This window comes from Myotis yumanensis, unplaced genomic scaffold (genome assembly GCF_028538775.1).
Source record: "Myotis yumanensis isolate MYYU_CA2020_CCGP unplaced genomic scaffold, mMyoYum1.0.hap1 SCAF_14, whole genome shotgun sequence".
In the NCBI taxonomy this organism is placed as follows: domain Eukaryota; kingdom Metazoa; phylum Chordata; class Mammalia; order Chiroptera; family Vespertilionidae; genus Myotis; species Myotis yumanensis.
The window spans coordinates 39578332-39647565 of record NW_027223765.1 but is presented as its reverse complement, the minus strand read 5'-3'; the positions used below and the strand labels follow the sequence as shown (position 1 = coordinate 39647565).

The following is a 69234-nucleotide window of genomic DNA, read 5'->3' as shown; positions in this document are numbered from 1 at the left end:
CCAGGAGACTATCTAGATGCTCCCGACTGCGGCCCCCAGAGGTCAGCAGGGGCTGCTTCCTGCGCTCAGACACCTTTGTTCTTCTCCCGCCTTTGTCCCTGGCCCCTGTCCTTGCAGCCAGCCCACCGGCCCAGTGCCTCGCTGCTGGCCTGGCTGCTCACCTCTCCCTGCCATTCCCCTTCCTGGTCTTCTGCTGACTCAAATGCCAGACCCTATCCTGGGACAGTGGTGGGGCGGCTCTGCCCACCCAGCCCAGCCCAGCCCGCCAGCCCGGCTGCCTGCCCCCTGCAACCTGCCTCTCACCCCTCCCGCCCACGCCCCCTGACTTGCCCTGTGTCCGCCCCGCTAACAATCTCTCCTCTCTGGGTCTGGCCCCTCACTCCCCCCCCCCCCCCTCCCCATCCCTCTGTTCTTGGCCCTTCAGTCCCTGCGAGTCAGGCTTTCTCTCTCTCACGCGTTCTCCGCCCCTCCCTCTCCTCTCTCATCCTCTCCCATCTCTCCCCCTCCAGCCTCCACTCCTTCGCCTGCTCACTCACCCTCTCCCTCTCCCGCTGCCCCCCCTTTCTCCCCCACCTCTTTGTTTCAGCTGAGCACCGGCTCCTCGGGACAGTTCCCACACCGCAGTGCCTCTGTGAGGAGACAGCGCCACCGAGGTGAGCCGGGGATCCGGGACGCCGGGCGGGGCAGCGGGAGCCGGGGCAGGCAGGTGGGGGGGAGTGGGCAGCCCAGCGGAGGCGCCGCTCTGTCCGGGGCCGGGGAGCCTGGAGTGCCAGCTGCAGGTGCCCCGTGGTCAGTAGGAGCCGAGGGCAGAGGTGCAGCCAGTTGCCTGGGATTGGGGGCTGGTGGGGGACAAAGCTGCTCGGGAGCTAACAGGCTCTGTCCCTACCCTAGTGCTGGCTTCTGTGGGTGGTCCCGGGCTGAGGGAGACCCTGCAGGGGCGGGGGGAGGACCTGATGGGGTGGGCGGGGGCTGGGCTCCTGGACTGCCACTCCTGAGGGTTTGCCCACACGCACGCCTTGTCCTGGAGTCCTCGCAGGGCAGGGTGGTGGTGCTGTCAGTGAGGCTGGGACCCCTACAGGTGCCTGTCCCTAGTTGGGGTTTTGGCTGCAGGACAAGGGATGTGCAGGGCTGCTCTCACTGCCCGGGGGGGGGGGGGGGGGGGGGGGGGGTGTAGGCAGAGGAGAGATCTGCCCCACCACAGGCTGGCTGCTTTCGCCCCAAGCTACTGACCGCCAGACCCACAGAGCCACGGGGGGCGGGGGGGCCCTTCTCCCTCCCCTGGGGAACTCTGACCAGCTTCCCCAGACCGGGCTCCTGGGACAGCTTCACCCAGATTGCAAAACACTAGGTTTCAGGCCAGAGCCCAGATGCGCTCGAGGTTAGCTTCCTGGGGTGAGCTGAACTGGCCAGGGTGGCATGGTTGTGGGCTGGGGGGGCAGGCGGGGGGACAGGTGGGAGCAGAGCCCTGGCTCCTGAGTGAGGCTACAAGTGCGGTCATTGGAGATGATCCGGGACGGCGAGGAGGTCCTGAGACTGAAGCTGGGACAGGTGGGTGGAGTGGATGGAGAGGCCTGGGCCACTACCAGGAGCCCCGCCCCCTTCTCAGCCGAAGCTGGGGGTGGAGCAGCAGGGCTAGGTGAGGAGAGTGTGTTGCTCACCTTTCCTCAGGATGGCTCCACTGGCTGCCAGAGGAGAGCCGGGGTGTGGGAGACCAGGGGAAACTTCCCAGTAGAGTGCATCTTGGGTGGGGGTGGGGGGAGTGGCCCCTGGCTCTCTGTCCAGGGCAGAGCTGGGCACTACAGCTCCCTGAACCTGCAGGGCCCCGCAGTGGACAAGTCCATAGTGGGTAGGGATCCCATGAGGTAAAGCTAAGGACGCTTGTCCCCCTAGGACTGGGAGGATGGGACACCTGTTCTGGGGCCTACCTCTCCCTCATCCTCTTCCCTGGCCAGAGCCTCCTCATCTGAGCAGGCAGCTACCCCTCCCAGACAGAGGTGGAATCAGAGCTGTTGGGCCCAGATGGTCCCTCCTAGCCTACCCCATCCAGCCTCCAGAGGCCCCCGGGGCAGCCTGAGCCAGGGAAAGTGGGGGAGCAGAGCCTTAGGAACAGCCCCAGTGGTTACCAGGGAGGGGCTGATCCAAAGATTCCTGGCCTGGGGCCAAGTGAGGTCTCCCCACCCTGGTCTGGGCCTCATCCCGCCCTTCACATGATCCAGACCCAGAGGGATCAGGCTGCCCTGCCTATTTTTCTGGGACATGAGGGCTCTGTCCCAGGCTGGGCCAACTTACTCTAGTTCCAGCTGACCCTCTCCTCTTGGCTCCGTGACCTCCCAGGGCACCGTGCGCCCCAGCAGCCATTAAAGCCTCAAATACCAGCCCCTGCTAGTGCCAGTCCAGGACTGGAGGGCAGTAGGCACTTGCACGGCCTTAGTCAATAGCCCTAGGCCCTCTGGACCCAGGTGGTTTCCCTCAGCTGACAGCTCCCAGCTTCTTGGAAGAGGTCAGCACCTCTCCCTTCTTTTCATCCCTCTCTGAGCCCCCACCTGGCACAGATTTCTTACCCAGATCCATCTGGCCTGACACCTCCTCAGAGGGGTGAGCAGGACAAGGATGCTGCCCCCAGTCAGAGGAGAAAACTAAGGCCAGGATAAGGACCTGGGACTTTTAACTGACACCCTGGTGAGTGCCTAGATGAGAACAGGGTAGCGAGGCTGACAAAGTGTCCATCCGTGGCCCAGCCTCTCTGCCCCCTAAATCCTCAAGACCCTAATGGCATTGCCAGGGACAGAGGGGCTAGGTTACTCTGAGAGGGGAGGGTGGTTTGAGCCAGAGCTCCCAGCCTTGCTTCCAAAGTGGGCATTGAAGGGGCTGCCTAGGCTGGCTGAGGGCTGCTGGGACAGAGGCAGAGGGGCAGGCAGAGGGGAGGTGGGAGGGGTTCCTGAGCTGGAGACGCACCTCTTTCCCAACTGCGACACCTCTTCTACCCTTGCATGCCCTATCCCCCAGCCCTGCACAAGGAGGCCTTGGTAGCAAACTCCTAAAACGCCTCCTGGCGTGATGCCTTGTCGAACATCCTCCCGAGCCTGGTTCCCACTGTCAATGTGAAGTCCAACCCCTTTGCCAATTGGCCTGTGCCAACCTTTGTGGCCTCCTGGCCCATCTTGCTTAATCTTATCCCCAACATTCCAACTACACCAAACAGGGTGTCCCTACCCTGGGATGGAGCCGAGCACAGCTCAGAGGCCAGCTCAATGACTGGTGCTGGGTTCAACTGGATACACACGTGCCCACACCCTGGTCTGGGCTTCATCACGTCCTTCACATGATCCAGACCCAGAGGGATCAGGCTGCCCTGCCTATTTTTCTGGGACATGAGGGCTCTCTCCCAGGCTGGGCCGTTCATATGCAGACACGCACCTTTGTATAAAAGCCCACCACCCAACTGTGTGTAGTTTCCTACCAGATCACACACACACGGAGTTGGGAAATCTGAGCCAAGAAGGGTCTAACAAATCTGGCTTATGGATCCCTAGAGACACCAAGTGTGGTCCTGTCACCATCCTCAAGTCCTTGAGGGGCAGCAGGGAGGCAGAAGTGGGTCCCCGGCTTTGGCTCAGCCCTCACTGGACCCCAGGGTCTCTGAGCCCGAGGGTGGGCAGAACATGGTCAACCAGGCCCCAACCAGGTTCCGATTCTGGTTCTGTGTCAAGACTTGCTGTGTAGCCCCAGACAGGCCAACTTCCCATTCTGTTTTCCCAGCTATAAAGCAAAGGAATTTGGATTAGCCGACACCTACAGGCTACCCAGGCTCACTGTCGAGCTGCTGTCAGTCCACGGCAATTTCAGAGAATGGAAGGGCCTGTGGGAGCAGCAGTCGAAGGTGCCAGGCACCCCCCAGGAGCTCCAGCCGGGCCAGGCAGAGTCCGGGACTGGAGATGCGGTGGGTGCAAGGGCAGCAGGAATCTGAGCCAGGAAAGACAGAAGCCAAGAGCCACGAGATAGGAGCAACGATTAGGACCATACTTGGCATTTATGGAGCAGATAATAAGTCCTATGAACACTCACCATGCTGGGTTCATCTCATTTTCATCTAGATTGAGGCCAAATATATGCTCTTGTATCTTGGGGATACCAAATGAGCAGACCTAATGGGTGAGGCTCGATCCAGCCCCTGGCCTTCCAGTCCCCACAGACACAGAGCAGGGGCCGAGGTGGCACCGGGGAGCCGCTGGCAAGGCCCCATTCCCACCCAACCCCTCAGCAGGTGTGTCAGCAGCCATGGGCATGCAGCAGCATCTCTTGTGCTGAGTATCTATGAATACAAACATGCATCCCCCTCTCGGCATGCCAACACGAACGTGCACACACATGCACACTTTGGGGACGTGGCGGACAGGTCCTCCGCCACCGGCCAGCCCTCTCCTGCTCTCGCCTGGAACTGGACACCCGGCGCTAAGACTCATGGTCCCGAGAGCAAGGGTTGAAGCAGGGTCAGGCCATGGGTAGAGGTTGCCAGAGGAGAGCCAGCACACGGGCAGTCACGTGGGGACGATATCCCCTAAGACTATGACCCCCCGCCCCCCCATCAGCAGAAACTCCGCGCAGGGCAGGAGGAGCTGGTGCCTCCGCATCGAGTGGTGCAAACTCTCCTCTTCCCCAAACCTCCGTGCCCCAGAGCCCCACTCTCCTTGCTCACCTCCCTCTCAATCCCCGGCCTGCCCGTGTGCTGTCCCGGGTCATGAACCGTCGCCAGCTGGGCTGTCCAGAGCTCCAGTGGGGAGGAAGGCTGTTCCCAGGGGGAGGGCAGGCCAGCTCTGGCCAGAGCCCCTCACACCTTCAGAAAGGAGGGGTGGCTGGGGTGGCAGAGGGGCCAGCAGCAGCAGCCCAGGCCTCGCTGTTCTCTATGGCTTTTTATTCCTATGTGATTCTACTGCTCACTCATATAGGGATTGGAGCCGTGGCGCACGGCGGGGGCGGCCAGCGTTGGGCGTGGATGCTGAGCGAGGGGGCCCAAGGAGAGCCGGGACAGCGGCCCACCTTCCCGCAGCACAGGCAGCTGGCCTGGCCAAGGGACCCTCCTCTGTTGCTTTCCTCCCCACTGGCGGAGGGACTGTTGGACCCCATCACTGCTCTGACCCACCATCCAAGGCTGACCCCCATAACAAGGCTGTGTCCCCATAGGAGTGGCTGAAGGAACTGGGGGTATTCAGCCTGAGAAAAAGGCTGCCACAGGGAACAAGGCCCAGTGTCCTGTGTGGCTGGGGCGGCTCCTAGAGGGCTGCTCAACCAAAGAAGGTGTGGTCTGTGGCTAAGGGCTGTCCAAAGCGGGAAGGAGACCTGGTGGGAGGTAGTAAGTAGGCACCCAGTGGGGCATACGGCAGAGCCTGGGGACCGGGCAGGGATGCCACTGGGGAAGTCACTGTTGGATGGGTGGCCAGTCCCTCTGGGACCCCACAGATGGCAGTCCTTAGGCCTGTCTCCCTGGGGTCTCTGCTCACCCTCATTGAGCATGTTGGGAGCCAAGCTCCACCCTCCCAGGCTCCTGTTGGTGAAACAAGTGCTGAGTGTGTTGTGTGGGAACTCCCACCGGGTCCTGGTGGGGTGGCTGCAGCCCGACCCACTCCCTCCCCAGCGGCCCCCTGTGAGCCCCTGCTCTGAGGGAAGATGCACTGAGACCCCATCGAGTGGTCCTTTTTATTTTCAGTCCTTCTTGTTCCGCCCCAGAGAAACAGGCTCAGGAGCTCAGCAGTGGGGCTGCTTAGGGAATACAGGGAACAGCGAACGGGCCAAGAGGCTTGTCTTGGCCTCAGGGGTTCTGCTGCCGGGGCTGAAATTAGGGGCGGAAGAGAGCCGCCATCGTGCCATTCTGGTTGGGGGAATGGACATGAAGCAGAGGCCCTGGGTGGGAAGTGTAAAGGCCAACCATGCAGCCGGGGCCAAGGCGAGGAGGGGCCCTAAGGCCTGGGGAGGCCCTGGGGACCGACCCTGGTCTGCCCAGAAGCTGCCCTGTAGGCCTTCTCTGGACTCCCAGATCATGACTTATGTCATCACCGCGGCCGCAGGAATAGGAAGTGGACGTCCATGACGTTGGTGCCCGTCAGCCCTGTGTACAGCAGGTGGGCCCCGCCCTGGAAGCGATGGAAGAAGGTATGTGTGTCATTGTGGGCTAGGAAGGTGGCCACATCCAGGCCCTCAGCGGTGGCCTGGCTGGCGAGCTCAGGCATAACCCAGGCCCCGGCTGCCTCTGTGGGTCCGTCCCTCCCATCGGTGCCGCCACTCAGAAACAGCACGTCGACGGGCCCCAGCGGCCGCTGTCCCAGCTCCGCTGCGACACGCAGGGCCAGTTCCTGGTTCCGGCCACCCTTGCCCGAGCCCTGCAACTGCACGGTGGGCTCCCCACCAGCCAGCAGGCAGATGGGGCCCCGAGCCCCCTTCACGACCTCCAGGGCCTCCTTCAGCTGCAGGTCCGGGAGCTGGAGCGCCGCCGCCTGCTCATGGAGCTGTTCCTCCTCCTCCACAGAGACTCCGGCACCACCGGGCGGAGTGAGGTGGGCTCCTGCCACTCGGGCCAGCAGCCCGTAAAACGTGGCCACACTTTTCACGTCGCCCTGCATGGCTGCGCTCAGCACCACGGCCCGGTATCCCAGCGCCTCCGCCTGCCGCCGGGCCTCAGCCAGTGCCAGTGCGTTGGAGCCAATGATCACATTGAGGACGTGGCCACATGTGTGTGGCCCGTGAGGGTCCGAGTCGGCCCGGGCCAGCACAGTTTTCACCGAACGTGGCAGGGCAGCACGGAGGCCATAGTGATTAAGGATGTGCAGGCAATCTTGCACATTGTGGATGCTGGCCACGGTGGGGCCGCTGGCGATCACCTCCACGGGGTCTCCCACCACGTCCGACAGAATCAGGCTGACCACCTGGGAAGAGGTTGAAGATGCAAAGCTGAGTCCCGCCTGGTCCTCACCCCAGAACTATGAGGACAAACTGTACCTCCCGACCACCCCACTTCCCATGTAACCGTACACCTTCCACCGCCTGCTGCACTTCCTGGCCCGTTTCTAACCCCTCTCAAGTGGGTTTGCAGAACACCTGGCCATGGGGACTCAACCTCGCCCTCTGAGGTCCCTCTTTGATGGCCCTGTGAACTCCACACCAGGTCCCTGCCAACCTGTAAGCTGTTTTAGGCTTTCATCTGCTGGGCACACGTGGGCCTGATTCCACAAACCCAGAGCTGCCTGGGTAAGAAGTGACGCACACACCTGGGCAGGGTAGGCAGCCCGAGCGAGCCCCCCACCCTTGAGCTGGGACAGGGCCTTCCGGATCGTGTTCAGCTCCTGGATTGTGGCTCCTCGGGCCGCCAGCAGCTTGGTGAGTGTCTGCTTCTCCTCCAGTGTGACGGGTGGGATGGGGGCGGGCAGCAGGGCCGAGCCCCCACCTGCAGAGACACGGAGGACTTCAAGCAGAGGGGACAGCAAGGAAATGTCCTCCCCCAGGGATGCAGGTGGGCAGTGAACACATTAGGGAAGGGATGAGGCCTGAAAGGTAGAGTCAGGGTGCCCCATATGGACATGCAGTGAATGTGTGCAGTCACCACACCCTGGGCACCTGAGGTTGTGCTCTGCCTTGGGGTACCCCAGGTCCCAGCAGGCACTGGAAGAACTATTCCTTAAGACCTTGAAATAGGCGGCAGATATGGGGGGGGGGGGAGAACCAAGGAGAGGGCTCCATAGGGGCTGCAGCCCCAGGTGACATTGGTACAGACAGCAATAACAGCAGTGACATTTCCCTTGTAAGACTCTGAGGTAGGTGCTCCCTGTGTGCCCTCATGATCTGCCAATGGGAATCTAGGGGAGGACCCCACAGCTCAGGGGAGGCCAGACAACTCGCCCAGGGCTGTCTAGAAGTCAGGCATCCAGGTTCCTCACTGCCTTACCTGGTTTGTGTCCCTGGGGGCTCAGACCAATGGTTTCTTGAAGACCTGATATTGCCCCACCCAACTTTCCCGAGCAATCTGGCACCCACACCTGAGATGAGCACGAGCAGCAGGTCGTCAGCTGTCAGCTCTTCGGCCAGCTGCCGGATGGCTAACGCAGCCCGCAGCGAATCACGGTCCGGCAGGTTGTCCTCTGCACCCTCAAAAACCTGGACACGGCTGTGTGGCTTCAGTAGCATCTCCCTCAGGGGAGAAAGAACAGAGAGTGAGAGATGGGGCGGGCTCCTCTCCTCCCGATAATTTCCCAGCTGTTCATACCATGATGCCTGCTAATACCCATCCTGGAACCAGGCCAGACCCGGTAGAAAAGGGAAGCTGGTGAGGAAGGGAGGCCCCGATCCAGCCTGAGTCTGGGCCCAGATTCCCCTCCAGATGGACAGTAGGGGGCAGCCCCCCAGAGCTCCTTACTGCTTGCCACTGCACTCCACGGCAGCCCGGATCCCCTTGGGAACGCTGATCACTCCCTGCACCAGATGCTGGCCCAGTAGCTCCTCGGCTGCAGCTGCCATGCCCAGCACAGCCTTGCCGAAGCCCACCAGGTAGAGGTTTTGCCGCAGCTGAAAGCTCCGATCCCGCACCTTCAGCTGCCCGCTGCTGGGGTCCAAGGACAGTGCCCGGTGCATCATGGGGCCTGGCAGCACGGCACCAATAGTGTTCTCAAACAGCATCCGAGCCTGCTCTGCCAAGGCCATGCCACTGGCCAGCCGTGCCCCTGGGCCCCCCCAGAGGAGTGGGCGTAATGGGGCTCGGGCCAAGCGGGGCAAGACCTGCAGGGCTACAGCCATGCCCCACTGCTTTCAGCTCCACCTGGCACCCATAGCCGCCTGGAGGGGAAGAAAACACTAATGAGGCAGTTGCAAGGTTAGAGAAGGGAGCCCCTGAGGGCTCAGGGATAGTGGACCCCACAGCTGCTGCTGCAAGAATGGACCATCTGCCAGTCCCAGGAGACTTCCCGAGGCTCCCAGCTGACGGATCTCACTCCAGTCCTTGGAGCCCAGGCCTGCCACCCAGCCATGTCCTCCTCTTCTGCCGGCCACACAGCGGTCCTCTGAACGCTCTGCCTGGAGTCCAAAGGTCCTGTTAGCTGAGCCCTCCTCCTGGGTCACCCACTTTGGCTGAGAGTTAATCATTCACGGACTGAGCAATTCCTATCAGTGGGTTCCCGCCCCGCCCCTTGTCCACCCCTTCACTCTGAGCCCTCACCCAGGTGCAACGCCCCTTTCTGGCACTGCTTCCTTGCCTCTTCACCACTTCTGGTGCCAGGAGGCTGCTGGCTGTCCCACCAGCTGACTCAAGCCCGCTGACCTCCCGCCTGCTCCTATTCATTAACTTATGGGTCTGTGTGGGGCGGCTGCAGGCTTGCCAGGGCACTCACAGGTCCTGAACATCAAGGCATACAGTCTGCAGAGTCCCAGCACTCACAGGCAGGTACAACCAGAGGTTCAGGTTCAAATCAGAAGTGGCAGCAAAGTCTTGCTCATGGTGGAACCTCAAAGAAACCCCAGATCCCACATGAGGCGATGTACCAGGGGACCCAATCTGCCGGACAGAAAAAGATGCCCTTCCACCTACATGGCTGGCCGGACCCACCCCTGCTAAAAGCACGCCTTTTGGCTCCCACAGAACAAAACAAGCCTTGGGTCACACCACCCACAGGGGTGAGAGCCAAGTGGCTATGGCAGCGAAAGACCAGGCTCCCACAGCTGAGCCCAAATAATCATTTTCCCCACGGGGCAGGGAAAATGCTAAAGAAGCCTTGAGGTGAAGGTCAGGAGGCTGTTGAGGAGTTTAGGGACAATAAAAAAACAAAACCCAAAGAGCTTATCTCTAAAAAGGCATCTGCTTTCATAAATGCCCATCATAAATGCTGCCAGTTGACTGCAGCAGTGTGTGGGTAGAGCAGGGGAAGGCGGCTGGGAACCAGGCTCCAGCTCTACCATGGGCTTTCTGACTGGCTAGGAAAGCTCCATTTCTCTCACTGGCCTCGTCTGCAAAATGAGCAGACTTCGGTAACCAGTGGGAGCCCTGGCTGGTTTGGCTCAGTGGATAGAGCGCCAGCCTGCAGACTGAAGGGTCCCAGGTTCGATTCTGGTCAAGGGCACATGCCTAGGTTGTGGGCTTGATCCCCAGTAGGGGACCTGCAGGAGGCAGCCAATCAATGATTCTCTCTCATCATTGATGTTTCTATCTCTCTTTCCCTCTCCCTTCCTCTTTGAAATCAATATATATATATATATATATATATTTTTTTTTTTTTTTTAAATGAGAAGTGGGATAAGATTAAGACTAATGCTTTCCCCTTGAAATCCCTGGGCTCTCTGAAGCTGTCCACTGTTAACACACAAAACCTGGACATCAAACACCGATTTATCCCCCACTCAAAAAACCTGGCAACGTCTAGCCCTCTCAGCCTACTGGTTTTCCACTTTCCTGTAAGAGACCAATTCTGTCCACCCCCAGTTGTAAAAGGGAACAGAGAGCACCACCATGCGGACTCTGAAAATGGGCCCAGCTTTTTCCAGGGGGCTCCTGGGGCTGACCCCCATCAGGCTTGGAGTTAAAAGTATCTTAGCATCTAGCAAAAGCTGGGTGAACTTTGTACTTATTCAAAAGCTGGGTGAACTTTGTACTTATTTCCCAAATGGGCACAGGCCTAGCAGATCCCTGCCTTGCTACTGGATAGCAGAACCCAGGGCAGGAGGGCATTCAAGGTGAAGGTTGCCAGAGAAAATACAGGGCGTCCAGTCAAATTTGAATTTCACACAAATGAGGAATTTTTTTCTTAACAAACAATTAACAATGTCATATTCGTTTCAGGTGTACAACCTAGGGATTAGGAATTGCTTTAATATAGGGATATCCCCTAGAATATTTGGGACATACCTATACTGAAATATTACTTGTTGTTTATCTGAGATTCAAATTTAAACAGACTTCCTGTATTTTTATTTCTAAACCCAGCAACTCTGATCAGGACAACTCCTCTCAAACTCCCAGGCACTACAGCGCTAAACCTGGAGATTCCGAGAACATCCGCCGTGACTCCTCCCCGCCTCCAGATGGGGCTAGAGCCACTTCCGGCCGTCGCCTGCTGCTGGCACAGGTCCCGGAAGTGACGTCACCTGGGCCGACGCCGCGGGACTTAGCGAGGGAAACGGCTGCGGCGTAATATTGGGTGGTAACCCGAGAAATAGGAGCCCGCTGCCGCCGGGGCCCGCTGTGGCCCGGCCCAAGGACTGCTTCCGCATGTTTCGCGGCGCAGACTTACCCCCGGTTCCCGGCTGCGGCTCCCAGCGCTGGAGGCCGGAAGGACTCTCTGGTGGGCGGAGCGGAATCCGGAAGTGCGGGGTGGGTGTCAGGTGTGAATGGTGCTGGAAGGAGCGCGGGGGGACCCGGAGTGAGGCCTAGGGCTTTGGCTCCGCTCAGGCCGCGGAGGAGCGTGGATGGAGTCACTTGGCGCCTCGGTTTCATCTCTGCCATGGGGGTCGTAATTGCCGCCCCACTGGATGCTGTGACCGTCCCCTCATTTTTCCTGTTCGGAGCAATCAGTCAGCAAATACTTCCCAAGCTCCTGTTAGGTGCCAGGCACTGTTCTGAGCAAACGGGCCCAGAATCCCAGAATCACTCCTTACCCACAACCCACCGCTCCGGAGCCAGGTTGTGTCATCCTCGCCGCCCTCCCACCGCTGGGGTCCCAAGTAATTGATTGGCGTCTCCCCCGCCTCCCCTTCCCCTTGGCAACCAAATAACAGCTCTGACTCAGCAAGAGAGTTCCGTTCCGAGACCCTCGAGCACACAGGGGGCCTGTAAACACAAGTGACCCTGGGCCTCTCCCTGTCCCTGCTCTCACCCTGTGCTCAGGAGGGTGTACTATTTTTTTTTTTTAAATAAAGGTTCTAGTTTATATTTTATTGATTTTTTTACAGAGAGGAAGGGAGAGAGATAGTTAGAAACATCAATCAGCTGCCTCTTGCACACCCCCTACTGGGGATGTGCCCGAAACCAAGGTGCATGCCCTTGACCGGAATCGAACCTGGGACCCTTGAGTCCGCAGGCTGACGCTCTATCCACTGAGCCAAACCGGTTAGGGCAGGAGGGTACACTATTTTTACTACGTTTTCTTGGGGAGATGTGGGGGAGCGCTACATGACAAATCACAGAACAGACTTCCCAACCATCTTAAAACAGATTTTTCACACCCGTTCTCTAGCAGCTGCCACCTCTCTCCATAGGTCTCCAAACCATGCTCTGCTTTTGTCATAAACTCCTCCCCGCTTCCTAGCTGTCTCCCTGGATTTTTCTTTGCCTTTATGCTAGAGGACCTTTTATTCCCTATCAACCGCTCCTAAATGCTTCTCCACCCCATCATCCAAGCACAGGCACCTTCAGGAGGAGTTGCCTTCTTTATTATTTTTTCTCTCTCACTTAGTACAGTTTACATTCAGTATTATTTTGTATTAGTTTCAGGTGTACCGCATAGTGGTTAGATAATCATATACTTTACACAGTGTTCTCTCCCTCCACCCCCATGTTTCCAGTGCCCACCTGGCACCATTCGTAGTTATTACAATGTTATTGACTCTATTCCCTACACTGTACTTTACATCCCCGGATCTTCCTTCTTTAGATTTGGGGAGATTGGAAAAACTTAAAGTTTCAGTTTGTCCTCACTTACAGTAAGCTGTCTTCATCCATGCATGCATTTATTCACTCCTCCATCATTCAACAGTCATTTCCCCAGTGTCTTCTTTGTGGGCCAAGTGCTGTAACTGCTGCAATGAGTAAGAAGTGCTTGTTTCAGATGGGAAATGTACTCTGCTTTTGTAATTGCATTCCCACATTGGTGAGAGGAGTGTGAATTTGAGCAACTCTCTAATTATTTAGTGCCAGAGACTCATAAACAGACGCCATGTACTGTGCCCGTGCTGTTCTGTCAGACTGTAAGCAGAGGACTAACTGTACCCATTTTTTAACCTCCCACTGCACCCCACAACTACTCACAAGATGCATTTAACAACAGCATAAGTTTTAGATGCCCACTGGACTGTGAGCTTCTGGAATGTCATGACTTGGTCTAATTTGTATTTGTACTGCCTTGCGTAGGACCAGGCACAAAAAGAAACTGGAATTTCTTTTTTTTTTTTTAAATGAATTAAGACAACAGTGAAGTGCTCAACTACAAATTGCTGCAGACCCTAGGTGGAAAGGATTTCACAAAAGGAAAAGAGTTAGTGGTGAATAGAAGTAGAAGGCTTCATTGAGTGGTGGGGTTTAGATCTAAAAAAAAACCCAGAATATTCAGCTTATCCAAATAATAACACTTCTCTGGATAGTGGGCATGAATATGTCTACAGTCTTTTTTTAATCCTCACCCAAGGATATGTTTAGAGAGAGAAAGGGAGAGAAAGAGATTCCTGACTAAGAATTGAACCTGCAACCTTTTGGTGTACAAGACGATGCTCCAACCGACTGAGCCACCTGCCAGGGCTGTCAACAGTCTTTTAAAGAGCATTTTGGCAATAAATATCAATATCAATAAATATAAAAAATGTGACATCCAGTTTCAGTCCAAAGAAATCATTGGATATGCGGACAAAGATGGTGTAGGGGAGGGAAAAATTTTTTCCTTTACAGTCTTAGGTTCAATGGTGGAGGCCCTACAAATTAAACGGACAGAAAACAGATTAATGGGAGAAAAAGGTTTATTTTATATGCCATGGCAGGGGGGGTGGGGGCGGCGCGTTGCTAACAGAAATGAAGTGAGGACTCCAAAGAAGACAGTAGGCCTGAGACCTTATACACCAATTTTAACGAAGAGTGATAAATTATGGAGATGGGCAAGATAGAGGGGGTTTGAGCGATAAGGGGCAGTACATTGTGGGAAAATAATTATATGGGGGAAGTAAGGATTGCTGTAGTAAGATTTGTTTGCACAGACTCATCTTGGCATTGGCTCCCCATCTCCTGGTACCAGAATGGCACAATTTCTCACGGAAAATTTATGTCCTGCGTTTCAGTAGGAAGGAGGAGGACAGGGAGCCCTTTGTGTGTCTGCTGTTTCTCAGCATAACTGTATGCCAAAGTGGCAAATTTAGGGTGATGTACTCTGATCCCTTCAGTGGATATGGAGAGAGATTCATCCCAGAAATTTTTCTGAGTATAAAGCAGGGGTCCTCAAACTACGGCCCACGGGCCACACGCGGCCCGCCGAAAACATTTATCCGGCCCGCCGGGTGTTTTTGCCGCCGCTGCCTGTCCTGCTTAGCAGCCGACTCGTCCCGGGCCCGCAGTGCGCATGTGTGGAATGTCTGAGGGACAGTGAACTGGCCCCCTGTTTAAAAAGTTTGAGGACCTCTGGTGTAAAGCAATGTAAATATCCATTGATGGTAGAATTTATACAATTAAGTTTATAGTGCTTCTAAAAATATTAATAATATTAATTCTAATATTATTAAGGCCACATACATGTTAATTTTTTTTGAGATGCTATTTTATGAATTAAGGAAACTGTTGAAAGGCCATTAAAGTAGATTATAAGCTTTCCCTATTTAAGCAAGCTGAATTACACATACCCTACTGGGGGAGGGGTTACTGAATTTATTTTTTCAAGTTAAGCTTTAATTTACATGTTCCCTTTGAGAGCAAAGGAGGAGGTTGTTCCTGGGTGATTTTGGATGATAGTGACCAGGGGAAGGTGGCAACAGTGCACCCATCTCCACTAACAGTGCTGAATCTCAGGAACCCCTGTAAATCTGAAACCCAACCCCCTTCTCTGCTCAAGGGGGTCGTCAGGGTAGTGAGTAGTGCTCCGTCTTGGGCTTTCTGACCTGAAACTTCACTATAAATGTATCCTGCTTGTTGAAGAAGCTGGTCACACATGATGTGCAACCATTTGAGGTTTCAGATGCCTCAGTAGGTTGGAAGTGTTAGTTCATGTTACCACAGCAAGCCAGCAGTCGTACTCCTAAAGCACCTGCTCTTCTATGGACGTTCACCCTGCTGTCCTCCAGCTTCCAACCGATAGAGCAGTTTACCCCGAAACCCAGGTCTCTCACCTTCCAGCACTTCCCGCCCCCTTGTGGTCGAGTTCAGGCAGTCGACTAGTTGCGGCCGGTGAGTTGTGAGTGGAAGTGATAGGGGTCACTTCTGGCCATTTACTTGCCCGTGAAGTTTTCCTGAGCATTTTTTCTCTTCACCTGGCAGTTGGCAACATTCAACCCGAAACCCTGAGTGAGTGATAGGAAGAGACACCCTGCCAGTCCATAACGGACATGAATTGAAAGTAGAAAATAAACCTTTGATGTTTGAATCACTAAGATGTGAGGGTTGTGTTATTGGGCCATTACCTAGCCCATCCTGGCTAAGCTCACTTTATCCTGTAGGCCTGCATCTTAGAAGCTAGATCTACTCTTGTTAATGTTAGATCATCCAGAAACTGTTGGTTCTCATTGGCATTCACCTTGCCAGACCTGCTTGGTCACACACTGTTCATGCTTGCACACCTTTTCTTGAGGCATAGAACAACAATGAAGAGATCAAGAACATTTTGCTGTGAATACACAAACTCAGGAGAGTCTTGTGCACTAATTAATACCTCGAAGCGGGGGCACAAAGCAGAAAGCAGCTTCCACAAATAGAAATTCTTTGCATCAGTCTTAGATTCCAGCAGTGGGGCAGATTTTTATTCCATCAGTTCATGTGGCTTCTGCCCCCCACCCCCACCTTTTTTAAAAGGTGGGGTATTTTTTTAAAAAAATTTTTTTTCAATTGAGAGAGAAAGAGAGAGAGAGATCGAACCCAAAACCTGGGCATGTGCCCTGACGGAGACAGTGCTCAACCAGCTAAGCCACACTGGTCAGGATTGCCCCTACCCCTTTTATTGCACTTTACCCATGACTGAACAGAGGTAAATGATCGCAAGAATTCAGGACCAGCAGGAAATATAGGATTGATTTAGAACCAGAAATAAAAATAGTGAATATCAATGTGTTCCGTCTTCTCTCCAATGAGGTGAACAAAGTTTGGTTATTCAGCCCTGAAAAGTATTGTGAATTATGATAGTGCATTCATAGAAAACTTGTAAAAAGTTCTGCCACCGTAAAATCCACTGTGAAAGTAAAGTAGTGATTTTTTTTTTTAATGTATGCAAAACCTGAGATAAGTCAGAGGGTATCAGTCATCAACTCCAAACTGGAGGCAGCTGCCTTCTCAGGGCGGCACTCCTGGGCTTCACGGCCTCCCGCCACTTGTCCTTCACATCTGGGACCTTGGGGTTCAGCCCCCTCTTCCTAAGCATTCCTCGCAAGAGTCTGCACGGAGGCGTGGAAGGGCTCTGCAGTGAGCTTTCAGGACTCCCCTCTGCCGCCCCTGCCTTGTGCTCTGCACTGCTGGACCCTGGCCAGGGCAGGCCCGGGGGAGCTCTGGAAGACCCAAAGCTCTGGTGCTAGAATGGTGTTATGAAGGCTTGTTCAGGAGGCAGGAGCAGGTGAGGCGGTGCTGGAGGAGAGAGAGAACAGAGCTCTTTTAAGTAAGGACTGTAAACCCCTTAAAACTGTGTGTTTTTTCAAAGGAGGGGTAGGGGAGCATACAAACAGCTCAGCCCGGACTGGTGGGTAACTGATGAGGAGCGGCTAAGGCATATAGGCTGGGCTGTGAGGTGGGGCAGTTAAGCCTTTGAAACAGTTGTATACTTTTAGAGACAAGAGGCTCTGGGAGGCTAGGCGGTTCTTCCTGGCTCTGAGCTGCCGGCTTATCTGGGAAGCTCCTATCCCTTCCTTCCACAACAAGAAGGCATTGTTGAGCTACAATGGACTCAGTTACAAGTGAAACAATTACCTACCCTTTGCCCTGGAAGCCCGGCTGGAAGAGTGCGAACCCAGCCTCCAGGGCTTACTGGCTGGGTGACCTTGGGAACGTTACTTAACCTCACAAAACCCCAGAGTCTTCATCATTAAAATGGGGTTAAGAGCATGAAATGTGTTTAAAGTGCACACAGAAAGGCTCCAAGTTGTGGCCGTACTGTTTCTGAGCTGGGCCAGGTTAACGGGTGTGTGACCTATGCAGTCACCAGGGAACAAGGTCTGAAGGGGTCCCGCACTGGGTTTAATAGTCTGATGTTGCTGTCTTGCAATTCTTAGCAGTTTCTTTGAGGGGGAGCCCATATTTTTATTTTGCACTGGGTCCGGCAGATTATGTCGCCAGTCCTACTACCTGGAGAAGAATGGTATTACGGGCCCCATAGCCCAGGAGTCTCAGGATCTGTCTGAGGAAGTCGTCAGTGGCTACACGTCAGGAGGGCCAGGGTAACACACTGGGTGAGGCGGACGTGGCACTGTCTCCCAGGCAGTACTGAGGCTGTAAGGACAAAGTCTGAGCTCCCCCGGCTAGACAGGTCCCTCCCGCCACTTGGCCCAGGAGAACTCTTTTAGCAAGAGGCCTAGAAACCCTCAGCCTGGCTCACTCCATAGCTGAAGGTCACACTTTGAGTCTCCCACAGGCTGAGCCCTTGGGAAAACTAAGTACAGCCTGTCATTCAGAAGAGGCTCAAGCTGCAGGAATTATATGAAGTCAGCCACAGGCTCCGTGCAAAAACCCCCACAAAGTCAAATGTTCTAATCTTTTTCTGAAAATGTTTTTATTGATTTTAGAGAGGGAGAAACACCTATGTGAGAGAACGGTCTGTCAGATGCCTCCTGCACGCCCCCTACTGGGGATTGAGTCCACAACCCTGTGCTCTGGCTGGGAATTGAACCAGGAATGCTCAACCAACGGAGCCACACCGGCCAGAGTAAATATTCTACCCTTTTGTTTTTATTTTTATTTTTTGTTAATTCTCACCTGAGTATATACTTTCCATTGATTTTTAGATAGAGTGGAAGGGAGGAAGGGAGGGGATAGAGGGAGAGAAGAGAAGTGAGAGAGACAGTGAAGTGGTTGCCTCCTGCATGTGCTCCCGGAGGAACCGGGGCAGGGATCGAACTTGCAGCCCAGATACTTGTCCTTGACCGAGAATGGAACCTGTGTGTGGGCCAATGCTCTAACCACTGAGCTGCATGGACCAGGGCCTCTACTCTTTTAAAATGCTTTTAAGCAGATATTAATTTGGTCATCAGCAGAAAATAAAACAAGCAAGGAACAAATAGAAAATATGTTTCAATTAAAATAAAAACCATTGCTGAGGTTGCCTTTGACTCCACAGAAGATGTTTGTAGTTTTCATTTGATGTGAAATGTTACTTCTGCTCATGGTCATCCTAGAACATTTATTTCCTCTTGGTGGTAAGTGAAATGATGCATTCATTTAGAAAATAAAAGCAATTTGTCAGGTAAGAAGCAGTTATATGAGACTGTGTGTGACAATTGAAACATGCTATTCAGAATTACTGTGGGTTGCAATCATGTTCCAACATTCTGCTTTTCCTCTTTGGCAATTTAGGTTACACACACACACACACACACACACACACACACACACAGCCTTCCCAGGGAGTCACCTGACTCTAGTTATTGTGAAGGCTTGTGTGAAAACTTGAGGGGGAGCAGAGTAGCCTCCCCATAATGTGCCACTTTCGCATGTGGATTGTTTTGAGCTGAAGGCAATTAAGAGCCAGCAGACTCTAGAAAAGCTTTTTCTCCATTAACTGCTTAAAAGAATTTTAAAAGGGGGTCTATACCAACCAGGGAGAGAGCTGCTATCAGGGACAACTTTGTACACCAGAAAGATTTATCTGCATGCTGCGGCAAACATTTGTTTACCAAAGTTTTGCTCTTCTTATCTTCCTGTGAATTGTCTTCCTCCCTTTTGAGATCCCAGACCCCTACCTTCTCCTTAGCTCAGGATGGTATAAAAATCTAAACTGCCTGACTACCTTGGATTCTGTCTTTGTGGGGCTCCTGTGCATACAGGGTGGGGCAAAAATAAGTTTACAGTTGTGAGCACACAAAACAGAGTTCATTCTTGTATTACTATTTAGTCATTGTATTATTTTCCAAACAGACAACTGTAAACCTACTTTTGCCCCACCCTGTATATACAGAATTAAATTTGTTTTTCTGTTAATTTGTCATGTCAGGTTTTTTTTCTTTTTCTTTTTTGTCTTATGTCAATCTTTATGTATTAGATCTGCCAACTAATCTAAAAGGAAAGGAGGGAAATGTTTTTCTCCCAAACAAGCTTAATCAAGTTCCAGAGAAGTCCCACTTTAATTCAAATTTATCTCAAAGAATTGGAATTTGTAAGGAGCCATGAGTTTCAGAAAGAAGATATATGGCTTAGTACAGATTCCACTTTAAACTGTGTATCATGAAATGTAAACATTTAATAAATGGGCCAATCCCGCCCTTGCCAGTTGCTCAGTGGTTAGAGCGATGGCCCAAGGACTGAAGGGTCATGGGTTCGATTCCGGTCAAGGTCATGTACCTCAGTTGCAGGCTCGATCCCTGGTCCCTGTCAGGGTGAGAGCGGGAAGCAACCAATCCATGAGTCTCTCATATCGATGTCTCTCTCTCTCTCTCTCTCTCTCTCTCTCTCTCTCCTCCCTGCCACTCTCTAAAAATCAATGGGAAAAATATCCTCGGTTAAGGATTAACCGCCCCTCCCCCCCGCCGCCCCAAATTAAAAAGAAATGGGCCAATCCTAACCCTATTGTAATCATTTCACAACATACAAGTGGATCAAGTCATTACATTGTACACTGTTAAACAAAAACCTTTGCCGCTAAAAGCTGTTCTGAAAGTAAGGGTTCATTGAGCCACATGCTAGCCAGAAAAAGGACGAGGACGAAGGACGAGGTCCTGGGGCATGCAGTCTAAACCAGGGGCAGCAGGGCTAGATGGAGAAGACAAACCTGTTTGTCGTCCTGGAGCTGACAGAGTTTGGAGAAGAAAGATGCACGTTGTTTTAAAAGAATTTACATTGGCTCTAGATAAAGGGGGTGGGGGGAGGTGAATCAGGCTGGTTCTGGAACAGGGGGCTGGTCAGTAAGGAAGAAGTGTTTGCTCTTTTTGTATTGATTGTGGGCAGGAGTCCAGAATGTTCCTGCGTGAGCAGAATGCAGTGGTGTCTGGTGGTCAGCTATTCTCCAGATAATCATGAAAATAACCACCAGGAAGTTAATTCAGAGTTTCAACAGGCATTCGGGAATGTAAGCAATCTTGCTGGGTTTTGGCCTGCAGCTATGAACTGATTTTACCTCCCTTATCTCTCCCCCCCACCCTCCTGCCTGCTGTAATTTAATTTAGGACACTAAGGAATTGTCTCCTTGTCAACATTTTAAACTTACACAATACCATGTGTCAATTATATTGCAATAAATCTGGAAAAACAAACAAACAAAAAACAACTCTATCCAACTAGCTTAAATAATAAGAAAAAATTATTAACATAACAAGTAATCTCAAGACAGGATGGCTGTAGGGTTGGTGTATAGATCACAAGGACCCCGTGTTAGCTTCCTAGGACTACCATAAGGAAGTCACACAAACTGGGTGGCTTAAAACAATGACTTTTATTGTCTCATGGTTCTGGAGGCTAGTAGTCCAAAATCAAGCAGCATCTCGCTCCCTCTGAAATCCATGGGAGAGACTCCACTCTCTGTCTCCATCTTTTGGGTGTCTTTTCTTCTAATAAGGATACCAATCATATTGGATTTCGGGTCCACCCTACTCAAGTTTGACCTTATCTTAACTAATTACATTTGTGACAACCCCATCTCCAAATATGGTTACATTCTGGGGTACTTACTAGAGGTGAGGACTTCAATATATCTCTGGGGGAGGGCAAGAGACACAACACAACCCACAACAGAACCTTTCCATCTTTCTGCTCGGCCACTGTCAACCTCCTGGCTTGCCTTTAGGCTGCTGTCCTCATGGTGAAACCTGGCTACAGCAGTCCCAGGCATCACGTCCAACAGTGTCCATCAGAAGGATCTCTTCCTTGTATCTCTTTTAGAAGCAAAGAGCCCTTCCCAGGACCCCCTCCCACAGCAGACTTCTTCTCATTTATCATTAGCAAAAATTTCATCACTTATGCATGCCCAATGCCATGACTGGGATGGGGAACAAGACCACTCATCATGGTTGGCTTTGACTAGTGGTTCTTAAATTTGAGCATATGTTAGGCTCACCTACCTGTAGGGCTTGTTAAAACACAGATTGCTGGGCTTCACCCCCAGGGCTTCTAGTTCACTAAGTCTGATGAATTTTTGACAAGTTCCTAGTTGAGGTCCTGGAATCATACTTTGATTCCTAGTTCTGGTCCTGGAATCATACTTTGAGAACCAGTGGTTTAGACTAAGCAGGATTTATCTCAGAGTACTGAGCTCAACAAGTGGAAAATGCATTGCCAATTAGAGGAGGGAGGAATCAACAAAATCAGGGTTCCATCAGAAAGGAGCAAGGCGTGTGGGGGGTAGGCAGCTAGTAGTGTCTGCCAAAGAGTGGCCAAAGAAAAGCCAGGACGAGACTAGAAGGGGTGTGTCCAGACAGGCAAGAAGAAAGTCAGAAAGGAATAATGTCAAGGGGGGCCATGGAGAAGAATTTTAGGGAGTGATCAACACTGTTAATGTCATAGATAGGGCCAGGAAGATAAACACTTAATGAGAAGATTCTGTTTCGTAAGGACCTCATTAAAACAACATCATATACAGAACTTGTTGTGTTTTTTTTTGTGCAACAAACAAACTTTATAAAATCTTATCAGGAACAGACCAATGATATAGGAAAACTGTCCTTTTAGTTGATGAAAGAACTTAAGTTTTATATTAGTATACCATTGATAGTGGATATTAATTAATTTTAAGAATCCTAATAATAGCCCTGGCTGGTGTGGCTCAGTTGATTGGGCATTGTCTCATGCACCAAAAGGTTGCTGGTTTGATTCCCAGTCAGGGCACATGCCCAGGTTTCGGGCTCCGTCCCTGGTAGGGGGCATGCAGGAGGCAGCCAATCTATGTTCTGCTCTCACATTGATGTTTCTTTTTCTCTCTCCCCCTCCCTCCCTTTTTCTCTAAAAATCAATTTAAAAATCAAAAAAATCTAACAACTTAATGTTAGCCAACTTAATTATAAAAAACTAGAGGCCTGATGCACAAAATTTGTGCATGGGGCTTGGCCCTCGCAGCCCCGGCTTCATTTGGAAGGTCGTCTGGACCAGGGGTCCTCAAACTTTTTAAACAGGGGGCCAGTTCACTGTCCCTCAGACCGTTGGAGGGCCAGACTATAGTTTATTTTTTTAAAAATATATTTTATTGATTTTTTACAGAGAGGAAGGGAGAGAGATCGAGAGTCAGAAACATTGATGAGAAACATCGATCAGCCGCCTCCTGCACATCCCCCATCGGGGATGTGCCTGCAACCTAAGAACATGCCCTTGACCGGAATCGAACCTGGGACCTTTCAGTCCACAGGCCGATGCTCTATCCACTGAGCCAAACCAGTTTCAGCTAGACTATAGTTTAAAAAAAAACACAAAACTATGAACAAATTCCTATGCACATTGCACATATCTTATTTTGAAGTAAAAAAAACAGAATGGGAACAAATACAATATTTGTATTTGCATGTGGCCCGCGGGCCGTAGTTTGAGGACCCCTGGTCTGGACGGTTGTTTTGCTGTTTGGTCTAATTAGCATATTAGTTCTTTATTATATAGGACTAAAGGCCCGGTGCACAAAAATTTGTGCACTCAAGAGGGTCCTTCAGCCCGGCCTGTGCCCTCTCGCAGTCTGGGACCCCTCGGGGAATGACCACCTGCTGGCTTAGGCCTGCTCCCCGGGGGGATCGGGCCTAAGCTGGCAGTCAGACATCCCTCTGACAGCCCAGGAGCCCTCAGGGGATGTCCACTTGCCAGTGGGGAGCAGGCCTAGCTGCAGTCAGACATCCTTAGCGCTGCTGAGGAGGCGAGAGAGGCTCCCACCACCACTGCTGTACTGGTAGCCATCAGCCTGGCTTGTGGCTGAGCAGAGCTCCCCCTGTGGGAGCGCACTGACCACCAGGGGGCAGCTCCTGCATTGAGCGTCTGCCCCCTGGTGGTCAGTGTGTGTCATAGTGACCAGTCATTCCCAGTCGTTCTGCTGTTAGGGTCAGTTTGCATATTACCCTTTTATTATATAGGATAGAGGCCTGGTGCATGGGTGGGGGCCAGCTGGTTTGCCCTGAAGGGTGTCCCGGATCAGGGTTTGGGTCCCGCTGGGGTGCCTGGCCAGCGTGGGTGAGGGGCTGATGACTGTTTGCAGGCTGGTCAAGCCCCCCCAGTGGGGACCCTCACCCCATGAAGGTTTGGCCAGCCTGGGTGAGGGGCTGATGGCTGTTTTCAGGCTGGCCACTTCCCCTTTAGGGTGGGGGGGTCCCCACTGGGTTGCCTGGCCAGTCTGGGTTAGGGGCTGAGGGCTGTTTTCAGGCTGGCCAAGCCCCCCAGCGACGGAAGCTCCCAGCCTCTCCTTTTTTTCTTTTTTCTTTTTTTTTTAATTTTGAGATTTGTTTACCTTCTATAATTGAAACTTTGTAGCCTTGAGTAAAGCTCAGAGCCAGCCAGGGCGGGTGGGAAGTTTGGCTTCCTCCATCGCCAGGGGCAACCCAAGCCTCCTGCTCGCTCCAGCTTTGTAGCCACGGCTGGCTGAAAGCAGGTATCTGGGGTTTATTTATCTTCTATAATTGAAACTTTGTTGCCTTTAGTGGAGCTTAGAGCCAGCCATGGCAGGTGGGAAGCTTGGCTTCTCCCATCACTGGAGCAACCAAGCCTCCTGCTCGCTCCAGCTCCATGGCTGCCGGCTGCCATCTTGGTTGAGTTAATTTGCATATAGTTGCTCTGATTGGCTGGTGGGCATGGCTTAAAGCATAGTGAAGGTACAGTCAATTTGCATGTTTGTCTTTTATTAGATTAGGTAATATTTTCTCTTCCCATTCTGAAATAACCAAGACAAAGTTATTTTATGTCCATTAATGAGAATATATCTCTATACCTTATACTATCTTTTATTAAAAATATGGACTATGCATATATGAATATAAGTTCCATATTAATTACAATTTTAAACCCTTAGAAATCTTAATTTTAGTGACAACTAAAAATAAGCAATTAGCATTCTTTAGACCAGTAAATTTATAAATACAGTTCATTCAAAATGATTATGTAGCCCTGTATTATTGACCTGGAACATGTTCATATTATAAGAAAAGGGTGGGTTATAAGTAATATTATATTATGAACCCATTAAAAATATAGTTCAGCCCAGCTGGTGTAGCTCAGTGGTTGAGTGTTGACCTATGAACCAGCAGGTCACAGTTCAATTCCAGGTCAGGGCACATGCCTGGTTTGCAGGTTTGATCCCCAGTGCGGGGCATGCAAGAGACAGCAGATCAATGATTCTCTCTCCTCTATCTCTATCTCTCTTTCCCACTTTGTTCCTCTCTGAAATTAACTATATATATAAATATATATATAGTTAAAATTTATATTATATGTATTTTACCATAATAAAAACAAATGGAACAGTAGCTACTTCTGGATGCTATGTTTTTTATTACTTTATTTTTTTTTAAGTTTTCTGCAATGGATGTGTATTTACTTGTATGAAAACTAAGTAAATAAATGAAATAATGCTTTAAAAGAAGAGGAAAATAAAAGGTCAAGTCTGATGCTCTTTAAGGCAATTTGATTCAATTTGATTCAAACTTTCCCCTCCGTTCCCCTCCCACCCCCGCTCTGGAGTCACTTTTTTTAAAAATATATTTTATTGATTTTTTGCAGAGAGGAAGGAAGAGAGATAGAGAGTTAGAAACATCGATGAGAGAGAAACATTGATCAGCTGTCTCCTGCACATCTCCTACTGGTGATGTGTCCGCAACCAAGGTACATGCCCTTGACCGGAATCAAACCCGGGACCCTTCAGTCCGCAGGCCGACACTCTATCCACTGAGCCAAACCGGTTTCGGCATGGAGTCACTTTTTAAAAAAAATTTCTGAGCCTTTCTGAGTCACCTTTAAAAATTTTTTTGTTGTCTTTATTTTTTTTTAATTTATCTTTATTTTTTAAAGTATTACAGATTTCCCTTTTGTTTTTTTTCCCCATTGACGCCCTCCACCCTGCACATGCCCCTCCCAGGTTTTCACCACACTATTCTCTGGGTCATGGGCTATGCATATCTATACTAATAAAAGGGTAACATGCTAATTAGACTGGCCATCTTCCGGATGTCCTTCTGGACAAAGTCACGGTGGCAGGGGCTGAGGCAGAGGCAGTTAGGGGCGATCAGGCTGGCAGGGGAGGGCAGTTAGGGGGCAATCAGGCTGGCAGGGGAGCAGTTGGGGACAATCAGGTGGTAGGGGGACAGTTAGGGGCGATTAGGCCAGCAGGCAGAGGTGGTTAGGGATGATCAGGCCAGTAGGTGAGCAGTTAGGAGCATCAGGCCAGCAGGCAGAGGCAGTTAGGGGTGATCAGGCAGGCTGGCAGGCCAGTGGTTAGGAGCCAGTGGTCCCGGATTGTGAGATGGATGTCCAACTGCCAGTTTCGGCCCAATCTCGATCGGGGATTGGGCCGAAACTGGCAGTCTGACATCTCCCAAGGGGTCCCCAATTGGAGAGGGTGCAGGCCAGGCTGAGGGATACCCCCGCCCCCTGTCATGCACAAATTTCATGCACCAGGCCTCTAGTATGAATGTAAGTTCCTGGGTTAATCACTCCCCACCCATCCTCCCACCCTCCCCACCTTCTCTCTGAAATTGTTAATCTGTTTCAAGTTTCTATGTCTCTGGATCTATTTTGTTCATCAGTTTATTTTATTCATTAGATTCCACATATGATACTTATTTTGTCTGACTGTTTTATTTCGTTTAGCAAAATACTCTCCAGGTCCATCCATGTTGTTGCCAATGGTAAGAGTTCCTTCTTTTTTACAGTCGTGTGGACACTTTTTAAAGTCCAGCCTTTAAGGCACTATTGGACTGGAAGCCAGGAGAGCCCAACTCTAGCATGGCTGGGAGCCAGGCTGGGAATGTGAAACAAGCTGGACTATTTCAGGACACTCTTAAAGTATGAAAAATGACCTTTTCCATTCCAAAAATAATTCCGAGAGTCAAGTCTTGGAAGAAAGCTTCGGTCTTAACAGTGAAATCTGGGAAAGGTACAGGAAGTACAAAACTTGAGAGATACCCTGCAAAGATTTCTTTTGGCTGACAACATTCAGTAGATTACAGCTGTTTCTATGGTTATTTTTGTGGGTTAAGAGGAACCACAAAATGGTATCTCAGTGGATGTGTCCACTTCCCAACAAGTCCAGGACATGGCACCAGATTTATCCATGTTGCATCTAACTATTCAAAGCTGACTCTACACCAGCATTTCTAGCCTGTGAAATAAAGAAGCAGGGATTGCAGGGAAGTGAGTGTGTTGGGGAGCCCAGGGTTTTTCTTCCACTGCTTTGCAGCTTGGAAAGTTGCCATCCATTCAGGTTTCACTCAAACAGGCTTTTTCCAGACCCCACAAATCGTGGCCAGAAACTCTGCTCTTTGTCAGGAGGCAAATTGCAGCCCAGACTGAGCCAGGATCTTGCCTTCTCCCCTTAGAAAACAACTTTGGTTTTTTTGTTTGTTTGTTTTTTTAGAATCCAACTGGATTTTATTTGACACGGAACACAATAGGACTGCAGGAATAGAAAACTGAAAAGACAAAGCAGAAAAGAACCAGTTCTATCTAACTTACAATTAAGTAACAGGAGGGCAAGTCATTAAATGAATAACAAAACAGTTGAGCTTGATGGAGAATATTCTTTTTCTAGTGCCCATACTTTTGGAATTCCCACTCTGTTGTCCAGCGGACACACCTGCCGTGTTTTGAGCCAGCGAGAGATGCAGTGGAAGTGAAAAGCATGATTACAGACTCCCCACGCAACGGTGCACTCTTCAGAAGTGGCAGATGCCTGGTTCGCCTGACATTCTATGCAAAGATCATAATGTGGTTCCTGCAGATGACAGTTATCAACCACAATGTCCCAGGCCCAGAGGGCTACTGCATTCCACTTTGTCACTTCGAAGAGCTTCTTGCCCGTGCTGCTGTTGGTGCCACTCTGAGTATCCACATCCATCTCTGCCGCCATTTTGGAAACACACCAACAACTTTTTTTTTTTTAAATATATTTTATTGATTTTTTACAGAGAGAAAGGGAGAGGGATAGAGAGTTAGAAACATCGATGAGAGAGAAACATCGATCAGCTGCCTCCTCCACACCCCCTACTGGGGATGTGCCCGCAACCAAGGTACATGCCCTTGACCGGAATCGAACCTGGGACCCTTGAGTCCGCAGGCCAATGCTCTATCCACTGAGCCAAACCGGTCAGGGCAACAACTTTGTTTTTAATGTGTAGGAATCCTGGCTCTTCTTTCTTTACTCAGGGGATGGGACACAGCCCCTAGTTCTTTCCAGAAAGACCCCTGTTGTCCCCGGGTTTCTGTATTGTTTTTACCACTGTCCAGGTTATATTGTTGTAGTGTACCCCGCAAATCACACAAGGATGCCTCAAGATGTTGAACTAAGGAGCCACATTTATTTCAAAGCCAGCGACTGTGAGGGGCAAATGCTCTCCAGATCTCATAGCCCTTAATGGCAGTAACATCAGGCTTATATCACAAAGGTAACGATTACATCACTAGGTTTGGAATGAGGAACCAGGTTTGCAAAGGCAGTTTGTTACAGAAACTAAATTGAGCAAGTTAGTTATCTACAAAGGTTAATTATAGTTTTAGGTCTTGGAGGCACTGAGTCAACAGAAAACACATTTTCTGGAGCCACTGAAGCAATTAAAGCAATTGTGCTGTCCTGGTCTCCAGGTGCAGAGGAATATGTTTTGAAAGACCAGTAAAACCACAATCAATGGGGTATACAATCGAGTGGGGTGATTTCTATAAGTTCAGGAGATCAAAACAAATTCTCTATTATTTTAGCAAGCAAATAATTACAGAAGCCAGAACAGCAGGGTTAAAAATTAAACAGCAGTTTTTACCCGAGATGAACATTACTATGCTTCATTGCTTTAATATCTGGGTCTATGGATATCTCATCTTTCTAATATCAGTGATTTAAATGTTTCAGTCTTTCCTCTTTAGCCACTGCAGTTTAATGAAGTAAAAGAAATAGGCTCCATCTCCATTGTTGGAGACCCCAGGCAATGAACCATTTGCGGAGCTCCGCACAAGTTAGACATCTATGAACCCTCACGGGTTGCGCTGTTTACCCCCTTGCACAGAAAGTGAAAGCCAAGGTTCTTGGTGCCTATTTTGTGATTAGATGTGCTTTTCTTTGTTAGGGATCAACTTTCTCTCCCTTTAAGGCAAAGAACCCCTTTGAGGAACCATTGGAACAATCCTGTTGACTACAAAGAGGGTAATGCAGCTATTTCATATCTTAAATGTGGTGATGGTTACACAACTGTATGATCTCATTCATTTGTGGAATATAGAAAACAACATAGACTGACAAACAGGGACAGATCCAAAGACAGAGAAACAGCGATCAGACTATCAGTCCCCAGAGGGAAAGCAGGGGAGGGTGGGGGTCAGGGGAAGAGATCAACCAAAGGACTTGTATGCATGCATATAAGCCAAACCATTGGACAAGGACAACAGGGGGATGAGAGCATGAGTGGAACGGGGGAGGTTGGGGGTTAATGGGGGGATGAGGACACATTTGTAATACCTTAACCAATAAAGAAATTAAAAAAAAAACTATCAATTAAATTATACCTGGATTAAGAACACCAACAACAATCAGTTTAGTAACATGAAAAAATATGTACGAAGCAATACTAAAGCAGGGGGGGAGATGCTGCATCTGTAAAGTTTATGTGTGTGTACATACATATACATATACTAGAGGCCTGGTGCATGAAATTCGTGCATGGGTTGGGGGGGGGTCCCTCAGCCCGGCCTGCACCCTCTACAATCCGGGACCCCTTGGGGGATGTCCTACTGCCTCTCACAATCTGGGACTGCTGGCTCCTAACCACTCACCTGTCTGCCTGCCTGATTGCCCCTAACCCCTCTGCCTGCCTTCCTGATTGCCCCTATCCACCTCTGCCTGCCTGCCTGATAGCCCCTAACTGCTCCCTTGCTGACCTGATTGCCCCTAACCACCTCTGCCTCACCCTGCACCCTGCACCCGGGACCCGGTTTTTCCCTCCCTCTGGCCAGCCACAGGCACCCAGGACCCGGGCCGGCTGCAGCCGCAGGGGACCATGGGCGGGTGGCTTTGCCTGGGCCACAGCCACAGGCACCCAGGACTGTGGAGTGGGCAGCTTGTCCCTCTCCTGGGCCGCAGGCACAGGCGCAGTCACTGGCACCTGGGACCACGGGGCGGGCAGCTTGTCTCTCTCCCTGGCCATAGCCTGGCTAGTCCCCATTTTTCTCTTGCGAGCTCATTTGTGCCTGGCAGGTCCCCATTCCTCTCTCCCAGTGTTGAGTGTCTGAGCTGTTCCAGCGTGATGACCATTTGCATATTAGCTCTTTATTATATAGGATTGGTTAATTCTTGTATGTGGTCTGATCTGGGTTTGCGCCCGAATCTTGGGTGTATCAGGATGATAATCTAACTGAACTCTAGGGCTGCCTATGTTTTCTTCTTGGATTTTATGCTTTTGAGTCTAATATATGTCTTTAATCCACTTTAAAGTTTATTCTTGTGTATGGTATAAGAAGGTGGTCTAGTTTCATTTTTTTGCAGGTATTTGTCCAATTTCTCCCAAACCACTTATTGAATACTAGAGGCCTGTTGCACAACATTTGTGCACTGGGGGGCAGGGGGGCCCTCAGCCCAGCCTGTGCCCTCTTGCAGTCTGGGACCGCTCAGAGGACATCCCCTGAGCGATCCTTAGTGCTGCTACAGGGGCGGGAGAGGCTCCCACCACTGCTACTGTGCTCGCCAGCTGTGAGCCCGGCTTCTGGCTGAGTGGCGCTCCCTCTGTGGGAGTGCACTGACCACCAGGGAGCAGCTGCTGCATTGAGCATCTGGCCCCTGGTGGTCAGTGTGCATCATAGTGATCGGTTGTTCCGCTGTTCGGTCAATTTGCATATTAGTGTTTTATTATACAGGATACTGTCCTTACCCCATTGTATGGTCTTGCCTCCTTTGTCATAGATTAATTGACAATAAAGGTGTGGGTTTATTTCTGGGCTAATATATGTCTGTTTTTATGCCAGTACCATGCTATTTTGATTATTATGGCCTTGTAGTATAGTTTGATATCAATTGGCATGATTCCTCCAACTTTGTTCTTCTTTCTCAAGATTGCTGAGGCCATTTGGGGTCTTTGTGGTTCTATATAAATTTTTTGGAATATGTTTTAGTTCTGTGAAATACACCATTAATATCTTTATAAGAATTGCGTTGAATCTATAGATTTCTTTGGGTACATTTTAATGATGTAAAGTCTTTCTATCCATGAACACAGTATATGCTTCCACTTATTTGTATCTTCTTCAATTTATTTTTTTAGCCTTAGCTGGTTTGGCTCAGTGGACAGAGCGTCATCCTGTGGACCAAAGGTTCCCCGGTTTGATCCTGGTCAAGGGCACGTACCGTGCTTGCAAGCTCCTCAGGCAACCAGTAGATGTGTTTCTCTCCCATCAATGTCTCTCTGTCTTTCTCTCTCTCTTCCATTCTCCCTAAAATCAATGAAAAAATATCCGCGGGTGAAGATTAAAAAAGAAAAAATTATTTCTTCAGTGTCTTAATAATTTTTCAAGTACAGGTCTTTTGCATTCTTGGTTAAATTTATTCCTAGGTATTTTATTTTATTTTTATTTTTTTAATCCTCACCCGAGGATATTTTCCTTATTGATTTATTTAATTTATTTATTTAATTAATTTATTTTTCAGCAAGGCAAATATCTTTACTTCTGCAGAAGGGTGTGCATGAACATGGTCTGGGAGCACATGCATACTGATTTCTTTTTTATAGAGAATGGAAGGAAGGGGGGTGAGAGGGGAGAGAGAGAGAGAGAGAGAGAGAGAGAGAGAAACATCAATGTGAGAGAGACACATTGATTGGTTGCCTCCCGCACACTCCCCAGGGGATGGAGCCTCCAATGAGGTATGTGTCCTTGACCAGGAATCGAACCTGATACCCTTCAGTTGGTGGGCCGATGCTCTAACCACTGAGCATAGCCAAGCTATTTTATTTATTTATTTTTAATTTTATTTTTTAAAAAAATTCTCACCTGAGGAAATTTCTTCATTGATTTTTAGAGAGAGTGGAAGCGAGGGAAGACAGAAATATTGATGTGAGAGAAACACATCAATTGATTGCCTCCTGCATACGTCCCAACTAGGACCCCAGTGGGAGGAGCCTGCAACAGAGGTCCATACCTTTGACTGGAATTGAACCCAGGACCCTTTAGTCTGCAGGCCTACGCTCTATCCACTGAGCCAAACAGGCTAGGGCTATATTTTTTTTATGCAATTTTAAGTGGGATTGTTTTCTTAGTCTCCCTTTCTGATAGTTCACTTTTGGTGTATAAAAATGCAACTGAGCCCTAGCTGGTTGGTTTGGCGGATGGAGCATCTGGCAGCTGACTGAAGGGTCCCAGGTTCCATTCCAGTCAAGGGCATGCACCTCGGTTGCAGGCTCCATCCCCAGCTTCGGTTGGGGATTGTGCAGGAGGCAACCAACATCAATATTTCTCTCTCTCTGTCTCTACCTCTCCCTTCCACTCTCTCTAAAAAAGTCAGTGGAAAAATATCCTTGAAAAAATAATGCAGCTGATTTCTGCATATTTATTTTGTATCCTGCTACTTCACTGAATTCATTGATCAGTTCTAGTAGTTTTTGGTGGAATCTTTAAGGTTCTCTATATACAGTATCATGTTATCTGAAGTAAATACGTTTTAAAACTTAGATGAGTGTGGAGCAGTACACTTAAAATTAGTTCACTCTGCGCTTTATGCTATAAATACATTGTTTTAAAAGAAGGTTGAAAGTTCTGGCTGGTGATCACAAGAGTGTATATCCAAATCAAAAAATATTCATCCCTAAAATTTGTGCAGTCTACCATGCATTATAACGCAATAAAGACAAATACAGACATTGAAACTGCCCGCCCTGTCCAGGACTAGAAGTGAAAGCCCGCCCGCGCTGTGTTCACGGACATAGAGGACCTCCGCGTGGCCGGCGTTCGGGCGCCTACAGGGGGCGCCCGAGTCGGGGTGGGGCTAAGGCTGCACAAAGACCCGCCGCTCGGGGCACCAAGGTCTTCCGGCCCACGGGGGAAGGGGGTGGGCGGCCCCACGTCTCCCGCCCTGCAGCGGCTGGGGAAACCGCCGCCTCGGGCCGCGCTGCCACTCCACTCAGCGTAGGCCGTCCCTGACGTCACCGCCCCGCCCCCCGGCCTCGTGCCGCCGTTCTAGCCCCGCCCCCTTTCCCGGCTTGCCCCGCGGTGAGGTCCCTCGCCCTCGGTTTCTGCCAGTCGCCGCAAGATGGCGGACACAATAAGCTGATCCGCGCTGGTTGCCCCTGAGCCTACTGTGAGGAGGAACGGTTGGCGAGGCCGCACTGAAAGAAGAGCGTTGCACGAGCAGGAGGAGGAAGAGGAGGAGGCGCCCCGACTGTCGGCCGCTCTCCCGCTCGCCGCCGGCGCGGCGCTTGCCCCGCCTGGGTCGGCCCCTCGGCTGCCCGCCCGCTCGCTCGCTCGCTCGCCTGCCCGCTCGCTGCGGGGCCCCGCCCCGGCCCTGCTCCGCCGCTGCCGCCTCCTGCCGCCGCCGCCATGAAGCTGACCGACGGCGTGCTGCGGAGCTTCCGCGTCGCCAAGGTGTTTCGTGAGAACTCGGACAAGATCAACTGCTTCGACTTCAGCCCTAACGGCGAGACGGTCATCTCCAGCAGCGACGACGACTCCATCGTGCTCTATGATTGCCAGGAGGGCAAGTGAGTGCGGCGGTTGGCCTGGGCCCGGCTCCGCCCTCCCTCCCTCCCTCCCTCCCGTGGGTCGCCCCGCGGCCCGTTCCCCGCTCCGACTCCGGCCTCCGGCCTGTTTTGCACTCGCTCCCGCCAGGGCCGTTTCCACTCCGAAGCCGTCCAGGAGACCTTTTTTTTTTTTAAGAAGTAACGGTAGTAATGCTAGTAGTAGTAGTATTTTGTAAGTCTTCGGTCTCCTCAGAGAGCGCTCCGCATCTCTTGCCCCACCCCACCTTGACCTTGACCTTTCAGCGCCGGCTCCGCCCACACCTGCCCGGCGGGTAGCACCTCTATCTGAGGCGCCGGTCGGCTCTATCCCCAGCGCCGGGCCGCGGAGGCTGCTCCCCCGCCGGCCGCCGCGGCCGCTCTCCGTGCCCTCGCGGAGGTGACCTCGATCCGGCGCTGGCACCCCGCCCACCCCCTGGCCCTCGGCTTCCCGCGAAGGCCGCGTGGGTTGCAGTTTTTAGCGTCAGGATTTATTTTTTGTGCTTCCTTTCCTTTCTGTTCCGAGACATGCTCACACTCCTTGGGACCCGGTGCCCACGCTTATAGGTGAACTTTTTCCCCAACATCTGAAACTTTTCCTTTTTGCCGGGCACAAACGAACTTGGCCGTCTCATCCCGACCTGAATGTGGACCTCCCATTAGAACAAAGAAAGCATCGTATAACAATTTCGTGTTTTCTTTTACGCTTTTTTTTTTAAAATTACACTTTATGGTCCACTTGGAATTATCAAAATTCCGAGTCTAGTCTGACCATGAAATGTATACGTTGCCCCTCTGGAGACCCACCACACCTGCTTGTAAGCCCAGCATTTTTTTTTTTCTCCTTTTTTTTCCTGGGGAACTTGTCAGCTTCACCTCACCTCTGTAGATTTGCTTTCTTTAAGTCCTTGCTAACTTGTGAGCTCCTTTGGAGCAGAACTGGATTTAGGCTAAATTTTATTTCCCTTCAGCCACATTCCTCAAGCAGGCTTGCAGATGTTTGCTTTTGTCAGACTTCATTGTGTTGTCTAGTTCCAGATCTTACTTTTTGAATCTTTGGGTTTTCCTCTGTCTTCTCCAGCTGTTCTTCTTCTTTTTTTTTTTTCCCCCTTTAAAAATACACACTGATGTCTCCTATAAACTTTCTTGTGGAACTTGTCTCTTTGTGAGTTTAGTTATCTAAAGTAATTCTGTTTGGTCCGAGCCATAGGGTTCTACCCACTTTTTCCCCCTGGGGCTATGAAAAGGTATTATCTAATTGGCTCTGGATTTGCCTGCTGTAAGTGGGAGGGTGGCCTATAGTGGTGGTCCTGGGGGAAGAGAATTTCTTAGCTGGAGTGATGCGGAGTTTTTTTTTTTTTAATATATTTTATTGATTTTTTTTACAGAGAGGAAGGGAGAGAGATAGAAACATCGATGAGAGAGAAACATCGACCAGCTGCCTCCTGCACATCTCCTACTGGGGATGTGCCCGCAACCCAGGTACATGCCCTTGACCGGAATCGAACCAGGGACCTTTCAGTCCGCAGGCCGATGCTCTATCCACTGAGCCAAACAGGTTTCGGCGATGCTGAGTTTTTTGAGTCAACTTAATTCATTTAGCATATGGATTTCTGTCCATATCTGGCCACTTAATCCGCTTGGAAGAGAGAGTAATGTATAAAGCTGGGATGAGGGTCAGTTGTGGGGTTCTGGAGCTAGAAGTAGTTTGAACCTGGCTTCCTTGAAATGCTTGTGCACAGATTAGAACCTCTCCCTGGAACCTGAGGATGAAAGTGTATATCCTCATTCAAAGGAAATAAAGGTTGCGGTAGTATTTCTTCACAGTTGGTCTTATAATTTTCACATGTTGGGAGGGATGACAGTGACTTGAAGTCCGGTCTTGTTAAAAGCAAAATGTTACTTTTATGACATACTGTAGTTTATTCACTCATGTAGCATTTTTACATAATTGCGGTCTTTTTTTTTTTTTTTTTTTTTGCGACCGCGGCAGTACACATAATTGCAGTCTTATAGAAAAGTCATAGCAATGTTCCAAAGAACTCCCATATGATCCAATAATTGGCCCCATTTTGCCCCATTTGCTTTATTCTCTATGTACATATTTACACAAATGCATTTTTTTTTCTAGAGGTATCAAGCCCCTTTATTCCTAAACATGGGTTTCTTAGGCACTAGGACATTCTCTTATATAACCAGGTACAGTTATCCAAATTAGGAAATTTATTGTTGATACAATAGCGTAGGGCATGCTTTTAAAATTTTTCTCTTACCAAGTAATAGTGACCTTGTTTCATTGTGGCAGGAGAGTGGTCTGGTAGTTGGGAGACCTGGGTTCTAATTTGGTCTTGTGACCAGGTATGTGACATTGGTCATTTCACTTCTCTGGATATTAAATGACCTCTTTAACCTATCAGACAGAGTACATGGTCCTAAGTGGTAATGTGAAGAAAAGATTTGCCACTAGTGTGGCCAAACCAACATTGGAAGAAATATAACATTTTCTTGTAAGGCACAGTATCTTTTTAAAATATACATATTTTTATTGATTTCAGAGAGGAAGGGGGAGAGAGAGAAAGAGAAAGAAAGGAACATCACTGATGAGAGAGAATCATCTATCAGCTGCCTCCTGCATGTCTCCTACTGGGGGTTGAGCCCGAAACCTGGGCATGTGCCCTGACTGGGAATCAAACCGGGACCCCCTGGTTCGTAGGTTGTGCTCAGCCACTGAGCCATACCTGCTGGGCTAAAACAATATTCTTTATGCTCTATGTTTTCTAGTTTACTGATTTTTAAAAAAATTTTATAATGGAGTTCATCCATTGAGTGATTTTTTTTTTAAACTTGAGAGAATATGACTGTGATAGGTGATGTGAATTATTCAGAGAAGGCTTTAATATTATTTGCTCATTCTTTTTTTAAAAAAATATATTTTATTGGTTGTTGTTTTTTTTACAGAGAGGAAGGGAGAAGGATAGAGAGTTAGAAACATTGATGAGAGAGAAACATCGATCAGCTGCCTCCTGCACACTCCCCACTATGGATGTGCCTGAAACCAAGGTACATGCCCTTGACTGGAATCGAACCTGGGACCTTTGAGTCCGCAGGCTGACTGACGCTCTATCCACTGAGCCAAACCGGTCAGGGTTATTTACTCATTCTTGATCACCAGAATCATTGTTGGTGGAGAGAAGCTTACAAAAATATTTATGAAAAAATGTTGTTCCTGGGCTTTGTAAAAATTCTCTGAAAGAATGAAATACATTAGAATTTTTTTTATTAAATATATTTTTATTTATTTCAGAGAGGAAGGGAGAGGGAGAGAGAGATAGAAACATCAGTGATGAGAGAGAATCATTGATTGGCTGCCTCTTGCATGCTCCCTGATAGGGATTGAGCCTGCAACCCAGGTATGTGCCCTTGACTGGAATCGAACCCGGGACCCTTCAGTCCAAAGGCCAATGCTCTGTCCACTGAGCCAAACCAGCGAGGGCTAGAATCTTGCTTTCAAACTAGAATATCATATGTGGTAAAATATTTCTGTAATTAAGAACAAATCTCAGGTTAGTGTTATTGATAAATTTGAGGCAAATAGGCTACTAGGTGTACCAGTTAATGCGGATTTTTTTAAGTAGACGGAGTTACACATATGTTGATATATATGCGATTTGATATGTATTCTATTTTGTATTGACAACAAGCTTCAAAACTTCATGTGTCAAATTTGCTAAAGGTGTTAACATCATAGATATTTTTACGCCTACTAGTAAAAATGTCAAATTTCATGCCCCAAAAAAGAGCATTTGTGGGACGTTTTAATTCATTATTTTGAAGAAAAAGTTATTGTATACTTTGGGAAGCTTATGGTGAACATGCTCCATCTCAAGATACTTGTGAATGCTGGTTTAAACGCTTTAAAAGTGATGGTTTTGATGTGAAAGACAAAGAACGTCCAGGTCAACTGAAAAAGTTTGAAGACCAACAATTACAAGCATTATTGGATGAAGATGCATGTCAAATGCAAAAACAACTTGCAGAAAGATTAAATGTTGCTCAGCAAACAATTTCCAATTGTTTACAAGCAATGGGGAAAATTTTAAAGAAAGGAAAATGGGTGCCACATCAACTGAATGAAAGACAAATGGAAAACCGAAAAGTCATCAGTAAAATGTTGCTTCAACGATACCAAAGAAAGACTTTTTTGCATCAAATTGTGACTGGCGATGAGAAGTGGATTTATTTTGAGAATTCCAAATGGATAAAATCATGGGTTGATCCAGGTCAACCATCAACATCACCTGCAAGGCCAAAATTGTTTCGGAAAGAAGACAATGCTCTGAGTTTGGAGGGATCCAGAAGGTGTGGTGTATTATGAGCTTCTAAAACAGGTGAAGCCATTAATACTGATCGCTACCGACAACAAATAATCCATTTGAATCACGCTTTGATCGTGACCAGAATGTGCCAGAAGACTTGGCAGAGTAATTTTGCTTCATGGTAACGCACCATCACACACTTCAAAACCAGTTAAAGACTTTAAAAAAATCTTGCCTGGGAAGTATTAACCCACCCGCAGTATTCACCAGTTCTTGCTCCTTCAGATTACCACTTGTTCCGATTGATGGCACACGCACTTTCTGAGCAGCGCTTCAAAATGTACGAAGACGTGGAAAATTGGGTCTCTGAATGGTTTGCCTCAAAACAAGAAAAGTTCTATTGGGATGGTATTCACAAATTACCTGAAAGATAAAAGGGAAATGTGTAGCTAGTGATGGACATTACTTTGAATAAAGCACTTTTGATGTTTCTCTTGAAATTACCGTGTTTTCTTTGATTACAAAATCCGCCATTATTAACCGGTATACCTAGTATATATAAGTGGAACTGAAAATTTTCCTTACTCCACAGACTTTAACATTGGCTCTTTAGGCTCTACTGTTGTAGATAGACTGAAATACTGGGATAAGTAAGCTTCTCCTTTCACTGGTAGAGGCAAAGTTAACTACCTTTTGAGAGCAAGCACATGTGCACGCTCATACTCACTTGTTTACTCTCTCATTGGTTACCACCATACAGTAAGTAATCCCAATGAACAACTCTGGACAGTGGACTTGACTAGGTAGCCTCTGAGCTGAGAAGTCTTGTTTGGAAATTCGTTTTATGTAGGGAAATTCTTAATCTTACTGACATTAAAAAATATTGACACCTGGCTGTTGTTTTCAGTGGTTAATGTCAGCCCATGAACCCAAGGGTTGTGGGTTTGATTTCTGGTCAGGAGCACATACCTGGTTGCAGGTTCAATCCCCACTTCATTCAGGGCACGTGCAGGAGGCAACCAATTGATGTGAGATGGGTCTTTCTCACATCGATCTCCCTCCCTCCTTCCTTTCCTCCCTCCTACTCTCTCATGGGAAAAAATATCCTCAGGTGAGGACAAACAAAAAACAAATATTGGAAGTGCAAATGATTGATTTCTTATAGCTGCCTGGGTCATCTGATTGTTTAGCATCTGTGTGCCAAGATGAATTTGCATTGATGACAGGGTGAACTTTTTCATAAGTTGGAACTCGTGGTAAATATTGGTACAGGATTTATGAAATTCTCCTAGAACATTATGAAGTTTTTGGTTAATGATTTTCTTGAGTTCGGTTTCAGCTTGATCCTCAAGCTTCCGTAGAGGAAGACATTTACAGAACTTCAGTGAATGGATTGGTATCCTCTGGCTTGGGAAATATGTGATTTTGCATTAAAGTAAAAAGAAAGCAACCGATGACTACTTTTGCTAGGGAGAGTTAGGTTTGCCTTCCAAAAGGCTCAGTAAGTGCTTTGGACATGTAGGATAGGGAGAATGGATAGGTTCTACAACAGCAGGTTATTAGGAAGGGTAAAAAGTAAGTTCTGGCCTCACTTGTTTGATGTATTTCCATATCCCTCTTTGTTATCAGGGTGACTTGTGTTTTTTTGTGTGCCTTTGTTCTCAAATAGATGTACTTTTTCTCAAAGCTAACTTTTGAATATTGTAATAAAGACAGAATTGAGCCCTCAGATTTACTTCCACTTTCGAATCTTTGCATTTGGTGTCCAGAGGTGAAAGGCTGTTGCACTTGATTTCATTTATTTATTCTCTCTTATAAGAAATTCTGTTTCTTTCCAGTGTTAGCGATTACCAAGAATCCTCATCCTTGCCACATCATTCAAGTGCTTTTTTTTTTTTTTTTTATGAAGATCCCAGATTTTGATGATGGAGGATTTTGATTGTTTTCTTTCTCTGTCCATTTTCTTATCAGACCAAAGAGAACCCTGTACAGTAAGAAATATGGCGTGGACCTCATCAGATATACTCATGCAGCAAACACAGTCGTTTACAGCTCTAATAAAATAGACGGTAAGCAAGCCTTCTTTTTAGTAGGTCATGGTTTCCTTTGTTAAATAGTTCACGGAATCTTTGTGACTATTTCTGTTTAGGTTGTAGTTACTTTAAATATTTTCCTATGATGTTAGCAGTGCTAACATTGTTATGACTGAAAAGATGCTGGAGGCAAGCTGCAAGTGCTTTTGAAATTGAGTATGAAAGATCTCAGTTTAGAGTAGAAAGTGGAAATAGGAAGCAACAACTGGTGTTTATGGTTTGTACTTCTGGAAACTTAGAAGAATACTTTTAAAAACAAATGAAAGGAAAGAATACTTGACACACAGCAAGTGGTAAACAATAGTACCTCCTCTTCAAAATATAGAGATTTGAGAAAAGTTTTCACAAATGCTTGAGCTATGATAGTTTATGGGATCTTAGAAGAGTTTTTAGTGTATGCCCAATCTTTTATGGTCTGTGTCAATAAAGGACAGTGTGCTGACCTTATTTTGTCTTTGATTCTGGGGACAATTTTTTTATCTGAATTTTATCCTTTTCCCTTTTTAAACTTGTGAAATTAAACTTGTGAGTTTCTTTCTCTAATAAATGGTTCTGCTTTTACCTGCATTTCACCTGGATAAGTCGTTCTCCGTTGACAGATGATCTTGATAATTGAGCAATACCACTTAATTCTTTTATTATTATTTTTTACAATATATTTTATGGATTTCAGAGAGAAAGGTAGAGGGAGAGAGAGATAGAAACATCAATGATGAGAGAGAATCCTTGATTGGCTGCCTCCTGCACGCCCCACATGAGATAAAGTCCACAACCTGTGCATGTTCCTGAACGGGAACCTAGCTGTGACCTTCTGGTTCATAAGTCAGTGCTCAACCACTGAGCCACATCGACTGGGCAACACTTACTTTCATATTAGGACTCCTTTTTAAAAAAATTCTTATGAATTTGATCGTTTCACTTTTTTTGCGGTAAGATTTTTCTAATGTCATTCAACAGAGATTGCTTAGACTGTTATTTTGGCTCTGCCTGTCTCAGAGCTGAAGTGTCTTTTTTTTTTTTTTAATGTTTTTTTATGAGCTGTTTCTGCCTGTACTTGACTTTTAGTAAGTATATTATTTCTACTTTTCATACCTGTATTTCAGAAATGGTTTTTTAAGTAAGCATGCATTTGATGCTTTTGACAAGAATATATAAAACATTAGAATCCTAAGGAAACATATCTATGTGATTATCTGCATGACTGGTATATTTCTTCTGTTGGGGTCTTTTTTTGGGTGATTAAATGAGGATTGTCCAAATCTGGTTCAAGATGAGGCAAATGTGTGGCACTGCAGCTTTGCTGCCAGGCCTCTGCTGTGAGGATATTGCCTTTCCTGTGTCGAGTGCATCCTGAAGAGTTCCTTCAACGCTTCGTTTCCTTTTGCCTGATTCCAGGCTGAGGTAGTAGTTTGTACAGTTTGAGGGTCTATGATACCACCCGGTACAGGAGATAACTGTACAGGCCACTGCCTTGCCAGGAACAGCGCGCCAGCTACCGAGTGGGGCGGAGAGGATGGCGACGCCCTGCTCATCTCTGGGAAACCAGGTAATGGGGAGAAAGCCTTTTTCTGCTTAGGGAAGGTGAGTAGCTCCTAGTAATAGAACAAACAGGAAGACTTTGTAGTTGTTATAAGAGAACTTTAAAGATGTATTCAAGGAAAACCATGTAGAGTTCAGTTTTGTAATATACAAAGAGGACCCTTTACCCTCTCCCAGGTTAAATGCCCTCTTATTAGAAAGTACTCCTGTGAACCACTGGGATGACTTGGTGCTGTTAGTGTCTTTGCTCCTGTGTTCTGTTTTCCTCCAGAATGTTCTTTCTGTGCTTTTCTTTCTGCATTTTGGCATCATTTCCTATTACCCCTTTCTCAACAATTGTTCCTTATTCATAGTCTTTTTAGGGGCATAGTACCTTCTAGTTCTATTCTTTATGGCACTTCATTTCCCTTCCCATCACCATCTTTTTTTTTTTTTAGATAGAATCATTTGGTTTTTAAGAATGTCTTATTTTACCCAAGTACAGATCTCTACGATTATTCCTTTCTTTGTTATTGTCAAAATCTCACTGTTCTGACTTCTTGGTATAGTTCATGAGTTTTATTTTGAAAATGTCTTGAGATCTTTGAAACCCAAATTTTCTCACTGCTTTTTGCTACTTTATTAGTATTTTAAACTAATTTCTCTGATGCACAAGGGACTAGTGGATAGTTGGTTAATTAGAAAAGAAGTAATAGAACTTCTCTTTCCATTTTGTTTAGTTTTTATGTAAATTGTAAACAGAGTTAGCATTCAGGTGAAGTTATTGCTCTATAGTCTGTCAACTTAAGAATTCTGCTTTTGAATTATGTCAGATCTGTAGTGCCCTCTTTTCAGTTGTGGAAAGGAATTATTTACTATTTATTCGTACCTTGCTTGGGTTATAGACAGCAATGACTTCTTTGATCTTGTCTTTTCAAGATGAAAATGCAAAGTAATTTTCTTTGAAAATAGTAGGATATCATCATGCCTTATTTGTCTTCTTACAGATACTATTCGTTACCTGTCCTTGCATGACAACAAATACATCAGATACTTTCCTGGACATAGCAAAAGGTAAGACCCTAGTGTTATAGAAGTAGATAGTTCTTTTATCCCTGAGCTCTCAGATAATAGAAGAATGAATGGAGAGATTTTATCAGTGAACTAAAGCTAGTTCCTCACTGCTGCTTGGCCTTCCTCTTGGTCTTCTTTTGTTAATCCCCACCCAGTCAACTCTTGATTAACTGAGGTTGTGGAGGCAGGGGTAGGACTTTATACATAAATTTAAATTGTTACTGGAAAGGGGACCTGGTCCTTGGTGGTTCTGCCTAGGCCCAGCCTGTAGTGCGTGGGTTCTTCATGCAGGAAAAATTTCACAACATGAAGTCCAGGTGAATTTTAGAGGATGTTTATTAAAGCTGGGACAATGAAACAAGGAAGGGCTGGGAAAATGAGCCTAGGCTGGTCTGCTTTGGCTCACTAAGAAGTCAGAGAAAAGGGGGCCTTGGGTACAGGCTCTGGGGCTTTGCCGGGGATGATCTGCCACTGCTCATTGCTGTCCTGGTTGCAAACCTTGTGGGGGTCCCTTGGAGTTCAGGAGATACATGCCTAGGGGAAAGAAGTAGGAAGGAAAACGCAGGCTGGGAACTTTGTTTTGAGGGATTTTAAAGGCTGGGTGTTTAGGGGAAGTCTCAGGAGAGAATCTCAATAGAATATTGGTCAGCTTTATGCTGATGTACCAAAATGAGGTTTATTCTCTTCATCTGTCCTTGGTGGTGGTTAGCAAATGGCACTAATTGGATTTCTGCTGTCACCCTGCATAGAGTGATTTAAGCTATTTACCTTCTGGTTAGGAGAAGTGTGAAACATTTACTCAAGTGTCCCTGGTTTAGGGAAGATAGGATATATTAGATCAGTGGTCGCCAACCGGTGGTCCTTGAGGTCTGAAAGGTTGGCGACCACTGGTTTAAGGAAACCTTTGGAGCAGTGGTCACCAACTGTTGGTCCATAGACCACTGCTGGTCTGTGAGGTCTGAAAGGTTGGTGACCGCTGTACTAGATGGCTGTAACTGCTTGGCATCTTGATTTTCTAGATGGTTGCAAACTGCTGTTTAACAGTCTGATCTTAGTTTCCCTAGTCCACTTGTCCTGGTTTACTGGCCTGTCTCAAAATCACAGTTAAAATGTAATTAGGAAAAATGGTAGATTAAAGATATTCAGTGGAAACCTATGTAATAAAAATACAGTTAGCATTTAGGAACCCCAATGAAAGGGATATCTGTATATATATGAAGCCTCCCAGTAAGGTGGTCCCATTTCAGCAGGTTTTTGCTCTATACAAACATTCTATGTGGGGATCTTAATGAGGATGCAAAAGAATAATTGTCCTTTGTTACTTTTAAAAGTCAAGAAGCTTGTTTCCTTATCCTGTTTGGTAGTGTAGGTTGCTTCTCTGTCTCCTTTGCCAATTTCCTCATTATTTTTTTCTCTAGTTTGTCAAGTTTTGGTTGAGTGTTAAATACATTTTTCCCTTGGATGATATTTTAATCACAGGGAGTGGGTTATTTCCTCCTGCTTTTATTTGCAAATGTCCAGAAACCAAGTAAGGCTTGGAGTGGTAGAGTACCCTGACAGGCTGCACTCTGATTGGGCAGGGCATTTCTATGTTGCTGAAAGTAAGAGGCGGCACCTGTTGATTACGGTAGTGCCAGATAGTGAATGGCTTGTGACAAGTAGATGTTTTTGTTTGTAATCAAATTAATGTTCACTAATGTACTGTTGTCTATAATTGAGTTGATTGCAGTTGTTCAAAATTCTTTCCAATTTTCCCAGTTGTCCAATCTCTTGACCACCTGATTCTTATTAGTAGAAGACTTTGTCCCTCTCTTTGACAAAAGCAAGGCCATCCAAAATAAGTTCTTTTCAAATTCTATTTCACCTAAATTCTGCTTTTCCTTCGAACTCTTTCCTTGAAAAAAGAGTAGTTTTTCTTCCTTGACAAAACCAACCTCTGTTTGCTTTCATCTCATTAACTGGACATTTCCTTGCTGTCTACAAACTTACTTGGTCTCTTATCTTAAATCTATTTCTGGAGCCTATCACCCACTCCTTTTCACTGTCAAATATGAGTAATTTGCATACTCCTGTCTTCACCGTCTAGTCCCAGAGTCATATATGGGGGTTTTTCTAAGCTGTTTTACTTCCCGTTCCCTGCTGCCTCCAGTTAAAATTCATTGCCCCGGGCTTTTTTGGAGGTGCTCAACTTTTCAGTAAAACATTTTTTCCCCAGTTTGCAGCTGACTTTTCCCATCTCAGTTCTATTCTCTCACTATTCTTGGCTTCTCTTTCTCCTTTTGGCTCTAAAATATGTAAGGTTCTATTCTAGCCGTTCCCCCTTCTTGGTATTTAAAAAAATATCTCCCCTGATTTCATTCATGTCTACTCAGATGGCTTCCCAAATCAGTATTTTTAGCCCATGTCTGTCATGATTTCCAGACTCAACTTCCACCTACAGGTTTTATACACATCTGTGCAGATGTTTTTTCCATGCCCCCCACCTGACAGGTCTAACACTCCATCCATCATTGTTCTATTTTCCTTGAGTCATCTCCTCTCTGTCTACCTCATGTTTCTTGTTTCTATCAATTCTCTGGACTCACAGCCTCTGTTGTCTCTTGACTCCCTTTCCCCTCCCTTCACATTCAGTGAGATGTTAAATCCTATTGATTCTATCTAGCTTTAATCCCCTGTGTTGCTCTCCTCCCTACTCTCTCCTTTGCTTCTGTTCTGGCTTATGTCCTGTCAGGTGAATTATTGTCAAATCCTAATTAATCTCCCCATCCCTCACAATCCTGCTTTAGCACCCTGTATTATAGTTCTGACCACAACATCCCTCAGGAAGCCTTAAAGGCTCTCCACACTTGCCTACTCCTTTCCCTTGGACTCAGGTTCTCCTTCCTCTGGCTCTGACTTTTTCCCCAGCGTTATCACTCAATTGCGGTGAATTGAACACATGCCTCATGCCTTCCTATCTTGCACCTTCTGGAAAGGTGTTTCCCATTGAAATCATGTTTACCACAGGTAATGCTTCTTCCAGGAAGCCTTCCCTGGCCTTCTCTTGGAGTTGTCTGGACTAGATAGTTAAGCTTCCATAGAGTTGAGGTATTATTCCTCTTTGTGTTCCTTGTACCTCTTAGCATAAAGTTTTTTTGCCAAGATGGACTTCCTCTGAGCTATTGACCTGAATGCTGTGGCATAAAATTGCATGTCTATATGCATTTTGCTTACTCTGTTTTAATTATCACCTTAGCATTCTCAGGAAATTTTGGCTTATAGTATATTTAAATTTCTGAGTTGGGGAGCTAGTGTAAATGTTACATTGGAAGATTTTTTTTTTTAAGAAAAATTTTAAAAAACGTAAATGGTAAGGAAAGTAAATTTTTTTCATTTTCTTTTCATGGTGTACATTTTAATTGTTTCTAGTGGAACCAAAAACCTCCTGAACCCCTTTCAGTATCATTCAAAACTTGAATTTCCTCTATGTCTAGATTTTAAAAATCTATTTACAAATGAGCTGTGCAGTTCAGTCACCTTTTTTACTTCAAGCTTTTCTTTGTCAAAATGAAACAGTACAATATGCATATTTCCTTTATAATTTTTAAAAAGTTTTTTTATTGATTTTTAGAGAGAAGAAGAGAGAGAGAGAGAGAGAGAGAGAGAGAGAGAGAAACATCGTTGTTCCACTGATTTATGCATTTATTGGTTGATTCATGTATGTGCTCTGACCAGAGATCAAACCTGCAACCTTGGTGTTTTGGGACAATGCTGTAACCAACTGAGCTACCCAGCCAGGGCTCCTCTATACCTATAGTCTTGATTTGTGATACCAGCTGCTAGATCTATGAAGTGTTTTGCAGTCAAGCTAGAATATGGAACTATTCATCCGTACACCCAGAAGAGTCACCTGAATGTCTACTTTCACAAGGGCTTTCTTCATAGGCGATATGGTAGAGTCACAGTCACTGTACAGGTCAGAGCTCACATCTCAAGAACCCCATGGTCAGGGCCATGGTATGCCCTGGGAGGCAGGTAAATTGGTGCCACGTGTGGTCCTTCTCTGCAGGCCAGGCCCAAATGCTGGGGAAATGGAGGAGGGTGTCTCTTCAGAGCACAGATTGGCAGAGCAAGAACACCAGCAGAGAGGACAGGAGAGCTCAGGATGAGTCCTTGGAAGAAATGTTTTTCAGTGAGCGATTCTCTTTTTTAAAAAAAAATTGATTTCAGAGAGGAAGGGAGAGGGAGATAGAGATGGAAACATCAATGATGAGAGGAAAATCATCAATTGATTTCCTGCACGCTCTCTATTGGGGATTGGGCCTGCAACCCAGGCATCTGCCCTGACTGGGAATCAAACTGTGACCTCCTGGTTCATGGGTCAATGCTCAACTATTGACTCACCCAGCTGGACAGTGGGTAATTCTTAATGGGATAATCATAAAAAGGGACCTATATCAAAAATATAGTTGCTGGTAGCACAGGCCTGTGGCTCTGTAAGTGTAATGCCCAAATTAGCAGTCTCACTATCACCTAGGTCAGTGGGCTGAGGTCTGAGAATTCAAGTTTCTAACTAGCTCCTAGGACCTAGGTCAGTGGTTGGCAAACTGCGGCTTGCGAGCCACACATGGCTCTTTGGCCCCTTGAGTGTGGCTCTTCCACAAAATACCGACTTAAGAGCCATACTCAAGGGGCCAAAGAGCCACATGTGGCTCTCGAGCCGCAGTTTGCCGACCATGGACCTAGGTCCTAGGACAGTGATGGCGAACCTATGACACGCGTGTCAGAGGTGACATGCGAACTCATTTTTTTGGTTTATTTTTCTTTGTTAAATGGCATTTAAATATATAAAATAAATATCAAAAATATAAATCTTTGTTTTACTATGGTTTCAAATATAAAAAAATATCTATATGTGACACGGCACCAGAGTTAAGTTAGGGTTTTTCAAAATGCTGACACGCCGAGCTCAAAAGGTTCGCCATCACTGTCCTAGGAGCTTGTTAGAAACTTGAATTCTCAGACCTCCGCCCAGACCTGTTGGATCAGTCCTGGGAGTGACCTCAGTGATCAGTGTGAGCCCACCCTCCCAGCCATGCTGGTGCCACTCGGGTGTAGACTTTTAGTCTAGACCACAGACCACTCATTAAGTACCTCATATAGTTCAGTATCATAAATTCACCCTTTTAAAGTAAACAGTTCAGCGGTTTTCAGTACACTTACAAAGCTGGCAACCATTCCACTACCTTAATTCCAGAACATTTTCATCACCCCAAAGAGAAACCTTGTACCCATTCACATTCCCTGGCATCTACTAATCTACTTTCTGTCTCCATAGCTTTGCCTCTTCTAGACACTTTGTATAAATAGAATCAGACAGTATGTGGCCTTTTGTGTTTGTCACTTACCATGTTTCCAAGGTTCATACATACTGTTTGTAACATGAATCAGTACTTCATTTAAAAAAAAAAAAAATTTTATTGATTTCTTACAGAGTGAAAGGGAGAGGGATAGAGAGTTAGAAACATCGATGAGAGAAACATCGACCAGCTGCCTCCTACACACTCCCTACTGGGGATGTGCCCGCAACCAAGGTACATGCCCTTGACTGGAATCAAACCTGGGACCCTTGAGTCCGCAGGCGGACGCTCTATCCACTGAGCCAACCTGGTTAGGGCAGTACTTCATTTTTTAATGCTGAATAATATTCTGTTGTATGGATACATACCACATTTTGCTTATCCATTCATTAGTTGATGGACATTTGGGTTTCCAGTTTGGGGCTATTATGAATAATGCTGCTGTGAGCATACATGTACTTTCTTTGTGTGGACATTTTCATTTTTCTTGTAATTTCTGGGTCATAGCAACTCTAGTTTTTTGAGGAACTATAAACCTTTCCCAAAGGAACTGTGCCATTTTACATTCCCACCAGCAATGTATGAAGATTCCAACTTCTCCACATCCCTCACCATCATTTGTTATCTCTCTCTTTTTTCCCGTTATTTCTCTTTTAGATTATAGTTATGCTGGTGGTTGTGAAGTGGTATTTCATTGTGTTTTGATTTGCATTGGAATCATACATTTTTATGCTATAGCTTTAAGTTGCTTTTTTCATTATATTAGTTGGCTTTTGATTATCCAGATTGCTTGTGTAGTGTGTTCCTTAAAATGGCAGTTTGGGGAGAACAGGTTTACCAGGTGTACCAGTTAATAATGCAGATTTTTTTCAATAGATGGAGTTACACATTTGTTGATATATATATGATTTGATATGTATGCCATTTTGTTGTATTGACTTCAAGCTTCAAAACTTCATGTGTCAAATTTGCTGAAGGTGTTAACATCATAGATATTTTTACGCTTAAAAATGTCAAATTTCATGCTAAAAAAAGCATTTGTGGGAAATTTTAAGTCATCACTTTATTTTGAAGAAAAAGTGATCATATATTTCAGGAAGCTTATAAAGGTGAACATGCTCCATCTCAAGATACTTGTGAATGCTGGTTTAAACGCTTTAAAAGTGATGATTTCGATGTGAAAGACAAAGAACGTCCAGGTCAACCGAAAAAGTTTGAAGACCAACAATTACAAGCATTATTGGATGAAGATGCATGTCAAACTCAAAAACAACTTGCAGAAAGATTAAATGTTGCTCAGCAAACATTTTCCAATTGTTTACAAGCAATAGGAAAGATTTTAAAGGAAGGAAAATGGGTGCCACATCAACTGAATGAAAGACAAATGGAAAACCGAAAAGTCATCAGTAAGATGTTGCTTCAACGGCACGAAAGAAAGTCTTTTTTTGCATCGAATTGTGACTGGCGATGAAATAAAGTGAATTTATTTTGAGAATTCCCAAATGCACAAAATCATGGGTTGATCCAGGTCAACCATCAACATCACCTGCAAGGCCAAAATTGTTTCGGAAAGAAAACAATGCTCTGAGTTTGGTGGGATCCAGAAGGTGTGGTGTATTATGAGCTTCTAAAACAGGTGAAGCCATTAATACTGATCGCTACCGACAACAAATAATCCATTTGAATCACGCTTTGATCGTGACCAGAATGTGCCAGAAGACTTGGCAGAGTAATTTTGCTTCATGGTAACGCACCATCACACACTTCAAAATCAGTTAAAGACACTTTAAAAGATCTTGCCTGGGAAGTATTAACCCACCCGCAGTATTCACCAGTTCTTGCTCCTTCAGATTACCACTTGTTCCGATTGATGGCACACGCACTTTCTGAGCAGCGCTTCAAAATGTACGAAGACGTGGAAAATTGGGTCTCTGAATGGTTTGCCTCAAAACAAGAAAAGTTCTATTGGGATGGTATTCACAAATTACCTGAAAGATAAAAGGGAAATGTGTAGCTAGTGATGGACATTACTTTGAATAAAGCACTTTTTGATATTTCTCTTGAAATTACCCTGTTTTCTTTGATTATGGAATCCATCATTATTAACCGGTACACCTAGTATATATGTAAGCCGGTAGAGTGGTTTAAGGTTCACATCCAGTTTTTGTAAATATTTTGCTTCAACTCTTATTTATCTCAATGCATTTCAGGGTGGTGGCCTTGTCCATGTCACCTGTGGATGACACTTTCATTTCTGGGTCTCTTGATAAGACCATTCGACTCTGGGATCTCCGGTCTCCTAACTGCCAGGTAATGGTACCTCACAGTTACACTTTGAGTGTTATGTATGGTTGGCACTGTCATCAACTCTCCCTCTCAAGGAAAGGGGAAAGCATTGGTTCTATTCTGGGATCCCAGAGTCTTTTTAAAAAACTTTGGAGAAAATCTGATTTCCTGGTAATTAAGCTGGTAATTAAGCAAATGCCCTAATCCAGTGCATATTGCATTATGCTCTGTGGCTTATTGCTTTAAAAATGTTTTCCTGGAGCCTTTTAGCCTCAGATTTGTTATTTGGATTTAGTGGCTATAAAATACAGTTAAGGTTGATCTGAAATCAGTTGTATGGAGACCTGTTTTTTTTTAAATAAAAGCTTCATTTCAGTTTTACTTTTTCACTTCTGTAGGTAGGCAGGTATCTATTTGTGTGTCTCTTAGTTTTCTTTGGGAAAAGTAAATTTTATAGTGATAGTACCGTGGCCAGGGATTGACCGTGGCCTAGGTTCATTAACTTTTTTTCTTATTTCTGTTTTCTTAGGGCCTCATGCATCTACAGGGCAAGCCAGTTTGTTCTTTTGATCCAGAAGGGTTAATTTTTGCTGCCGGTGTCAATTCTGAAATGGTCAAACTCTATGACCTTCGCTCTTTTGATAAGGTAAATCCTTAAGCTCTCTTGACATTGTGGAAGATTCGGTGGGTGAGATGGACATTTTAAGAACCTTTTTAAAAACATATATTTTTATTGATTTCAGAGAGGAAAAGAGAGGGAGAAATAGAAACATCAATGATGAGAGAAAATCATTGATCTGCCTTCGTCCCCTACTGGGGATCGAGCCTGCAACCCCAAGTTGGACCCAAGACCCTTTAGTTTGCAGGCTGATGCTCTACCCACTGAGCAAAACCAGCTAGGGCTTTAAGAACCTTTTCTATGATAGAGAGGTATATGGTAGATATTGGAGAGTGTCATAGCAGCAGTTCATCCTTTGCTTTCTCTAGTCAAAAAGGAATCCAAAGGGGATAGAATAAGAGCTCTGGCAGAAGGAATTATTGATGTGCATTGGGGCTGCTGCTTTTATCTTTTGCAGGGGCCATTTGCAACATTTAAGATGCAGTACGATCGGACTTGTGAGTGGACAGGACTTAAGTTCAGCAACGATGGCAAACTCATCCTCATCTCCACCAATGGCAGCTTCATTCGTCTCATTGATGCATTCAAGGGAGTGGTGATGCACACTTTTGGGGTGAGCTGACATAGCTGTTTCCATGTTCCTATCTCCTGGGCTGAGAGTTGTGTTCACTGGTTAGTGGAGACAAACAGCTATCCTTGACTCACTGATTGAGGCACAGGCTTACATTTTGTTCCTATATATGAACTTACTTCCCTTGGATTCTGAGACATTCACTTCTCACCCAGTAACCCAAGTTTAGTGTTTAGATGTCATATAATTCCTGACCATAAACGTTTTCTTGCCCTCTTGAATCTGGAGCTAGAGTAGGGGGTGAATGGTAAAGGGTGGGGCCACGTTTGGAAACTTGGTGCTGTTGTGCATGAGAAGAGGGTTTCACAGAAAGGAAGGTGATGAGTCTGCTGGGTCAGTGTTTCTAGGCAGTTATTTTTTTGTTAATGGCACTTTGGCAAGAGAACTGTTCTGTTTTTTTTAGGGTTATGCCAACAGCAAAGCTGTCACACTGGAGGCCTCATTTACTCCGGATTCCCAGTTTATTATGATCGGTAAGTGCTCTTTATACCCTTTGGGGGTTATTTTTTTAATACTGAGGTTTTGTTTCTATTATTTTTGTTAATTTTAACTAATTAAGATAATATTTGTTATCCTTTTGTTAAGATGTTCTCAGATTTCTGTGTATCACTGTATGCCAAAGGTATAGTGTCTTTAAACTATTCTGACTTTGCAGTTCTTTACTGGGAACTGGCATTAATGTTTGTCTTTCCTGGACTAGCGTTAGAGTTAAACTCTACAAGCACCATCTTATTAGTAATACTAACTTTCTGATATAATCCTGCTTTCAATCATTTTTTAAGTATATTTTTTATTGATAGTTTTATAGATATCTCCCATTTTTCCCCCTTTGACCTCCCTCCTCCCTGCCCTACCTACCCCCCAGGTCTTCACTGTCCTATTGCCTGTTTCCATGGGCTATACATACAAGTATATGAGTTCTTTGGTTTATCTCTTCTCATCCCCCCATTTCAGTCATCTTAATGGCTAGGTGTTGGTGGTGTAATGATATTCAGCCTCCATTTTAAAAAAATGTTTTTATTGATTTTAGGGAGAGAGGAAGGGAGAGGGAGAAACATCAACATTGATCGGCTGCCTCCTACATGCCTCTATTGGGGATTGAGCTGACAACCCAGGCATGTGCCCTGACAGTGACCTTGGTGCATGGGTTGATTGATGCTCAACCATTGTGCCATACCAGCTGGATTTAAATACCAGCCCCCATTTTTAATGAGAAAACTGAAGTCATAGGGGAAGTTATTTGCTTAGGAACAAATAACTAGGATCAAGATTAATTCCCACAGTGTCCTTTCTTCACCGCTTCTCCTCCCTCTCAATTTCTGCTGAGGGCTGGGTCCTGAAACATGACTTCTTCCTACATGCCAATCTATGTCTCTTTCCCACTTCCCTTTTTATTGTGCTTTGAGCTGTTGTGTGTTCTTTGATCATTCTATTCAGGTTCAGAGGATGGCAAGATCCATGTCTGGAATGGAGAGAGCGGTATAAAAGTAGCTGTGTTGGATGGCAAACATACAGGCCCCATTACCTGTTTGCAGTTCAACCCCAAGTTCATGACCTTTGCCAGCGCATGTTCCAACATGGTAGGTGAACAATGGGAGATGTCCTTCAGTTGGGTTGTGGGTGTTTCAACGAGCACAGCAAGCTGTGTTCTAAATAGGTTCATTACAAGCACCCAAGTTTGTTTCTCAGCTGTTGTTTCCATGTTTCACCTCTTACTCTCTGATCTCTGGTTGGGCTGGCCTTTCATTTTTACTCTTCTTTCTATGATCTGGGATCACCTGTGAGTTCCCCAGAGATCTTAAGCCAGTTTTAGCTCTGGACTCCTGGTTTTATGCTCAAACTACCTGGGCTATGCTTTGACAGCTTTTTGGCTTCTTAAAATACTTTGAACAAGCCTTTTGTGGTTGTAACCTATAAGTTTTCCATTTCTCTCAGTTTATCGCTGAATTCCTCAAATTCTTACAGTTGATCATAACTCACCACTTAGAAAATTTTCTCCAGGCTGTGTCTCTTCCTAGATAACACTGGCAGAACAAAGCATCATGAGTCTCAGCCACCAGTTTCCCCTTGGCATCTTCTAAACCTACCTGGATATTTGGAGGATGAGGCACTTATCCAGAACACATTAACCCCCCCCCACCCCCCAAGAAAACCTAAAAAAAAATGCATCAAAACCATCCAGTCCAATCCTCATTTTTTACAGATCAGGAAGGTAGGGCCTTTCTGAGGGTCACTTGGTACATTAGTTTGAGGCCAGGTTACCCAGATGCCTACCTCCTGGTCAGCACTCCTTTTTATCCTTACCACTGGGCCACTGTAGTAAGGATAAAAAGGGTAGCAGTATTGGAGGGAAACAGAACCGTGTAAAGTGGAGTGTTTCTCCATAGATTGCCAGAGTCGGTTGTTTGGGAGGGAAGGCCACCAGCCATAAGGGTTGGACAGCTTGATGCTGTGGGAAGGGGTAAAAGAACCCTTAGTAGTTAAGAGAGCGACTTGGCTTTTTAAAGTTGACTTATGTTCTTTTTCCAGGCCTTCTGGTTGCCCACCATTGATGACTGATCCTGATGCTGTTTGGCTATTTCTGTACAGTGAGTGTGGCCAGCAGGAAAAAACTCAGAGGGACTGATTTAATATTGGGACTGGATCATTTGACTGGGCTGGAGAGCATCCTTCCACATGGCCTTCCCATGGATGTGCTGTACATCTGCTCAAAAGAAAAAAAAGTACTTTGCCAAGCTTCTTCAAAAGGACTCTTGGTGGGGCAGATTCAATTGGGACTCAGATTTTCTAGCTGTCAACTGCACCAAGCTCCTCCAGAGGATGACCAGACTCATGATTAGGGTATAGTGGGGCCCTTAAGGCGCCTTCAATTTTGAATGTATTTGCTGCTGAGGAGCTGGTGAAGTTATTAATTCTGCACATCCCCTCTCCTACCCCCATAAATGCATGGGAAGCCACAGTTCTGGTTTTGAGATGCTAGAGCAGCTCAGTGCCCCTTGCCCTCACCCTGCATGTCTTATTACTGGGTCTCCCTGTGTCATTGTGGTATAATCCACAACCATGTTACTTAGGTGCCAAACATTTACAGAAATAAGTCTTCATATATCGTGGGGTCAGAAAGGGACAGATACAGAAAGACCTTGTTTGCTAGGAAGAGTCAAGTTATAGTCATTTGAGGGTTGGTGACCTAGACATGCCTCAGGCTCTGGGTTTTAGGTGGGAAAAGACCCAAGAACCTGAAAGGGAGGAAGGGGTAGCAGGTGAGTTCCTAGGACTGGGAGGTATAGCAGTACCCTTGTGTGGTCCCTTCTCATCAAGACAAACCAATGGTCCTCCTGGGTGCCTACCCAGTGTGGTTGTGTACAAAAGCAAGGGAGTCTATTTTTGTACATGAGATACATCACACTTTCCTGTGGGGCCAGTATTGTGGAGTGAGTTTGAGTTGTTTACACTGATGCCTTCCCTGCCCACCACAAGTTGTGTACATAGTCTTCTGATGATACCATCCTTTCCCAGCTCTTAACCATGAGCTGGCTCCAGGCCTGTGTTATATGTTATATTAGCCTTTTTATATATGATCTTGGATTTCTGTTGTTTGTATTTTAGCACAGTGTGTACACCTTCATTTAAATATATCTGTGTATGTGCATACATATATATGTATACTAGAGGCCCAGTGCACGACATTTGTGCACTGGGGTGGGGGTCCCTCAGCCCGGCCTGCACCCTCTCGCAGTCCAGGACCCCTTGGGGGTATCTGCCTGCCGGCTTAGGCCCGCTCCCTGCGCAGAGAGCGGGCCTAAGCCGGCAAGCGGATATCCCCCAAGGGGTCCTTAGTGCTGCTACGGAGGCAGGAGAGACTCCTGCTGCCGCTGCTATGCTCACCAGCCGTGAGGCCAGCTTCTTGCTGAGCGGTGCTCCCCCTGTGGGAGCGCACTGACCACCAGGGGGCAGCCCCTGCTTTGAGCATCTGCCCCCTGGTGGTCAGTGCGTGTCATAGCGACTGGTCGTTTCATCTTTCAGTTGATTTGCATATTAGGGTTTTATTATATAGGATAGGGTGTATGTATGCATATATATGTAAAATACCTGTTGTTTCTTGGAGTTTAGCCGAAGAACAGCCTGGGGGAAAGACTGCATCCTTGCTAATAGTGTTTGCCACAAGTGTTTGTGAGTCTTCCCTATTACATTTTCCCTTAGGAGACTTAACGGAGCAAAGCTCCAAGTGTTTGCTATTCCCATGGCAGCTAATTGAGGGTCTTGGGACGACTCCCTTGTGTTCATCAAGCCGCACTTTGGGGCCCTCTCTGCAGTATTAGCCCCCTTTTTTGCCTGGTGATACTCTGTCTGCACCTTTATATGTGTGACAGTCACTTTTGCATGCCTTCTGTGTCTGGCTTACAGTATTTGGGGACAGGATGCTGGAACCACGACGTTTTCAGTTTGAGGCTTTACCAATTACACGTCACTCCTGTTTACCTGTTATGTCTTCTTTCTTGTTTCTGTTCCTTGCTTTCTCTTGGGAGAGGGAGGGGTCCTGATCAGGGTTGAGATGAGCTGTGGCTAGCTTATGGCTTTTCTTCCCCTGCATGGCCTTCTTAGAGCAGGATGAACGGCATGTTATTTTACTAAATTCCCAAACATTTAATTAAGCAGGTAACATACTCCCTGCTCTTCCAGAAACAGACTCAACAAGGTAATGATTTGTCCACAAGGACTTGCCCAAGAGTACATGTCTGCTAGGGGGAAAGCAAGCTATTACTGCCTCTGTTCAGCAGCAGAAATAGGCTATGAATTGCAAGCAATTACTATTTTGTTTTAGCAGTTAATTTTTTTTTTTTTTAATCTTCACCCGAGGATATTTTTTCCATTGATATTTAGAGAGGGAAGAAGGGGTAAACATCAATGTGAGAGACACATGAAATGGTTGCTTCCTGCACATGCCTCTGACCGTGGCCAGGGATTGAATCTGGCGTAGGCTGACTGAGAACACTGGCCAGGGTGCAATTTTTGACTTGTTCTCAAACTTAAAGGTCAAGGGGCATGCATCTTTCTCAATGTAGACTAGGACCTGCAGCTTCTGTGATACTCACTTTAAATAGCTTTGCAATTTAATAGTGAAGGAAATTTTAGAAACCAAATGAACTGAGCTGTTTACTGCCCACTCCTGACTTTCCTGGGATAGAAAATTCATAGTAGGGATAACTTCAGAGAGAGTGCTTGGAACAGGGTTAACAGAAAACCTGCATAATTAACATATCTGTAACTAGAGCAGCTACCAAGCATGATTTTCCTGTCAGCAGGAAAATGAATTGTATTGAGTTGTGTGTCCAAAGCTGAGGTACCATGTCCTTTGAAAATATGCACTCATGGCCTCTGTAAGGACCTGGCTCCCGAGTTAGGAAGGAAAGGAAAACGACATAGCTGGAAGTGACTGGAGATGATGTGGTGGTGGGAATAAGGCAGAATAAAGAGAATAAAGGCTGTTGGCCAAAGAGGCTGAAGGCTGGGGCTGCATGGATGCCCACAGTGGAGCCAGAGGTGCTTGAGTTCTTAGTGAGGAGGGGCTGCTCACCACTTTCAAGTTGGGCCAGAGCCACCGATTTGTATGCGACAGTAACAACACTGCATTGCTCAGCCACCAGCTAGTTGGTTATTATTATTATTATTATTTTTTTTTTTTTTAAGAAAAACTTCTGGTTGCAATAACAATTAGTGCTTATTAAAGAAAATTTGGGAATTTTAGAAAGAATCAGTTTTCCACCCAAATGCTATCACTGTTAATCTTTTGGTGTTAAGTGTTCTAGACATTTCTGTGTGTAGATTTTTGGTGTGTTTACATAGTTGTTATTCTACTGTATATACAATTTTATGTCCCTTTTGTACTTAACATAAACATTTTTCCATGTTATCTGTCTTAAACAGAATTTTATGGCTGTAGCCTCTTCCTTTGAGTTTCGGTAGCATTGTTTGGTTCCTAGAGTTGGAGGGTGAGATGGGTTGTCTCCTGGCTCACAGTGGGCTTCGCTAAAACACTGTGGATGGATTGTTGGGCTTCCTGGGACTGCCCTTGACTGCCCCTGGTGACTAAGCTATGGGCTGGTGGGAGGAATCCCTAAACTCAGTCCTCAAGTGAATAGCAGCGTGAGTCTCCTCTACCCCAGCCTCTAATAAGCAACCATATGGCCAGAAATGAGTGAATGGGAAAGGCCAGCCTGAGCCAACCTTGATCTTCAAAGACTTACATCTGGCATCTACCTCAGGCTACCTTTCATCCCCATTGTTATCTCAGCTCTTAATCAGAATGGCAGCCTCTATCTGGAATAAGATTTGTCCTGCTAGGCCTTAGCTTTTGGGGGGCAAGGATAGTGGGGCCTCTTTGAGGCTCCTATGCCAGTTCTGGCAGACGGCCTGGCAATTGCTTGGTAACCCACTGCCTGGCTTGTGAGTTGGTAACTACGAGAGCCTGTATTCTAACTGCTCTATCTATCCTTGGAGCTGCAGCACCTGCCGTGTGCCTTATTCCTGGCCCTCTCTGGACCAGAGAAGACAGTTTTAGGCCCATTACTTTGCCCATGGTCATTGGAGGTTGGCCAAGGGCTGTGAAAGGCAGCAGAGGGAACATCCCAGCTTATGAGCAGTAGGCCGTGCATAGGCTCTCCTGACAGATTGCTCAAAGAGGAAGAGACCTCACAACCCAGTGGGAGGGCTGCTGCAGCATTTGGCTCTGAGACATGAATACATAGGTCAGTGTAGCTGTCCCTGCTGCAGTCACTCCTGTCAGCTTGCTTGTAGTTGACAGACCCACTGCACCCACGCCCTTGGCTTCAGCCTTTGGTGTGAGGAGCAGGAGGATGAGCTGGCTCAGCTGTTGATATGGGCGAGAGGCAGACACAGGATGCTGCCCACACTCTTGGGGGCGGGAAACTGCTGAGGAAAGGGGAAGTAAAACTCCTGCAGGTTATCCGGGCCCACTCCTGCCCTTGCCAGCTGCCAATTAGAGTCCTGGAGAAGCTGCCCAGCGGGGCTGGGGCCGACCAGTTTGTCAGGACACATGGAGGTCCAGACTGTGGACAGATGTAGGTCCAGAAATGCTGGGCTATGGAATATGACTGAAAAACGAGAAATTTTGTAGTTTTTCCTATCTTCCCTAAAAAACGTTTAGGACCTTGGTCGGTAAACTGCAGCTCGCGAGCCACATGCGGCTCTTTGGCCCCTTGAGTGTGGCTCTTCCTAAGCCTTAGGGGTACCCTAATTAAGTTAATAACAATGTACCTACCTATATAGTTTAAGTTTAAAAAATTTGGCTCTCAAAAGAAATTTCAATCATTGTACTGTTGATATTTGGCTTGTTGACTAATGAGTTTGCCGACCACTGGTTTAGGAAATGGAATCTAAAATGAGTTAATGGGCCGAAAAGAGAGTCTGAGAGCCTCCTCAAGGAGTTAGTAAATACATGAATTTTACCATTAATTCCAGGGCCTCTTGGCCCTTGCCTTCCTAGCTGCTGTTTAGGCTGTGAGCTACCTGATAAGAACTCATCTCAATTGTAAACCAGAATAGTGGATCAGGGAAGAGTCGAGTAAGGTTGAGGTCATGAAGGTGATTGCCTTATAACTGAACAAATATTTTCCCAGTACTTGAGTCTTGGCAAGTGCTAGATTGTAAAATAGTCTTGTTGGAAGGGCAAAAAATTAAGCTGCCCATCAAAATGCAAGCCTTGGGATTTCCATTCAAAAACAAGTTAAAAGGGCAGCCCTTCTGGTACCTCAAGCCCAGAGCTCTCAGATGGTGGTGGAGACCTCCTTTCTGTTCCCCAGGCAACAGTCCTCTCACTGGGGCTCACCCCAAGCTGGAAACTAGGGAGGCCACAGAAGAAAAGTGCTATATGCAAGCTTGCAAGGTAGAACTAAGACTGATTTTTTGGAAGGTAAAAGCGAAGGTAAACTGTAATGCCAAGCTGTACAGGAATTCACGATTCACAAGGGCTTTTCTGCACACAAACTTTTAATCATAGGGAGGTGATGGGGAGCAACAAAAGAAAGGCATTATTGGGGCATCAGCCTGGGGTGGGGACTGGAAGGAGCAATTGGGATGCAAGGCCAGAGGCAGGAGCAGTCATTGGAGGGAATTCCCCACTCAGCCAACTGGGACTCCTTGCCCCTTTTTGTTCTCCAACTGCCTGCCAAAGAGAGGACCGTGGGAGCTGGGTTTTCAACACTTCAGTTCTGATTGCCTGGTATAAATAAATGCTCCTCTTGAAATGGGTGGGGGTGGGGGCAAAAGCCCTGGGCTGTGTCTGGGGCAGGCAGGCAGGCGTGCTGTTGAGCACAGTGGAGGTATGCTCATATTGCACCCAGCCTGAGTGGTTTGGGATGTGGTGTCTGAATCCTCAGTGGCCACTGCTCCCTTGGCCCTGGCTGTACAAGGGGATCACGAACACAGAGACGTCATCGTAGGACACCTGCCCTTCCCCGGTGGGACTGCCATCCTTCCCCTGTGTGCTGTGTATCAGCATTTGGGCCAGCTCCGAGAACCTGTGGGGATCATCCTGCAGATGTACTCCAGGGCCGAGCACAGAGGCAAAGCCCACCCTCAGGGAGAACTCACTGCACTAGGCTGGACACTTGGAGACCAAGCCATGCAGTCCAACTGTGGGGCCAGGCAAGCTGCAAACCTGTGAGGGCCAGATTGGACGCACAGATATCCCCACCCCTTGGAATCTAGAGACCACACTAATCCTGACCCTGCTGTGAGCCAGGCTTGCCAGTGCTGTCTTCTCAGCTGTAACTACTTGGTGTTGCTGCTGCACCCAGGCCTAGGCAGGTCCCCAGCAGTTACAGTACCTGTGTGGGTCCTCTCGATTGCCAGGGAGGAAGCTCTGCACTAGCCGTGCCACCTGCTCATTGGACAGGACATCCCAGAGCCCATCAGTTGCCATGACAACCACATCCTCCTCCTGCAGCTCCAACTGGTCCAAATCCAGCACTGTCACCTGCAAGTTAAGTCTGAGGATCCCTCAACTTTCCCTTCCTGGCTCCCACCAGCCTCATTTTCTGGGTAGATGGAAGGAAGCTGGGGTGGGCTGTTGCCCTCTCACCTGTGGGACAGAGAGCAAGAAGGGCTTGAGTTGAATGTTTGTATCCAGGACTCTGAGCTGATGGTCTCCCAGGCCCCGGGAGACGGCCAGTGTTCCCAGTAACCGAGCCTGGGGACAAGGGAGATGTGAGGTGACAGCAAATAGCCCCAGCAAATGCACAAGTAAAGCACAGAGGTGGACTGTGGTCCTCAGGCACCCTGGGCTGAGGGAGAAACATCCTGTGGCCTTGGAGCAGACCCCAAGACACCAGCCACAGCCACAGCACAAAGGAGCTCCCGCCTCTGCAGTGGGCAATTGAAGAGGGATTTTTGGAGGGGGCTGTTCACTGACCTGCCTACCCTGTCCGTGGATCAGTGGGTACTTGAGATCCGACTTCTCCACGCACTTGTAGCTCCTACCAGGAGCAGACCCAGTATCAACCCAGGGCCTACTTCCCACCTCCTCTCCCCTCAACATAGGGCCCACCCTGCTCATGTGGATGGGATTGCCCCAGGCTACAGAGCTGGGCTTAGACCCAGTGGTTCTCCCCACTGTGTCTCCCCACCCCCATCCTGCTCACCAGCCGCTCATGTAGTGATCCCTGAACAAAACTTTCTGCCCCAAGTCATCCCCCTTCAGTCGCCGAGGGAACTCCAGTCGGGTGAACTCATCAGCCAGAAGCTCAGGGTAGACAAAGGCCTGGGGTAGGGAGGCCATGCTCCGATTAGGCTCTTGTTGGTGGCTCTGCACCCAGGAGTTGGAGCTCCACAGCCTCCCTCTGCTAAGGGCACCTACCAGTTGCTGGATCCGTTGTCGCTCACTCTCCGGGGTGAACTCAGAGCTCAGAGGCCGCACTTCATCTCTCCGCACCAAGATGGCCCTGGATGGGATTGGGGAGGAGAGGGAGAGGGCTGTGATGAAGCCTCCAACCTCACCCATGGCCTCCTTTCTGCTGGCCAGGGGCCTGCTCTGCCCATGCCCCCCGTGTTCGAAGCCCTCTATAACCGCCTGCAGGGTAAACCCTCAGCCCCTTTGCTCTGTGCAGCTCTCTGGCATCTGCTGTCCACTCAGACTCCATATAGACCAGGTGTACAAATAGCTCAGCTAGTCAAGCCTCCCCATTTCCCTCCCTCCACTTCCAGCCCCCTTTCATTGTCCCCACTGCCTGTGCTGCCTGCCTGCCACCTGCCCCACTCTCCGAGCTCACTCACCTGCTATCTCCGGCATTGGCGACATACAGCTTCCCCTTCAGCGACACAGCCACCAGGGCTGTGCAGCCACCCACTTGGCCTGCAGCCTCCAGCTCCCGCCCGATCACCTCATCCTGGGCAAACAGAGGCCATTTTAGCTTGTGCTGCCACCATATCACTCTGTCCCCAGTGCTCAACCTGCAGTTCACTTCCCCACCAACCAGCCTGGCAGTCCTAGTCCAAAGTGTAGCTATGTCTCCAGGACCCCGTGGTCAGATCTGTGTGTATTGCTGGAGGGAGGGAAGTCCTACTCAAAAGAGTGAGAAAGGGAAGCCAGCTCCTGTACCAAGGACCAACAGGGTATGCAATGAGATGATGCAGGTAAGAGCACATAGCACATAGTAGGGACTGGATAAATGGGAGGGGTTATGATGATAATGATGGCTGTTAGTGAGGCACAAACCAACCCAATCTTGTCTTCCCAACTCAAACATCGAGGGTGACTACCACACCCAAGGTCTCTCAGGTCCCTGGGGACAAAACTGTCACTCCTTTCCCAGTCAAAAACCACACTTAACTTACACATTCCTGGAAGGCGCTCTCCAGAGCCCCGATCACCAAGTCTTCTGTCCTAATGCCCTTTTCCTCAACAAACTGGGGATCACTGGGGCAGACACAACGGCCACTGAGGTGCATGGGGGGCTGAGTGGCCACCATGCCCTCTCCTATGGCCTCCAGTTGCCGGCGCAGGCAGGAGTGCAGGGTGTTGGCAGCCAGGATGGCTGCAGCTGGACCGCCGTGCCCATCAAACAGTGCCCAGTAATGACCGGTCAGGAACTGTCCAGGAAAGGACTGGTGTCAGGTTCTTCCTGGCTTCCCCAGCTGATCCTTGGCCCAGCATGGGGCACTGGGGCAAGAACTTCAGCCTGAAGTCCTAGCCCCAGTCCTGGCCCCAGCCTGTAAGAGGGGCTCAACCCGGTGTGCTCACCTCCTCTGAGCACAAGGTCAGCCACTCCTGGTCCTCTTCCGGCCCAAACTCACATCTCCGGATGCACAGCTTCCCACAGGCGGCCTGATCCTCATTGAACTCAGATTTCTCTGCATTGATGATCCTGAGGCCAGGAAGTGACCAGTGACCTTCCAGGGACACACCCATGTCCCTGTGGGCACAGAGACCAGAGCAGGTGCACAGCGAGGAGCCCTCCCTCTGGGCAATAGCCCCCACGCTGTCCCTTATGTCTGGACAAAGATGGTGTAAGTTTCTTAACTCTTCAGTGACCTAAGGCAAAACGCAGGGCCCAGCTCCTCTGAAGCCTGCCTGTTGACCTGGCTGGGAGGTAAGGGTGGGGCTGCTGGGGAAATCTGGGGTTCCCTTGCTATTCCGCATCCCCCCCCCTCCCCCCCCACCTCATGTAAGCAAGAATCCCTGTCCCACATAGCATAAGCCAGAACCCAGGGCGAGAGGGGTGTGCGGGTGTGTGTGTGTACCGGGGGAGGTATCGCCAAAGCCCACAATGCGGGCACTCCACCCAGTCTCCCTGTCTCATGTTGGAAGCCCAGGGGTGCAGGTCCTTCCCAACTTGCAACCTTCTTCTCTGAGGGAGGTCGGCGTCCCAAAGAAAAGGCAGAGGTGGAGGAGGGGAAGACTGTCGGAGCCCAGAGACGAGGGCAAGAAGGAGTTCGCCGCAAGTTGGGGAGGGCGTCACTCACTCCGTTTATGTTCCCTAGCTCAGCACAGGCCCCGGCTGGATCAGCAGGGGTCCGGGTGAGGGGTCCCGGGGCGGGGTCGCTGGAAGGGGAGGGTCGGGCGGGGTCGCAGGGGGTGGGACACTCACTCTGCGTAGCCTGCGTTCCAGGGCAGCGTGCGGCCGCGCGCCGGGCAGCGCACGGGCCGGGCGTCCGGGCGGCGGGGGGCGTCGGGGGTGCCGGGGCAGGAGCCCGAGCCGCGCAGGAAGCGGGGCCGCCGGTAGGGCACGGGGCTGGCGCGCGGCCGGGGCGAGCGCGGCGCGGGGAGCGGGCCGCCGGGCGCCCCGGGCAGGAAGCGGCGGCGGAACCAGCCCGCGGACATGGCGCGGCAGGGGCTGCCGGCGGAGCGCGGGGCTGGCGGGAAGGCTGGGCGGACACCACCCGGCCCCGGGAGGAGGAAGCGGGCCGGACGGCCGGGCTGGGGCGGGGCGGGCGGGCGGGCGGTGACTCCCCCAACCCCAGCCTCGCAGCGGAGTCCGTGCGCCGCCTGCTGCCGTCGGGCTCGTCAAACCTCTTCACAACCTAAGAAGCAAACGCCGTTACCAACCCCACTTCGCAGGCCGGAAAAGTGTGGCCCAGAGCGGGAAGTCGCGCCCCGTGTCCTACGGTGACCCGGGCAGGCGGACTGTCCACCCACGCGTGTCGGGGTGGGGCCCTCGCCGTGGAGAGGGGATGCCCCTCCTCCCCGCTCCAGGGGCCAGCGCAGGGCTCAGGGCAGCCGGGCACCTCCTGCTGGCCCGGACCTTGCGCAAGGGGACGGGGAAGAGGATGTCCTGAGGTGCTGGGCTGACACCGTGAGTGCGTCTCAGCACGGCGTTCCCCTCCCGTGGCCTCTCTTCCTCACGGCTCAGCTCGGCCCCCTCCACCCCGGGATGGACAACACTCGTCCTGGGACACCGCTCTGAGCCCCTGGCTGGCTGTCACTGTAGGGTCAGCGGCAGGGTCCCCCTTCACATCGGGATGTCAGCAGATCACCCTCTGTCACTTACGCCCAACTCCCGTGCAGGCCTGTTATTTCCATCTCATAAGGACTGTGCAGCCCACACAGGGGAAGTGTCCTGTGCCCAGGGCTGTGCTGTTTCCATTATGACAGTGGAGCTGACTCAAAACCCACCCCCCAGGGATTTCTCTTCCCCTTTCCTCCTCCGGGAAGGCAGGCTAGTCAACTCAAAGCCCCTGAGCCCAGGGCCCCCAGGGAGGGCGATAGGAGAAGTCCCTACCTTTGCCTCTGCTCCTAAACCCATCATATGCTCACTAGGCCTTACTTCCTCCCCGTGGGCCAGCCTGCCCCTTTGTGAGTTGTTCCCTCTACCCAAAAAAGAAGGTGCTTGGGGCTGGAAGCTGTGTGCAACACCTCCCTCAGATGGTTCAGTTCCAGAGAGCCTGCGGGCCAATTTACTGAACCCACTGTGTGTGCCAGGCCCGCGCTGGGTGCAGGAGCACAGCACTGACTGATGGATATGTGCTCACCAGCAGTGATGGTGGAAGTCCTGGTGGCTGCTGCTTGATCCAGCTGGCAAGGGGGTGGAGGCAAAGTCATGAAAGCTTCCCAAAGGACATCTGAGCTCTGACTTGTCCTTAGACAGAACTGGACCAGGGACCCAGGGTAGGGCAGACTTAATTCAGGATGTGGGTTACCTCATCCCCACCAGCCAATGGCTGAGAGGCTTGTAAAGTCTAAAATTCAAGGAAATACCAAAAACACAGCCTACTCCTCCAACCCACTGTCATGGCCTCTCCCTGGTGGGATGAAGGTCCTGTTCTTTAAGGTGTATTCAGAGAAGCTCCTGACAGCCAGGTGCCACATGTTGCCCAGCGTAGCCATTTTAAGTTTTCACAGCGGCGTGGAGCCCTGTGGCAATCCCATACTCCGCTCCCAGCTGTCCTGACTATTCCTTCAGTGCCACCAGGGTCCTCTGGGCTCTTAGGCTCCCCTGAGCCTCTGTTCTTGCCTGGATCCCAAGCTTGACTCCTTTGGTTCACGCCCTCATTTTGATGAAGCACATCCTTTAACCACTTTCTAACAGCTTGCAAGTCTGGAAAAGTTTGTATCCTACTTTTGTTTTTGATCGATATTTTGGCTCAGAATGCTGACTGCTCTGTTTATTGTCTTTTGCCTGTGGCTGCTGCTGAAATCCAGTGTCTGTCTTATTCCCAGACCTTTGGATTAGCTTGTCTTTGCCTTTTTGTCTCTCCACAAACTTCCTGGTTCTTCTGACTCTGGTGTCTGAGATTGTGGGGGAGGGGCTACATTCCTGGGCTGGCCCTCCCTGGAGGTCATGCAACACCTCACTCCCCAGTGACACCCTTCTCTGGACAACCTTTTCCAATTGCTTCAAGCGCGCCCTCTCCTGGCAGGAGGCCTTTCCTCAGCTAACTCTGCACGTGAGGGATGGAAGGTACGAGAGGATCAAGCTTAGAAAAGGAGAAAAATGTTTATGCTACATTTTTTTTTTTTTAAAAGAAGGAACTCTTTTTTTTTTTTTTTTTACATATTTTATTGATTTTTTACAGAGAGGAAGGGAGAGAGATAGAGAGCCAGAAACATCAATGAGAGAGAAACATTGATCAGCTGCCTCCTGCACGCCCCCCACCGGGGATGTGCCCGCAACTAAGGTACATGCCCTTGACCGGAATCGAACCCGGGACCCTTGAGTCCGCAGGCCGACGCTCTATCCACTGAGCCAAACCGGTTCTGGCAGTGCTACATTTTTTTTTAACCTCACAATGAAAATAGCTTTTGTTATGTCCTATATCTGTCCTTAACAAAATGTAATTTTAAAAATTTAATACTTTTATATGACTCAAAATTTAAAAAAAGTATAATAGTACATTTAGCAATAACTTTCCCTCACAACCCCACCCCCTGGCTACCCAGTTTTCCTCCCTGGAGACATCCAATATTACTGCCTTCTTGTGGATCCTTCCAGAAATGTCAGGGGTATTCTGTGGAAATTCAAACAAAAAAATTACATTACATATAAGACAAGAAATAACAAGTGCTGGTGAGGATGTGGAGAAAAGAAAACCATTGTGCACTGTTGGTGGGAATGTAAATTGGTGAAGCCACTGTGAAAAACAGGATAGTGGGTCCTCAAAATATTAAGGGGATTAGAGAGATGGGAAAAAGTGGTTGGATTTGGGAGGACTGGAGAAGTTAAGTAACTTGACTGACGTCACATAGTGACTACTCAAATTTATATGAATTAAAATGACACAAAATTAACATTCCACTTTCTCAGTGGCACCAGCCACTTTATGAGTGCTTAATAGACACATATGGCTGCCTTACTGAGCAGGCAGATCAGAGAATATTTCCATTGTCGCAGAACGTGAGGAACAGCACTCCCTCAGAAACCAGGTCTCCTGAAGTTCCTTGCCTAATGCGCAGGCAGATTCCCTACTCAGTTTGGAGTCTCTGAGTGTTTGGGGGCTGATGTCAGCAACTCTAGATTGTGCTTGACCTGGCAGTGCTCCCCAACCCTTAAAAAAGTGTGGCATCCAGAGCAGTGCAATTATCCCTGCCCCTTTACTACAATTCAAGGTAGGGACTGAGAGGTAGGAAGCCACTGTCACTAATGTGTCCGTGTGAATTTGACCACAGGGCCACCGGGGCTGCATGGAGACTCAGAGCAGCCATGTATGAACCCTTCTTCACGTATGACTTCTTGAAGCAATTAGGGATTTGCCCAACTTCTGAAAATATTGGCACACAGCATGCACATTTCACGACTGGAATCGCCCATTTCGGAATTAGATGTCAGAAGAATAATAAAGTAACTTTTGGTGAGTACATACTATCTGTAACGAAACAAAATGGGGATTGCAGCAGCTACAGCTCAATCTTCCACCTCAGAGGTTTATTAACTCGAATCCCACTAGAATCAGTAGCAGGATCTGAGAGTGTAATAAAGTGGGCGCATTCAGTATGCTGCATGTTTCACACTTATTTGATCACTGGATATTTTTCTGTTTTCTTTTTTAATCTATGAAATGTCTTGTAAAATTAGTTTTCTAAGAAACACAGTTTGGGAAATACCATGCTGGTCCAGACTCATCATTTTACAGGTTATGAGAAATGAGTTCCAAAGAGGGTAGCATGACTTTCTCAACGTCTTGTAGGAAGGTGGTTAGGCTGGGATTCGAACTTGTCAGAGGCCAGTGCTTGGGCCCCTGCATCATTCACTTATTGGAGAGTTGAAAGTACCACGCATGTCAGCCTTTCACAAGAGTCCTGGGTGAATGCTGAACCTTCCAGGCAGACTATCCTATATAAGAAAAGCCTAATATGCTAAGTGTTCAACTGTTTGACCAGTTGGTATGATGCGCACTGACCACCAGGGGGCAGACACTCCGACTGGTAGGTTAGCTTGCTGCTGGGGTCTGGCCGATCAGGACTGGGTGAGATGGCCTGGACACGCCCTGGAGCCCTCCTGTGGTTCCTCCCCGGCCTCGATCGTGCACCGGTGGGGTCCCTCAGCCTGGCCTGCACCCTCTTGCAATCCAGGACCCCTTGAGGGATGTGGAGAGCCGGTTTCAGCCCGATCCCAACAGGCCAGGCCGAGGGACCCCATCGGTGCACAAATGTGTGCACTGGGCCTCTAGTCTATATATATAAAAGGCTAATATGCAAAGTGTCCCCTCGGGAGTTTGGCTGGGAGATTGGGAGCTCTATTGCTCGCTATGATGTGTGCTGACCATCAGAGGGTGGCGTGGAATGAAGGAAGTCCCTGGCCGGCAGCCAGTAGCCAGGGAAGGAAGGCCCCAGTTGGCAGCTGGAAGGTCCCGATGGGTCCTAATCGCCAGCCAGGTCTAGGGACCCTACCCATGCACAAATTTTGTGCACTGGGCCTCTAGTTGTAAGATAATAGTAAAAGACTGGGGGATGGGAGTGGGGAGCTGCTACACAGTAATTTATTATGTAACAACAGAAAACTAATAGAAATAGCACAGAGGCCAATATGGCAGGAGTGAAGTAAGCAAGGGGAGACTTTGAGAAGATAAAATCTGGGAGCTAGCCCGAAGCCAGAAAATGCAAGGCTTTCTGGGCCTTGGTCGTGCCATTGAATTTCCAGTGAATGGGAGGGGACACTGCTGAAAGGTTTGAGCAGAGGAACCGTGGCCTTGACCTGCTCCTGAGAGCTCAGTACTATCTGATGAACTGGTAGCCAGAGAAAGCAACTTCACTGATAGGACCCCCAAGGACTTCCAGTGGTACTAACAAATCCTTTTTTTTTAAAGTTGATGGTTGTTGTTGTTCTAATTCTTTAGTAGTTTCATTTTTTGTTGTTGAATTTATTGCGGGTGACATTGGTTAATAAAATTATATAGGTTTCAAGTGTACACTTCCATAATACATTATCTGTATATTGTATTGTGTATTTCCCACCCCAAGTTAAGTCTCTTTCCATCACCATTTATCACCCCTTTACCCTCTTCTACCTCCTCCCCTTCCTTTCTGGTAATCACTACTGTTGTCTGTGTGTAAGTGGTTTGTGCGTGGTTTGTGTGTTTTTTTGCTCAATCCCTTCACCAAGCTCACCAACCCCCCTCTCTTCTGATAGCTATCAGTCTGCTCTCTGTATCTATGAATCTGCTTCTATTTTGTTTGTTTATTTTATTCATTAGAGTCCACATATAAGTGAAATCATATGGTGTTTGTCTTTCTCTGATTGGCTTATTTCACTTAGTATAATACTCTCCAGGTCCATCAGTGCTGTCGCAAAAGGTAAGATTTCCTGCCTTTTTGCAGCCAAGTAGTATTCCATTGTGTAAATATACTACAGCTTTTTTATCCACTCATCTACTGATGGGCACTTAGGCTGCTTCCAAATCTTGGCTATTGTAAATAAAGCTGCAATGAAAAGAGGGGTGCATATATCCTTTTGAATTAGTGTTTCAGGTTTCTTCAGATAAATTCCCAGAAGTGGAAAATCCTGGGTCATAATACAATTCCATTTTTAATTTTTTGAGGAAACTCCATACTGTTTTCCACAGTGGCTGCACCAAACTGCATTCCCACCAACAGTGCACGAGGGTTCCGTTTTCTATACATCGTCACCAACACTCATTGTTTGTTGATTTATTGATGATAGCCATTCTGACAGGTGTGAGGTGATATCTCATTGTGGTTTTAATTTGCATTTCTCTGATGATTAGTGACGTTGAGCGTCTTTTCACATGTCTATTGGCTATCTGTATGTCCTCTTTGGAGAAGTGTCTATTTAAGTCCTTTGCTCATTTTTTAGTTGGATTGTTTGTTCTTTTGGTGTTAAGTTGTATAAGTTCTTTATAAATTTTGCATATTAACCCCTTACCAGATATATCATTGGCAAATATATTCTCCCATTCAGTGGGTTGTCTTTTCATTTTGCTTATAGTTCTTGCTGTGAAAAAACTTTTTAGTTTGATGTAGTCCCCTTTA

The 69234-nt window shown here is 47.8% G+C and overlaps 3 protein-coding genes and 1 pseudogene across 7 annotated transcripts; 1 reads left to right on the top strand and 3 right to left on the bottom strand.

The window, feature by feature from the left end:
* Positions 1 to 5680: 5680 nt before the first annotated feature.
* GLYCTK (glycerate kinase) lies at positions 5681 to 11586 on the bottom strand. 3 transcript variants are annotated; one of them, XM_070390698.1, is made up of 6 exons: positions 11262 to 11586; positions 9369 to 9482; positions 8402 to 8817; positions 8025 to 8176; positions 7260 to 7435; positions 5681 to 6917 (listed from the first exon to the last, which is right to left on the bottom strand). In XM_070390698.1, exons 3-6 carry the CDS (start codon positions 8776 to 8778, stop codon positions 6048 to 6050), a joined length of 1575 nt encoding a protein of 524 aa, XP_070246799.1. In that variant the 5' UTR covers positions 8779 to 8817; positions 9369 to 9482; positions 11262 to 11586; the 3' UTR covers positions 5681 to 6047. The 3 variants fall into 3 exon arrangements, with proteins under 3 accessions (XP_070246799.1, XP_070246800.1, XP_070246798.1); XM_070390699.1 differs by lacking the exon at positions 11262 to 11586 and having other exon boundaries at positions 9369 to 9497; XM_070390697.1 differs by lacking the exons at positions 9369 to 9482; positions 11262 to 11586 and having other exon boundaries at positions 8402 to 9137.
* A 15059-nt stretch (positions 11587 to 26645) lies between these two features.
* LOC138992687 (E3 ubiquitin-protein ligase RBX1 pseudogene) lies at positions 26646 to 27086 on the bottom strand (annotated as a pseudogene).
* A 5355-nt stretch (positions 27087 to 32441) lies between these two features.
* WDR82 (WD repeat domain 82) lies at positions 32442 to 54446 on the top strand. The gene is made up of 9 exons (XM_070390704.1): positions 32442 to 32904; positions 39207 to 39304; positions 41854 to 41920; positions 49470 to 49569; positions 50075 to 50191; positions 50622 to 50777; positions 51199 to 51268; positions 52233 to 52375; positions 53325 to 54446. Exons 1-9 carry the CDS (start codon positions 32744 to 32746, stop codon positions 53352 to 53354), a joined length of 942 nt encoding a protein of 313 aa, XP_070246805.1. The 5' UTR covers positions 32442 to 32743; the 3' UTR covers positions 53355 to 54446.
* Positions 54447 to 59037: 4591 nt separating this feature from the next.
* Positions 59038 to 63428, bottom strand: PPM1M (protein phosphatase, Mg2+/Mn2+ dependent 1M). 3 transcript variants are annotated; one of them, XM_070391550.1, is made up of 10 exons: positions 62900 to 63425; positions 62053 to 62176; positions 61647 to 61901; positions 61086 to 61198; positions 60670 to 60754; positions 60455 to 60573; positions 60226 to 60289; positions 59896 to 60003; positions 59642 to 59790; positions 59038 to 59332 (listed from the first exon to the last, which is right to left on the bottom strand). In XM_070391550.1, the coding sequence occupies exons 1-10, from the start codon at positions 63130 to 63132 to the stop codon at positions 59188 to 59190; spliced, it is 1395 nt and encodes a 464-aa protein (XP_070247651.1). In that variant the 5' UTR covers positions 63133 to 63425; the 3' UTR covers positions 59038 to 59187. The 3 variants fall into 3 exon arrangements, with proteins under 3 accessions (XP_070247651.1, XP_070247653.1, XP_070247652.1); XM_070391552.1 differs by lacking the exon at positions 59642 to 59790 and having other exon boundaries at positions 62900 to 63428; XM_070391551.1 differs by lacking the exon at positions 59896 to 60003 and having other exon boundaries at positions 62900 to 63427.
* Between the last annotated feature and the right edge of the window lie 5806 nt (positions 63429 to 69234).

Coding starts and splice junctions, on each gene's coding strand:
- GLYCTK (XM_070390698.1), bottom strand. CDS start 8,778: ATGGCTGTAGCCCTGCAGGTCTTGCCCCGCTTGGCCCGAGCCCCATTA. Junction 7,436..8,024: donor GCTGCTCGTGCTCATCTCAG/GTGTGGGTGCCA, acceptor GTGTCTCTGCAG/GTGGGGGCTCGGCCCTGCTG. Junction 6,918..7,259: donor GGGCTGCCTACCCTGCCCAG/GTGTGTGCGTCA, acceptor ACCTCTTCCCAG/GTGGTCAGCCTGATTCTGTC.
- WDR82 (XM_070390704.1), top strand. CDS start 32,744: ATGAAGCTGACCGACGGCGTGCTGCGGAGCTTCCGCGTCGCCAAGGTG. Junction 50,778..51,198: donor TGGTGATGCACACTTTTGGG/GTGAGCTGACAT, acceptor TGTTTTTTTTAG/GGTTATGCCAACAGCAAAGC. Junction 51,269..52,232: donor TTCCCAGTTTATTATGATCG/GTAAGTGCTCTT, acceptor CATTCTATTCAG/GTTCAGAGGATGGCAAGATC.
- PPM1M (XM_070391550.1), bottom strand. CDS start 63,132: ATGTCCGCGGGCTGGTTCCGCCGCCGCTTCCTGCCCGGGGCGCCCGGC. Junction 60,574..60,669: donor GACAACGGATCCAGCAACTG/GTAGGTGCCCTT, acceptor TCCCTACCCCAG/GCCTTTGTCTACCCTGAGCT. Junction 59,791..59,895: donor TCTTGCTCTCTGTCCCACAG/GTGAGAGGGCAA, acceptor CTTAACTTGCAG/GTGACAGTGCTGGATTTGGA.